This window comes from Ixodes scapularis, unplaced genomic scaffold (genome assembly GCF_016920785.2).
Source record: "Ixodes scapularis isolate PalLabHiFi unplaced genomic scaffold, ASM1692078v2 PGA_scaffold2__306_contigs__length_199485367, whole genome shotgun sequence".
In the NCBI taxonomy this organism is placed as follows: Eukaryota; Metazoa; Arthropoda; class Arachnida; order Ixodida; family Ixodidae; genus Ixodes; species Ixodes scapularis.
Genome location: NW_024609857.1, coordinates 11,440,413 through 11,501,360, shown reverse-complemented (window position 1 = coordinate 11,501,360; position 60,948 = coordinate 11,440,413). Strand labels below are relative to the sequence as shown.

At 46.7% G+C, this 60,948-nt stretch overlaps 4 protein-coding genes across 4 annotated transcripts; 2 read left to right on the top strand and 2 right to left on the bottom strand.

Moving 5' to 3' along the window:
* Nucleotides 1–23,063: 23,063 nt before the first annotated feature.
* On the top strand, nucleotides 23,064–40,816 carry LOC8043718 (EF-hand domain-containing protein 1; the record flags this gene model as incomplete). The annotated part of the gene is made up of 9 exons (XM_029995701.4): nucleotides 23,064–23,279; nucleotides 28,163–28,312; nucleotides 29,459–29,593; nucleotides 30,204–30,431; nucleotides 31,312–31,429; nucleotides 32,629–32,840; nucleotides 33,823–33,963; nucleotides 36,435–36,738; nucleotides 40,729–40,816. Coding segments are annotated over 9 exons (1,584 nt in total), but the record flags the coding sequence as incomplete, so codon positions are not given.
* Nucleotides 40,817–40,970: 154 nt separating this feature from the next.
* LOC8032689 lies at nucleotides 40,971–42,296 on the bottom strand. Its single transcript, XM_002399473.5, has one exon. It carries the CDS (start codon nucleotides 42,166–42,168, stop codon nucleotides 41,725–41,727), a length of 444 nt encoding a protein of 147 aa, XP_002399515.4. The 5' UTR covers nucleotides 42,169–42,296; the 3' UTR covers nucleotides 40,971–41,724.
* Nucleotides 42,297–55,724: 13,428 nt separating this feature from the next.
* LOC8032688 lies at nucleotides 55,725–58,715 on the top strand. The gene is made up of 2 exons (XM_029995734.4): nucleotides 55,725–55,961; nucleotides 57,696–58,715. The coding sequence occupies exon 2, from the start codon at nucleotides 57,739–57,741 to the stop codon at nucleotides 58,495–58,497; it is 759 nt and encodes a 252-aa protein (XP_029851594.3). The 5' UTR covers nucleotides 55,725–55,961; nucleotides 57,696–57,738; the 3' UTR covers nucleotides 58,498–58,715.
* LOC8032690 lies at nucleotides 58,666–59,472 on the bottom strand. The gene has a single exon (XM_042291700.1). It carries the CDS (start codon nucleotides 59,470–59,472, stop codon nucleotides 58,849–58,851), a length of 624 nt encoding a protein of 207 aa, XP_042147634.1. The 3' UTR covers nucleotides 58,666–58,848.
* Between the last annotated feature and the right edge of the window lie 1,476 nt (nucleotides 59,473–60,948).

Here is a 60,948-nt window from a genome sequence, read left to right as displayed (position 1 = left end):
AAGAACGAGACGGAACTAGACAAAATCGATCAGGACAGATATAGCGGGGCGGTTGTACGTTCCCGGTCAGAAAAGTTTCTTTTAGAGGAGCAGCATTTATAGAGAGATCTGGCTGACGATATAAGGTATGCTCCGGCCAAAGAAATCTATAAAATAGATTATAAAGGTGCCACAAGTAGCGATAAAAATGCGATTTAAAGTGCCTTTTTCGAATATTATGAGCAGCTTTTCAGGAAAAGGCAATGCTCCATAAAGGTTTCTCCAAACCGAACAACTTTTTGTCAGTAATGCTTCAACTAAATGATGATTGAAAGACGTGGCTCGACAGCGATATAACCGCGGGGGAAGTCGAGCAGGCAATTGACTCTTTAGCAAGGCAGGAAACACCTGGTCCGGATGGCATTTGTGCAAAGTTTACCAAATGTTTAGGAAATATATATATACGTTTTTACTTTCCATTTTCCATGAAGCATATGAAAAAATGAAATACGTTTACAATCCCATGTAACGCCGAATTAGAGTGCAGCTCTTGAGGAGGAGGAGGGGAAGGTACGGAGAGGAGGGTATGCCACTGCTACTCATCCGTACCCTCCCCTCCCATTTAGCGGGTAATTTTAACTAAATATAATGCTAAATTTAGCGGGGAAAATTTAATTTAGCGGGAAAACTTTTCCGCTATATTTAGCGGGAATTTTTTTCCGCCAAATTTAGCGGGGAAAATCTTCCGCAAAACCGTTAGCGGGGAAATTTTTCCGCTAAATTTAACGGAAAAATTTTCCCGCTAAATCAAGCGGGAAAATTGTCCCGCTAAATTTTCCCGCTAATACAAACTAACAACGAAATGACGGATCCAAAAATCTAGCATCCAAAAATTTCACAGTGTGTTTGCTTTTTTCATTTGGAAATCGGAATGGGAAAGATTGAGAGACAACCTTTTCCGACATGTGCAGTTTGGGGGGCTCGGGCTCACGCATCTTTTTGCGAAGCAACTCGTTGCGTGCTTCATGTTTGTACGCGTCAGAAACACCCATTTCTCCGTATCATATATAATATAATATAGACTTGAAGGTAAACGTTCGGCAGCCCTCTGCCTGGTTAGGAGTAGACATGACGCGACAAATAGGGAAATTTTTGGTTATAGTCCCTATTTTTCGCTTCATAATATAATATAATACAAATTTGGGAGCGTGTTGGTTTTTCGACAAATATACGACAGAAGGAATAAAGAGACGACGGACACTTCTTCTTTCAACTATCAACAACACAGATGCAGTGAATCTCCTAGCGTCGCCGTCGGCGTAACCGCGCGTTGCATTATGGGACGTTTCTCATAATAACGTAACACGTGACGTCACGAGGGTCAAGAGTGATGTCATTGGTGACGTCACCGCGCGTTGCATTATGGGTAAATTTAACGGGGAAATTTTTCTGCGGGCGGGAAACACCACACAGATGCAGTGAATCTTCTAGCGGATATCTTTACAGAAAAAAAAAAGCCTCCTTGTAAGATGAAAAATGAAATGCAATTGTGCTAATACCAGAGTACGGAATTCCATTTCAACCTTAGTTAAAATGAAGGAAGGCGCCAATATATTATTATTAACTGACAATTCATGCTGAAGGATTCTATAATTTATCTGCCAAACCTGTTTGCGTGTCCTCCCAAAATCCTCATTTGCTCGAAACTCGGCACACAGCCACTGCACGTGCGAGAGTGTGATGACAGTGGGGTGAAAGGAGCCTGCCGAAGCTTTTGAAACTTCCACGTGGTACTCGCGGAGTCAGTGGTTGATGCACCTACCCGTTTGTCCTATCTGTTGTTTACTACACCCCAAAGGAACAGAATAAACTTTCTGCTCTTCGCATGGAAGGAACTTATTGTCATGCTTGACTGGTCTGTCGATTGCCTGTCGTGCAAGAAACCCGAGACTATAACGCGTATTCACTGGGCGCCATATTTGTGAGTGCTGTCTAGAGCGCATGCTCAGAACGAGCCCACATTGATAGGCTGCTAAGACCTGCAATCTTGAGGGTGCGGAATGCACGTTACAAAAGCACTGTGGAAGCTCGCCATCAGCACGCGCTCAGCAGTCGCGTACACAGCTATGGCCGCCAGTGAATACTTCTTATTGTGCATGTCTTCACTGACTGTTAGAACGCGCTGTTTTTTTTTTTTTGGGAAGCTGTTTATGGTTAAGGTTCCGTGGATTGTTCGTGTGCGTGACCAAAACCTCTATGCTCGCACCGCCGCACGCGCCGTACGCGCACGTCAGCCCTGTATAAAATATTTCAAGTAAATAACCAAAATAAAGCGTTGACGAAACGCGCGTGCAAGGTGCCATTTGTTTTAGACTTTTGCTTTGGAACAGTTACTGCTGTAGAGGCCAGCACGTGCGGCGCATGGAACACCATTCCCTGCATTCTCCTTGATGCTTGAGTAATTTAGCAATAGGTGTATTTTACTTCTCTTCTCGTCGTAATGGGGAGGCCGCGTACAATTCGGACTCCCGAAGAGCAACGCGCCTACGAAGAGCAACAGCGGGAACGGCAACGATAATGTCAGTGACGACGGCGGGCGGCAAACACTACCGATGAAGATGATGCACAAATGCCAAGCGCATGCGGCAAACCAGACGACGAACCTCGCGGGGCGGAGAACGCATCAAAAAGACGCAGGTACCATGCTGCTAATTTGGACAACTTTAAAGGAGCATACGCTAAATTCTCTGTCACGTCTGTGTCTCGTGTGCTGAACAGCTTCGCTAGTCATCCACCTTCCCAAAGTGGAATGGCTCGTGATTTTTTCTTATGTTCTCCAAAGGACATTGAAAAAAAAAAATCTATGTAGAAAGAGGGGCACTATTCGGTTTCTTCCAGTCAATACGCCCCAAAGTGTACCTTATGATATTTTCATGGTGCTCGGTCCACTTAGCATCTGAAAAACCCGCATGAAGGTTTGGCGCATACGGACCCACGTATCAAACCTGGCATTTTATCGATGTCACCCAGGTACAGTCTGTGTGCTGTCGGATAGCAGATGCTACACCCAAATGGGCATATTAGTTTGATGCAATAAAAAAATGGAAAAGAAATTTAGTGAACCGACGAGTGCCTGGGCGGTATGTGTTTATTTTCAAATAGCATTCTATGCTCCCACTTTCGTCCAATAAAAAAAAAAGAAAGCGTGCCTTGCTTGACATAGTTAGTAGCGTGTCCGACTCGCAACCGAAGGGTCGTGGGTTCGAATTCCGCCTAAAGTTCTTCAAATTTGTCTTTAAGGCAAATGAATTACCTTATAGAGTGAAATCATTTGAGACATGCGGCAACCCTTCCATTCGCATTACATGTCATGTTTTCTAATCAGTTTAATTCCACGTGTGACGTCACGCTTCACGTGAGAGTTGTGGGTTGTTTGAAATTCCCACGCGGAGGTCATGTGGCTGCGACGTCATGACTCTTTCGACCAATCAGGATTTTTGCGGCACGCCGCCAACGCCGGCTTTTCTGCCACGCCACCGATTTTCTGCGACACCAGCTCCTTAACGCTATCGTGTTAAAATTCTGAATAACCTCATCAGAATCAGAAATTCCCGATTTCTCGCATCAAGCTTCACCGCATCTCTCCCGCCCCCATCCGACAGGCTACAGCGCGCGCGCGCCAAGCTTCACTGCTTTGCACCGGCGTGCCAGGAGAAGCAGCTGACGCGGAGGATTATCTGAGTTGTTTGGGTGGGCTCGGATGTTTGGCCCAGTACTGTAGGTCAACCTTGTTTGGTTAGGATTATAGGTCAGCTTGTAACATAAGGAGAATTCGTAATGCACGAACAGTTGGCTCAAGCCAAGACGAGCACAGTTATAAAATGGCGGCTCCCAGGCGATGGCCGTCGTGAGCGCGACGTCGGGGCGGTCTTCTAGCTACTGGAATTTGCAATACATTGCACTCCTGTAGGAGGTGCACGCCACACAGGTTTCGGGAGATCTAACACGGTCGGCAGCGATCGCCAGCAACTTGCAGCTTGCGACGCGAAAATGTTTCTCGACGAAGTTCAGTGTACGAGGGCACTCTCGCCAAGGCCACGCGAGCGGACACGACCGGTTGACCGCTCGCGTCATATGTTCATATTTAAACACGTTTAAAATGTTACCCTGGACAAAGCACTTTTTTTCCTTTCAAGTTACAGCATTTCGTGTATGCAATAAAAATTGCTACTGTATCTCGGTGTGGCGTATCAAGCGCGAGAAGCCTGGGTTTTGCGTCACGGTCTAGAAGGAGTTTTAGTAGATCGTGTTTTCAGACCACGCTAATCGTAGCGGGAGCTCGCGCTGCCACTTCGATGCATGCTCTGAAGCACGCGCTCGTAGCGGTAGCGGGCCTTTGGAAACGATCTACTAAAATTCTTTCTAAAACTCTATTGCGTAACGTGTCTAACGCAAGCGCTACATTAGCGCTAACGTGCGCTGAAATTGCCTACGTTATCCTAAAATTTCATATCAGAAGACGCGCTGACGCACACGTCCTTCGCTGGAGTCTGATAGCTGACACAAAAAATCCAGTTAGGGCCCCATGATCTTTTGGTGACGAGATGTTTTGATTCCTATCTGTGACGTCACAACCGTAATTATCGACTGTCAGTGACAGTTTGGATAGCGCGTACGCGATGATGTATGCGCAACACGGTGGAAGCTTGTAATCATTGTGTCCTTAAACCAACACGATCGAAGTTGCCTATTCGACATACCTCTTATCGCCGTTTATAAAAGTATAATTAATTATATTTAAAGACGTCATAGCGATCGTTTGGCCAATATTAGAAGGTCGTCCACAACAAAGCTTTTGGTCGCAGACGTTGCTAATATGATTAGGAGGTGGTGACAGAAGCCGTTTTTGACACCATCCTTCAAACCCATAAAAAAATAAATCGTAACCTCGACAAAAAACAAAAAAAGGGTATAGAGCTTGCTGAAAGAATGAACTTTCACTGCTCTTTCCACCACCTAAACCTCGTAGTGAATAAGATCAACCTGGTGCTGAGGTGAGGAGAGCAGCGGCCTCAGTCAATGCGGCAAGCAAAATCTTCCCTGAGAGTCCGGTTGCAAGAAAAATCTGCCAGCGACCTCTATCTCCAAAGTACTTTAACGCCCGAAATTGGGAACGTTAAGTTTTTTAGACGTCATTAGAGAGTCGTTCCGGGGAATGAAATCATTTTCACGCCACATCTAGCAGGAAAGTTGATGCAACTTCTGGTATTATATGTGACGTCTGAAATCACGTGATACCACGACTTGGCACCGTGACGACAGGTGACGCAACACCTCCTGAATAAGAAAACCGAAGTGCAGAGTTTTCCTGCGTCACTAAAGAATGTCACCAAAGGGCAGAGATTGGACACGACTACGGCGTCAGTGTTCGGCCAGGAGCCATGTCCAATCAATGAGAACACGACTCTTAGCCGAACGCTGACGCCGTAGTCGTGCCCAATCTCTGTCCTTCGGTGGCCTTCTTTATTGACGCAAAAAAATTCTGCACTTAGGCTTTCTTATCTTGGTGTGCTACGTCACGCCAATTCCTCCTCTAAATTCCTGATCTATGGTGGCGCGTGACGTCAGTTTCCCCGCTAAATGTAGCGGGGAAATGGACGGATGGACAAATTTCGTCTATTTACCTTAAGGACCCGTTACCGGGTATTACACAAAGGGAGGGTAAGAAGACACTGTTTAAAAACAAAAAAGAAAAACACAAAAAACAAGACGAAAAAGCATGGTACAAATTTAAAATGGCGATAACAACAAGTTAACGAATCACTATACAATTTTATAACTCGATTGTTTGATCCAAGAAAACACTAATAACTTCACAAAACTTAGAGGTGTTAATTTCTATTACAATGCCGTTGGGTAATGTATTCCAGTCGTCAAAAGCAAGAGGTAGCATGGAATTAAAAAAAAAAAAAAAAGACAGGGATGAAGTGTGATGAAAATAATCCCTGGAGAAGGAGAACAAAGGGGACAAAGGACAAACACAAATCTCAAAACACATTGTTAACCCCAGCGGAAACTCGACCTGGGGCACTGAGAAGGACATTTTCATCTGCGGATTGTGATATTGTATTTTATGGAGGAGTGCAAGTCACAGAGCATTCGACGAAAACAAAGTGTTGAGGCCAGCCCGAATATGAAGTGAAGCGATACTGGTGTAGGAAGAGCAGTCGGAGTAAATGTACCTTAGTGCTCTCTTTTTTTTTTAGTTCGTTAGAGAGATAATTTTTAAATGGTGACCACATCGATTATGCGTATTGTAGTTGAGACCGACCCGGAGTTATGGAAGCTAGTCTTTTTATTTCTAGTGAACAGAGTCTGAATTCAGTTACGTTTTAAGTATCCCAGTGTGCGGTTAGCTTTAGAACAACTTCGTTAACGAGGTTCTTCCATGTGAGATCGCTGGTGAGATGAAGTCCTGGGTATTTACATGATGTGCAGTGACCAATTTTATTGAAACCTAGTTGATAAGAAATGTTATACGAGGTGGTACGATGAGTGAATATTACTAACTTGCGCTTTTCCATGTTTTGACTCATCTGCAAATTATTACACCACTCTTCAAATATATTGAGGTTATTTTGAAGTGTTCTAAGGTCACCTGGTGTTCTGATGGCTCTGTAAATGACGCAGTCGTCTGCGAAGACACGCACGGGGGATGATAGAAGCTTTCTTAAGTCATTGATGTATGCTAAGATTAATAATGGGCCTAGTAAGGTTCCCTGTGGGACGCCTGAGGTGGCAGAGGACCTCCACGACATTTTGTTATTCATGACTACATAATGTCTGCGATTTGTGAGGAACTCTCTTATTCAGTCTTTGGACGAAGTTTAAAAGAAGATACCTTTGTAATGAGGCGTTGATGAGGCACCCTATCAATTGCCTTTGAAAAATCAATGGATGTTGCGTCAGTTTGGAGTTTGTTATCAAGGTTAACAGGTGGGTTTCACAGAAGAACGTTTTCCGGAATCCATGCTGGTTCGAACATAGCAAGTGATTGTCTGTAATGGCGGGCCTTTTAAGAGGCTTTAAGTCAAACAGTCTGCAAACAAATTCGAACGCAAGTCACTACGAGATCCGGGCTTCGAATGCCGCATGACAGTGAGTTCAAGGGGAAACGTGGTACGCGGCATTCGAACCACGAGTATTGCGGTGACTTGTGTATGCAGACAATCTTTTGTATGATGTATGAGCAGTTGGACCCCGGCTTTAGGGTTAACTATCTGCTTTCTGAGACTCGATTAAGCTCATAGTAAAAGTGTGTGCAGTATCGACTATTTCTCCGGAAATTTCTCCGGAACTGCTGCCCTCCAAGAATAACCAAACGTGAGAAACAGCGTACACCATGTTCTTTTGCAGTTTCTGCTCTGCGTCGATTTTTTTTTACTTCGCGATTATTGTAGGACAACTATATGTATGTTTTTTAATCGTCTTTTTTTTTTTTCTCTCTCTCTCTCTCTCATGCGATTTAACTCAGAGGCGTGGACCTATCCCTGGTCGGCCCTCTTTTCAATATATAAATTTTGCTCTGCTCAGGACAAAACGACAACGAGCGCCACCACCATCGTTGGTGCTCGTTCCTTGAATCGTGTATACTTCGTCTCACCTTAGCATGGACTAACTGCGAAGGCTGCGCAAGCGCGAGTGGCTAGCCTTGACTGCCTTGACTATAGAGCAGCAGCCACCGAGGCTTCATCCAAAGCAACTAGCCCGCGCTTTTAGCATGCGCGGCTAACAACAGCCCATGCTAAGGTGAGATGAGTACAGACGGTACTCACTGGGACATCGTGCTTGAGGGTGATGTGTAGAGCGCAAGCTCAGAACGAGCTAACATTAATAAGCTGCTAAGACCGGCACTCCTGATGGTGCGGAGCACGCTGCAAACGAACTGTGGAAGCCCGCTATCAGCAGCTGGGGAAACGGAATGGGAAAGGCATATCATTCCATTCTCATTCCATTCCCCTCAGCGCTGCCGCCGTTCCATTTTTCATTCCATTCCGGGCTCGCGAAAGTGCCGAATGATTCCGGAACCATTCCAACTCCGGAGTGGCAACTCCGCAGCACTGGTTTGAATAGGCGACTAAAAAACCAAACAAACAAACAAGATATAAATAAACATAAGGGACCAGCAGAAGATGTTTGAACCAGGGCCCACGATTAAGACCCGAGATGGTCCATTCAATCACCCGCAGGTGGGCCTCATTATAGGAGCCCCACGGGCGCACATATTTTGACGGCGTAAAAAGGCGCCGGTAGCAACGCCCTTCATTGCCATGTGTGTCTCGTCCACACGCGTGGAGAGAAAGCAATTCTCGCGAAAAACGAAGGGAAAAAAAAAATCAAACTGGAAATAAACATTCGGGGTATGAAGTTCCAAATGGATAACTGCGTAAATTACTCCGTGGGGTGTTTTCGTTGGCTATGGGGTACAATACGCCAAATTATTCCTTGATTCCTTCAGGTTCCGACGGACGTTGGTGTGAAATATCCGCAGATTTTCATCCTCGTAATATTTTTGCTCCTGCGACGTGTGCAACTGATGTTCTAGAAGGGCTCATAAAACACTTACGAGAAAAAAAAATGAAAAAAAAAACACGAAACGTATATAAGACAAATTATGTCGATAATGTTCATTTAATCATATAGGCTGCTGCTATAGTAATCGAATGAATGTTCATTTTATGCATACTTTGATATTTGCGAATAATTACATAATTATTGTAGCGTGTAAGTAACCCTGCTGAAAAGTTTGCATTAGAAATTGGGAAAACTTCCAGCTTTATGGCTTCTATAAACTTGGTTGTCGGTTAGAACTAGAAAAGAAAAAAAAAAGTATACAGAAGTTGCCGGCAAATGAGGGCGCGTTCTATAGCAAGTGTGTTAACACGCTTGCGATGACATGAAATTAAGTGGGTGGAACTTTGTAAATTAACCAGCAGTCCAAAGGGCTGCTCGTTAAGCTTCTCATGTCTCCGAATTGAAACTTGAATCTTGATTTAATGTTCACCATGCTCACTGGCCCAACTGGACGCAGACTTTTTTTATGATCATTATTGATTAATAATAGGCTGCTCGCATTGACCGTCGAAAATGTCTCTTGCTCGGATCTAAATGGGTCGAGAAGTTGAACGACTAACGGCCGACGACATCAAGAAGAGCGATATCGTCCCGGGGCACCAACGACGTCCCTCGTTGGCGTGCCGAACGACAGTTCGCGCGCGCGAAGTTTCAGGCGCCCGTAATAGAGAATCGCCGAAAAACCGCTCAGATTAGTCCCTCGCAGCGACCAACTTTTTGTTCCTCCGAAACTTTTAACGTCGATCAGAACCGGGCATGACGTGTGACCCGCACTCTGTCACGCAGGTGTCTGTCCTGCAACCCTTGCACGTTTCTGCGAAGACGGTCTCCTTTAAACGTCGCGTCTATCGCCACAGTTGGTACATACAAAAAGGGACCCGACAAAACAAAAAACAAACAAAAAAATGGAGATCGAGCATCGAAAGAGGGGGTGATGTAACCATGGGAACAAGCCCGGTTCCTAAAACAGACGTGCCCAGCCCAGCGCCCCCTGCTGCCACGTGGTTCTTCGACGTGGGGTATTGTGGGGTGTCCGACGAAAAGAAGGAAAAAAGGACGGACGGTGCACTTTCAACGCGGCGAGCAGGCGAGCACCGAGCGCTGTCGTCTGCTACACGGGAGGCGTTGTTTGGGACGCGGCGGCGGAGTTTTGGATCTTGTTCATGGTTGCCCGATCGTCGCCCCCAGACCGCGCGAACGAATAGAAGATGGAGGCGCGCCTTTCGGACAGACTTCCGATGCTTCCCGGTTATTCACTGCCCGAAGTGGTGAGTTTGTGAGATGCGTTTTGTTGTTATCAGGGAGTTTTAATAGATCGTTCCCGTAACTCCGATAACGATAGCCGATATTCCTCGGCGCTCCTTGAGCGTGCGTAATACCGCCGTCGGGTATTGTTATCGGAGTTATCAGAACGATCTACTGATGCTTCCTAACCGGGAGTTTCAGTAGATTGTAAGGAGTTTTAGGGAAGCGTTTTGGCATATCCAATACTGTAGGATGGTCCCTCCGGTGCAAGCTGAGCACGTGCGAGTCTCCTGTGGTAGCAGTTTGAACCTAAGGGCCCATTGTACCCTATCGGATGTGAAAAAAAGGGTTCCCTAAAACTCTCTAGTTCCTACATCTACCATAGCGATTCCTGATGCTCCGCCGGCGCCTTTGCGTGTACATCGTTTCGGTGTCGGGCATACCGGTGTTAATGAAGCGATCTGCTCAAAATCCCTAATGTAGTAAATATCTCCGTATCGCGCCGTAGTTTCCGCATTGGTTTATTAGTAACTGAGTTGCCCCGTATAATAGGTTCGACTATTGCATCGTTAATTAACGATTGATGAATGGTTTACATGAAATTGGGCCACGATACCCATGGTACGCTTTGGTCATTCCTTCCGTGTATTGTATTATTGGTGTATATTTTTTCCTTTCCTTCTCTCGTTTCGAGTTACAGATGTCAACTTGATGTTTAGTAATACACAGAAGCTCGTATTTTTTTTTGTTGTTGCAATGTTTATTAATTTTATAATACACGAATGGGCACGGCTAATCCACCTGGGAGCGATTCGTTGAACTTCGGCGTAGGCAACTGTCTGCACAAATGTTCGAAGCAAGACGCTCGGAATCTGACACGCCTGGCGTGTCTTACTTAATCTTTCCTCGATAAGCGTCATTCGCGACGGAATAAAAGGAAGTGAAAAGGCAGCGAAGCTCGGCATATCTTTTACCCGCGATATTATCCTGCTAGAAGTTTAAAAAAAAAATATATATATATAGATTGACATTTTGAATTTATAAATAGCGGCTTTGTAGATGCTAGTGTCCCTAAGCACAATGTTTTTATTTGTGTTTTTTTTTTTTATTTCGCGCGCTTTTTAAAATTTGAAAATTTAGATTTGCATGGCTACCTTGATTGAAACAATACGATGACCTTTACTCAACACTATCTATAACTTTTGTATTGGAAGGTTTCGCGCACATGATTAATTGCGTATATATAAAAGTTCGCTCTATTTAGTTTGCGTTTATTACCCAAATTGACGCATCTAAATTTTTTTTTTATTTGCACTCTAGAACTGTGAAGGGCACTGCCAACACCGAAAAGCATGGTTCGTTTTTTACTGTTGGTTCGACACGCGCAGCGTGAATCAGCTCGTTTTCTTATTTTCTTAAGCCTTGGTACAAGTTAGCTGAAACAACCTGTATCTAGGCGGGCTTAAAATATCAACCCATATACGTACGAACCGCAACCTTTAGGATCCGCTAAAGAGAACATTGCCGCCACGCCCCTAATTGCCTTCTTTTGCCACTGTCAGTTATGGCGTGGATGCAAGCACGAAACAATCGCTATAGAGCCCATGGGAAACCACAGCTGTACGAAAGCTGGCGTGTACACAGTGTTGGCTGTGACTGCATTATGCTGATTCACATAGCCCCGTTTTCTTACCTTACGGTATGGTACGAAGACTAATTAACACATTTGCGACGGCTGCGTTCACAAAAACCGCAAAAGTCAGAAGCGACCAAAACACCGGAACAGCCGTGAAGCGCGAAACACATGTACGACGAAACCTTCCGATCCGACGTGCGGACTGCCGGAATGACCTTGGGAGGAGAGGGTCTTTGTAGCATCGGAGAGCGTTGAAAACCCTCGCCTCCGACCATCGTATGGCGCGGTCGGACGTCGGATTGGACGGTTTCGTCGTACATGTGTTTCGCGCTTGACTCATGGATTGCCTCGCGAAGCTACCCCTTGCATCGTTTGCCACGCTGTGTACGGCGAACACTTGTCCCTGTTACCAGCGGCGTACCAACCTGTTTTTGAATGGGAGGGGGGGGGGGCGGTGCAAACCAGCACCCCCCCCCCCCCCTACCCCTTAGTGCCGGGGGGCGGTGCCCTTGGTTATCCCTTGGGCGCCGTCGGCCAGTGTTTGCCCTGCCCAGTGGCGGCTGTTTCAGGGAGGGGGGGGGGGGGGCAGAACACACGCCTTGCCCCCCCCTCCCCCCCTCTGAAAACTAGGGGGGCAAGCGCCCCCCCCCCCCGGTTCTTTACACGAGCTTACTGGCACTATCGGGACTCAAGGATACTCGCACGCAACGTCACTGGCCAAGAACTCCTTTGTTGTTGCCTAATTTTAACGACAAAAGCGATAACTTTCATTCAATGTCTCCTTTGCAAAATTTGGTGACATAACGTGGGGATCGCAGTACACCCTAAAGACGATATTTGAATGCGGTTCATAGATTGGACCCAAGCGTTGCGTGAGCACTCGATTTGAGCTCGTGATAATTACTAGCTCGAGAAGCATTCGGGTAGTGGCCCGTGTCCGATCGCCGAAACGTCTGGAACTCAGCGCGTGTCCTGTGCTTTGCCAACCCCAGCGCGTGGCTATGATCAACATTGGCGGCATACAATCGGCTCCAGGTCACGTGGCCGCTTGTTCTGGCTACGAGTTGCGGTGAACGCTGCTTGTTTCTCTTTAGTTTTTTTTTCTTCTGGGACTTCTATTGCACGGGGTGAAAAACGAACGCGTGTTTCATAGGTTATTAACGTCAGGGATCCGTTCTAAGCGGTATTTGCGACAAGTACAAAAATTGTTGCATCACCCCTTTAAAGGTGGCTATCAGTTCGAGGAAATGGCCTGGCACGCGACATTCGAGACACGAATGTTTTCGTGACTTATACGGAACGTAAGAAAAGGCGTGCTGTGTGAACCAGCCTTTAGAGGTTAATTAGTAGCAAACTTCGCTGGCGGTTCAATGCCCGGCAATACAAGTGGTCTGAAAAAAAAAAAAAAGCATGCTTGGTTTGCGTGCACAAACACCCTTAGAAACACCTTCGATTATTTTGTTGTCTGTTCGTACCGATTACGCACGCGAAGGAACAAAACACACTCTATCATAATCGTGGCTCACAATAAGCGACGTCCGATAAAATATGTTTGCCTACTCGGTCATTATTGCGCACGCCATGTCTTGCCTCGTTGCTCGATGAAAACGTCCGGTTCGTCTCCGTTTCTTTCAATGCGATTCGCGAAAGCTTTCTTCTTCGATTCTTTCTTTGGTCAATAAGACTGATATATATATATATACATCTAAAAGGCATTACCGGTTATTTGTTCTGGTTTGTGTAGCTGGCAATAACTGTAGGGGTAAAAAGTGTATATATACCAAAAGTCCCCGCATTATATGCTTGGGCGACGGTAATGTTTTCGTGTTTGTTTTCTGCATTGCGGCTTTCACTCTTGTCAAAACAGCTTTATCGTGACGTAACAAGCAGTTGGACCTGTTGTTGTTTTTTTCATTTTTTTTTTCCACATATATACTGTATGTAGAACGCGCATGCAGATTAGACGTTCGACATATGGTAAAGAAAATTGGACACAACTTAGTTCCCGACCTGGAAGTGAACTTATATACACCGTCACAACGCGACTCGGTTCTTTTGATTTTGCAAATTAGTACGTAACGTAGCTGGAAATAAAACTTTAACTTCTATTGCTGAAACATGCTTATGTGATCGATTTCGAATCGTTGAATTTTTGATCGAATCGAACCGGCAATGGGCCTATCTCGACTTTCCTGTTTTCAGATCTCGACATTGGACACACCCGTAGACACGGGATCGTCAATTAAAACTTTTATAAACATCTGCAAGCCAAAGGGAGCTGCCTTCGATCGTTCTCTGCAATGCTCTTAATTCGCGCGTCCTTGTTCACATTAAATATCATTTTTCTGGACGACACGAAACGACACAAACTTTCTCTGCATCTAAAACCACAAAACGATTTGAAGGGAAACGCATTCGCTATCACCTGGTACAACATTTTCAGTTCTCACCTGCCGATTTCTATTGGTGGCGAGTTCAATGCCGCTGTTCTTGGCAGGGCCGCACTCGCAGATGTTACAATGCGGGCAAGAAACGGTCACAATGAATTAAAAAACGCCAACCGCGGTACACAAGGACACAAGACGCGCCCAAAGTTGGACAGCCAGCACTAAAGATCACCCAACCAGCATACCGAAAGCAAGAGCGGCGCCCCAAAGAGCACTTTCGCCAACGTTTCTAGCCATGCATTCAGCATGGCCGCGGAACCTGGCGCTCGCTAGATGGCGCTACAGTATTCAAAATGGCGCAACCCACGATAAAACGCAACGGGCGCGATAAACTATGATAAACCTCCTTCCCTCACGATAGGGCATCACGTGACATAGTTGACGTCATCACCCACAGCGTGAGACACATTTCGCATCTAGCGAACCGCCGTGCGAACTGACGGCTCCGCCCATATAAGGCCATTGAGCGCACGCCCTCGTATCAGACGCAGCCGTAAATTTGGTCGGTTGCCACAAGGGGCGCCTCGCAATCTAAGAGCACCGAGAGCTCAAGTCGGTACATGCGCCCCTCCGACGAGGCAGAACCTTCGCGCACTTCTAATTAAAGCATTCTCCTGACATACCCATCCCCTGAATAAATTTATAGATCTTTCGATCACTCCGATAGACCCCGGGAGCGCACGGATATGTCGTTCGTGCAACGGACCCAAAACAACCAAAAGCTCCCAGTTACCGACTAAACAAATTATGAATAATGCACACATAATGCATGCGGGGCACATTCTGCGATACGCGCGGTTTTGCCAGGATGATCAAGGCAAGCTTAAACTTTTTGAGGTTGCATATTTTATACGCTTTCACAAATCGTTACATAATTAGCTAATTAAGGGCACGAAAATAACTTGTAATGGCCTGAGATGTGAGATGTATGAACAAACAAACAAACTGGTCATAGGCTAAGATAAAAGATGTATGAAAAAAAAAACAAAAAAAAACGTTCCATTCCATAAAATTGTGTTTCACATCAAAGAATATTTCGTGCTCGCCATCACTGGCCGTAGAGGGAACTCGAAAAATGTCCGAGATCTGGATAGCCCAAGTGGTTTATCAAAGTGGTTTATTATGACTTGATAGAGGGAATTTTTTGAGGTCAGGAAGGAAAATCGTACAAGCAAGCATCCTCTCTCCTCATACTACTACACCACAAATGTCTGGCAGAATTCTATTCGATGGCGATTTATTCCCGATGCACTGGACGTACTTCAACATTACTTAGCAAATTCTTATTTCAGTCGTGCTAGTTTAATTTGCGTTAACTTGTAAACAATCGGCTATCGCACCATTAGTGGGACCTACATAGGCCGTGACTGCACTGAGAAACCCATCAGTTCTACTATACCACGAACTACAACTATGCGGACGTTGCCGAGCAAAGGTCAGTTGTGTTACCTAGCATCGTAACCTGTAGTGCACACAGGAATGTTTTTACGTGAACGTTAACTATGAAACGGGCAATAACTGTACGTAAGCGGTGTCCTGCCATAACGAGAGCAACGACCTATACGGGCAAGGAAAAGGAAAATGAAAGAAGATTGAGAAAGAAAGATTTGATTATGATTATAATGCAATTAAATGCAAAGGTGCAAGCGAGCTGGACAGTAATGATGAAAATAATCCCTGGAGAAGGGGAACAAGAGGGACAAAGGAGATTGGAGATTTGTGTTTGTCCTTTGTCCCTCTTGTTCCCCTTCTCCAGGGATTATTTTCATCAAAGATTTGATTGTTGCTGCAAATGATTGTAAGTAGTTCGATAGTTTTGTTTTAACGTGTCCACGTCCGTTAGACCGTTACCGTAGCTGTGGCCTTGTGAAACGATGAAACGGATCGCGTACATCTTCAGATGATACTCCAACATGACTCTCGCGTGCAGGGAGGCTGATGGTGAATTCCGATGACGTCACGATGGTGAATTCTGATGAATTCGTGGTGATGGGGGGGGGGGGGGTGAATTCTGATGAATTCGTGGTGATGGTGAATGACTTCGTGAATTGGTGATGTGATGGTGACTGACCCCGTGAATTCGGAGGCGGCAGTGATGTGATGGGGATGAATTCTTGGCGCGGTTGAACGCCGTGATGCGAAGGGGATGAATTCTCAGCGGAGTTTGAAAGCCGTGATGTGAAGGGGTGGAGTCTTGGCGCGGTTGAACGCCGGGGTGTGAAGGGCCGTGACTTTGGGAGGTCGGAGTACCTTGTGACGTGAATGCGAATGAAGTTGGAGACGTGATTTTGTTCGTAATGTGATGGTGAATGAACAGGCTCTAAAATGCCGACCTATGGCGGGAGCCCGCGCGGTTTGGGGGGGGGGGGGGGGGGGGGGGGTTCGATTACTCCAAACCCGCCCTCTGCCTACGCCACTTCTTCCCATGCAAGAGCCTGTGCGACTCTGCATGAAATCGAACACGGGAGGATGGAATGGTTGCGTTATAGCGTGATTAAGCAAATGGCGGGCGTTCATTTAAGCACCCGGGTCTGGTTCAAACGGTAAATACACACAAGCCCGTGCATTTTAGTGGCAAAGCGCACGCCTACAATGGACCTTTTTTTCAAGTAACGAGCGCCATCTGGGGGGCTATCTGTTAACTACAAATTGAGGGCAGCCCGACCTTCCCCCGCCCGTTAGAACACATTGCCGGTTTTTATTGCTTTTTATTCCCCATGCTAGCTATGCTCAGAAAAGAATAGTGAAGAAGAACGAAATACGCACAGAGATAGGTGCTGACAATGATGGGAACGGTGTCCCCAAAGAATGATGACAGCGGGAAGCAAGGAAGAGGTTGTACGCACGCGCTGAGGCTTACTGGACTATACTCTGTTTCACCTTGTGTCGTACCGCGGGAAAGGCTACAAGCGCGAGCTCCTTCCTCTAGGGCCAACTAGGGCACACCTCGGCGGCACAAGCTCTCCTGCACCAAGGGCAGCTGCCAACGCTATGAGCTCGCGCTTCTATCCTTCGCTGCGGTACAACCAGGACCAACTAACATAAGGTGAAACGGAGTGTAGTCCATTCCTCTTGCGCCTAAGTTGTAGTTATAGACCTATCAAAAAAAGCCATTTCTAGAAAAATATAATAATAAAAAGACGAAAGGGCGCATAAACGAGAAGCAGCGTTTCCTTCGGATTCATCCTGACGTCCAGAAAGGCAAGGCAAGAGCCGCGATTGTGCAGTCCACTGTGAATCGATGCCGACCCATTTAGCCACGCCGACAAATCCGCCCACCGCTCTCTTGTAGGGGACTTATCTCGCAGCGGGGGACGTGTCACGGCGCCACTGTCATACAGAGGCCTCGAGGTCTATTTCCACGGCCCGAATGCAGGGGCGTGCGCCCAGGCCGCGGTCTTCGATCCCGCCGACCCGCTTGTCTGCTGGGTCGGAGCAGCAGCCGACTGCGGGGGCAGCCGTCGTGCATTCGGGTCGCTCTTTCGGTAACAGGTGCACGCACTCGTCGAGTTCGGACAGCGCCGGAGACCGCTGTTCGCCACTTGAACGTGCGAGTCCGTAGCCTATGTGAAGATCTGTGAACGCGTGTCGTGGTCGCGATGAGAATCGAAGCACGTGTCATACAATTATAGATTGATCGAATGCTCACATTCGGTTGTTGTGGCAGACGGTGGTCTCGGCCTGACAGAAGTCAGCGCTGTTGCCGTTGAGGATCTGTGCGCGTAACTTACATGTAGTCGAAAGTCATCGCTTCTTCGTAATACAGTCATGTTTCATGAATAAGGACCCTGCTCATATATGGATACCCCGCTATATAGACGCCATTTTCGGGGACAAACCAGACAAACTGCGAAAATACATGCATTTTTGTCTCGGTAATATAAAAGGAACTCAGATTATGGACAATTTTTTTTAGAGGGGGGGGGGGGGGGCGGAAGTGTTTATATTAGCGAGGCATCACGGTATATATAAATGGATCTCTTGCGTGGACACAACATATAAATATACTAGAAAAAAGAGTGAGCATAATTATTAATGCGTTCTTTGTTAATTGAGTAGCACGTATACCGCCTGAAGATTAGATTTACCCCGGTAGTAAAGTGGCTTCAAACAGGTAAAGCCATTTCAGTATTTGCTCACACGAATTCAAGATACGTCTTGGTACTCCTCGCCCTAGCTGCGGGATCCCACTAACAGTGTTTAATTTTAGTCATTCGTTTATTTCCCCTCAAAATCAGAGGCGTGGCAGAGCAAAAGTTGTACCCTATAAAAATACGAAGCAATATATTATTTTAGACCACATGACTATAGACACGCGAAACGGTTGTTACTGGACATGTAAGAAAACCCGAGACGGAGACAAAGAAAAAGGGGGCAAACGCTATGTCTCAAAATACAGAGAAAATAGAGACGCAGAAACGTAGCTGATATATCACAATAATAAGGGCATGCACTGCAGCTCTAAAACTGTTACCATATACTAACTTCATACATAAAAGTGAGTATAGAATTAAAAAAATTGCTTGGTAATAAGAGAATTAAAAAAAAAAGTATTTTAGTCACCGACAGAGCGAGAAGGGCAAGGAGGAGCTTCAGTTGTCCCGCCTCCATCACGAGCTTTCTACATTCGGCAACGAAGAGTTTACAAATGTATAGCAACCGAAACAAAAGCAACGACAAAGTCACCAGGGAAACCGTGATTTCTACACCGCTTGCCATCCATCAGCTCAAAAAGCAGATCGGTCAGTCAGTCACGTCGCTCACGATGAGCCAATCACAGACAAAAGGCAAAAAATATGAAAGCGGATGTTTTTTTCTTTTTTACTCGTGATTGATTCGCGCTGTTACAATTTGTATCGGATGTCACGTGGTTCGTTGTCGCAGTGATTCTGTCGTCGCTGCCGTTTCAGTCGCAGTCGACATAATAGATGCAAACGTGTGGACCTGGCTGAAAAGATAGGGAGTTTTAGGCAGGACCAACTTAAATTGGCCCTGGTTGTAGTAGACCGTTTCCGCAGCCCGTTAAGCACCCGCATAGCGCTCCGTAATCCGCCACAAGACCTTGAACCATGGAGACAAGGCGCGCATGCGCCGCCAGCCTTGTCTGATGTACGCCGACGGCCGATCTACAGGGTGAAGCAAGGAGACGCCAGGCTCTTTAAATCGATCGGAAAATTTGGTTTCTTAACCTATCGCGCTAAGACTTTGTGCAGCGTTGCCCACAGATCGTGCTTTTTTTTTTTTTTTGTAAAATTTGCGAAGAGCGAACTTACCTGAGGAAGAAGTAAAGAAAGAAAAAGGCTTAGCTCCTATGGAAACGCAGCGACGCCACCGGTCTGCAAACAATACGGCGCCGTTTCGCACAGGAGACAAGAGATGGCGCAACAAACGCCGCCAACGAACGAGCATACGGCGCCGAGAGCAGGCCCTTTTAGCAGACGACCTTTTCGACTCAAAAGCGGCGCGCGTTCCGCAGGCGGCGACAGTCGCAGAAACAAAAAAGACAGGCGCGGTAACGGTAAGGAACTGCAGTTCCTTGTCTGCAAAAGGGCCGGCTCTCGGCGTCGTCTGCTTGTTCGTTGGCGGCAGTTGGCGTCGCGACCGCTTGCGCCATCTCTTGTCTCCCGTGCGAAACGGCGCCGTGTTGTTCGCAGACCGGTGGCGTCGCTGCGTTTCCATAGGAGCCAAGCCTTTTTCTTTCTTTACTTTTTCCTCAGGTAAATTCGCTCTTTGCAAATTTTACAAAAAAAAAAGAAAAGCACCATCTGTGGGCAACGCTGCACAAAGTCGTAGCGCGATAGGTTAAGAAACCGAATTTTCCGGTCGATTTAAAGAGCCTGGCGTCTCCTTGTTTCACCCTGTATGGCGTATCGCATTATGCCCAAAAGAAAAGGACGGAGACTTGACCCCATGTGATCGACAAAACGAAATACTTTGTTGTAATTTGGCTTTTTCTATTTCTTTTTCTTTTTTTTTTTTTTAGTGAAGAGACCAAAACTGTTCTCGACAATGTGCTCTTGCGGCTGCCTCCTCTATTTTCCTCTTCCGATTTGTTCAAGCTTGTTAGACGAGAAAGGAACAAAAAGGATTATTTCGAAGACTGGAAGTTGGCTCAAAATGAGTAAAAAGCTGGAACAGCGACACGGGATCTGTCGTTTAGTACTTGTCCGATCTGCAAAACAACACGTCACGCCAACGAATAAAAGGCACGCCGTTCTTCCAGAGGATAACTTCAAAATGCGTCCATCAGTGTTGGCGATTGGGATAGTTGGTTATTTTTTAGAGCGCAGCTCTTATGCGCCCGCTTCCGGGTTGAGCGGCGTCGGCGTAACCGCGCTAAGTTTAGCGGAAAAATTGACGTCACGTGACCTCAACAGCAGTTCAATTCCTCGCTAAATTTAGCGAGGAAAATGACGTCACATGACTTGGTGTCACGTCACCTATGAACAAATTCAGCCTCTCCGCTAGACTTAGCGGGCAAATTAACGTCACGTGACCTCAACAGCAATTCTATTCCCTACTAAATTTAGCGGGAAAATTGGCGTCACGTTAGCTCAACACCAATTCAGTTTCCCCGCTAAATTTAGCGGGGAAAATGACGTCACGATTTCGTGTCACGTCATTCATGAACAAATTAAGCGGCAGGAGGAGAGGAGGAGGAAAGGAGGTGGACGGAAGAAGGAAGCGGAGGGAAGAGGATAAGAGGGAAGAGGAGAGGAGGAGGCTAGGAGAAGAAGGAGGGGATGGTGCGGGAAGGAGGAGGGGTATACCCTCCCCTTCGCACCCTTCCCTCCTCCTCCTCTAAAGCTGCGCTGAATTTTCGCATTACAGAGATCTGTAAACGTCTTTCATTTTTTTCATGCTTTAAGTTCGCTACGAAAGATTACCAAGAAATGATACTGGGGCAGTTATTAGTTGCGCTTACTGTGTCCTCTTCCTCCCAGTGTCATTATTGGTAACCACGTTCGCAGCGCAGTTCTATAAAAGCTTTACAATATAAATCGACAAAAAATTTGGCATGAAAAAAAAAAAAACGTATTGAATGTTTGTGGTTAGCCAGCGTGAGGCCGATCTATCCTTGATGTATTGCAACGCAAATAAACAAAGTTTCACAGGCGCGCGCCCGCCTTTTTATCTTTGGCCTTTTTCTCTTCCCCTTCTCACCTCCTCGCTTCTTTTTATTTTGTGACGAAATCGAATATGAAATTTTAGAAGCATTGTAGGCAACATTTCTATAATATTTAATAACGGCTTTCGTAAGACGTGCTTTTTAATAAAATTGCGCACGCACTACGGCCATTTTCTTTTTGAAATACCGAAAATCAGAGTCCGGAGTGATGCTGCCTCATAGCGGCGCTGCGGCGCTCGGCACATGTAGCACTGAAGATGATCGGTTAGTCGGGGAGTCGGACGAATTATCCATTTTAGGTAACCGACAAACACTCAGACTTCGAAAAGCAAATCGTCAAACGGTCAAAACAACTGGGTTTGGTGTCTGTGTACAGCAGCTTTGGTTGTGTACGCAGTCGGGGCAGCCTTTCAGGCAGAACCGGCGCGACGTGGCTCCTCACGTCGCTAACGAAAGTCCACTGCGCATCCTCTTCGACCTCACACCGTTTCAAAGATTTTGATATCGCTGAAAGGGCCCTAAAACATCTTCAAACACGAAAGTGAAGCGTCGCCTGCTAAAAGCGATAGGCGGCACGCCACGCGTGGAGCGGTTGATCGCCGGGCCGCGGCCGAACACCACACTTCGGGTCGAGGAGGTTCGGAGGCGTGAGAAAAACTCGAGTTGCAGGACGACTCAATGTTCGACGTCATTGCGCGGGTGCGGATCGCGCGGAAACTTCAAATTTGGCTTTTGGGTTTTTTTTTTTTTTTTTTACTTGACAAATACTGAGTTTCCAAGTTTAGAATTTTGTCCAGGCATTGTTTTAAATCGTTTCGAATAATTAAAAAAATAAATATGATTTTGACCTGTCAGTGCCCTTTAACGTGCGTCGCGCAGTAGCGATATTCGCGACAGCGCCCGCCGGTATACGATGCTCATTTAGATCAAAACGATTAGACGATTAGGGATTAGGGGGATTGGACGTGGAAAGCAATCTTAGATGTGTGTTCGTTCACCTACACGATAAAAGAAACAACAAAATAAAATGAGTCTTTTGAAAGCCGCGAGCGCACATGGTATGGCGCTACACCAACACCAAAACCAAACTAATCACTGGATGGATGGATGGATTATTCGGCTGAGCCCTTTGGATCGGGCGGTAGCTTACGCCACCTAGCCATTTTGTTTTACCATTTAAGCTTAGAATATTTAAATCTGAAAACTTTATTCACTCCGCACTGCAAAGAAAGTGAGGCTATAAAACCCCCTTGCCATCAGTTAATAAGAAAATACCTAGTTTTCTCCCGCTTTCTGCCACCATTCACTTAATCTTTGCTTGGTAATCTCTACTGTCTTGAAATCCACTTTTCCTTCGCTGTCTCTAAAACCCAATGCCTTTATTAAATCTATGTTGTCTTCGGTAGGCATAGGGTGAAGCCCTTAACAGCAGAGTATCAGGTGCTCAGCCGTCTCGTCCTCCTCTCCACAAGCAGTGCACACTGTATCCATTTCCTGGTACTTCGCTCTGTATGTTCTGGTTCGCAGAACACCCGTCCTCGCCTCAAACAACAATGAGCTTCCTCTAGAATTGTCATAAATGCTTTCTTTGGCAATAACTGCTTTGTTTAATCTATAGCTTTCCAGAGCCGTCTTTGTCTGCATTCCCTCTAGGCGCTGCGAGGGCCCACTCGTGGATACTCGCAGCGCATCCTATTGGTTGCGATCTTCGCAAGTGCGTCTTACAGCGTGTCACAATGAGTGCGACGCTAACATGCGGCGACACCAAGGTGGATGCGTCCGCCGACTTTTGACGCCTCTCGTCAGAGCTTCGGCGTGTTTTCCGCTTAAGGCAGGTCGGGTATCCACTAAAGATGGCGTCATGTGAAGGCTTTCGTCTTCTAGGCGCTACTGGCTCGACTCGTGGGTAAACGTTGATGTGTCCGATGTGAAACATGTACGGTCCCTCCTCCCGACGTGACGATGCTTGAACTGCATGGTCACTTGAACGTGATGGGGCTTCCAGAAGAGCCGCTACCCGCTGCGACACACGTTCGACTTCCGGAGCGGCATGGCCGTGGCCCGGTCCCTGCCGGGCTCGGTGGCCCTCCAGGGGGACCGGAGGCAGCACGGTGCCAGGGACGAGGTGGCCGACGAGCACGTGCACCGGAGGAGGAGGCCCGTCAGCAAGCTCACCTTCCTGCCAAACTTCGCCGTCAACGACAAAAAGGTACTTCCCGCCTTGGTCCTCGCTGTTTTCGTCGCTTGAAGCCGCATGCCGCGCTGCTCCTATACATCTCACAAAATGCACGATGTTCGCAGCAGGCATGATGACATAATTATCTACGTATGCACGCCTCGAGCATGTTCGAAGCATGTGTTTGCCTCATACATGTGCTTAAAAACATGTCTGCAGGCAGTTTTTTTTTTTTGCATGATTAATATGTGACAACATCTTTATACAAGGAATGCCTCACACTGTTTACAGACTGTCTTTTTTCTTGATGCATTCGCAGTGTGCTCGCGACATGATTCTTTTGAAACCATGAGTAGAGCAACACGCGTCTCTGGAGTGACCCCGCTACGGTGGCGCTGTCGTCGGCGCGGCACGTGCGCAGACGCTTCAGATCACGCAACTTTGTTTGTTTGTTTGTCTATTCCTCTTGCGTAGTGCCCACACCCGGTGTGAGCAAACGCGGGACAACACTTCAAATATCAAATGCAGGTCACCGGAAGCTCAGACTTCGCCCTCATGCAGGGAGTGCACCCGGTTAAAATAATTCGGCAATACTTTTGTTTATTTCTATTATTTTTCAGCTCAAAATTAAAAAAAAAAAAAAAATCATTTGTTTTAACGAAGTAGAAAGATCGGCTAGTTGGTGTAAGTTTAACATGGCATATAGGTGTAACAACGCGCAACAACGAAGACTTAAGAGAAGGAACACACAACACAGGACGAGTATAGTTACCACCACGGGACAGATCGGATTAGATATCAAGATGCCAAATGGAAACCGAGGTGGAGAATGGAGAGATTAGACTGGGGAATTCTGAACTATATTAAATTTCATTACCTATTTGCGAATGAACTAATTATCGCATATGGTGCACATGAATGCTTGCATCGACGAGTTTCCACCGCCGGGTTTGAATTACGTATTTTGTGTCATTACTGAAATGACCTATAACACAAACCGCTACACGTAAAAGGTGAAGTCGGTTAGTTGCCTTCCCAAAAGTGATTTCCCGTTTCACGCGGAGAAAACCTGAGCTGGCGTCGGACGAAGTGGACGTATCGCCCAGCACTCCGTTGCCATCTTTATCTTCTTGACATTTATACAGCGAGATAATGGTGTTTGTCCCTGCAAAGAAAGCCCCTACCCAGTGCGGTCGAATGCTTCAGGGCTGGCGCAGCGCCATTAGCTCTGTTAACTTTTAACTTTATTTAAAGCTTCCCAAACTGTCCGATTTTTCTATTTTTCTTTAATGGCAATAGCTTTACTTTTTTATTGAGCGAAAAAGCGTCGAAAAAGCCGATAAAAATACGATTGAGCGGCACGCGCCGCTCAATGGGCGACCCTACTTGTCCCATTACCTTGGCGTCATCCTTGCGGTCGTCCTAGAAGTCCCCCTAGACCTCTAGGACGACCCCACGTGTCACATTACGTGAAAAACAAGCGTTGTCGTTGTGCCCGAAAGATGGACATAAAAATACGTCATCAAGCGTCATCAGCGTGATGTCACCGCCTGAGCGCCGTGTGCAAAAGGTGCGCTTCGGGCTTCACTTGTGCTCGTTGTGTGCTTCGTGCGATGGACTGTGAGGCGACCGCGTCTACATCTGTGGCCTCGACATCGGCAGCAGCGTCGAACGGCGGCTTCCGCAGGCAAACGGGGTCGCTCATGCAAATACGCCGCAGCCTCGTTAGGGGTCCTCCTTAGGCGTCGTTCTCGATGTCGTCCTAGACGTCGTCCTTGAAGTCGTTCTTGATGTCGCCCTAGAGGTCGTCCGAGAGTTTGTCGTCGGCGTCGTCCTCGACGTCGTCGTAGACGCCGTATACTTGGCGTCTAGTTCTAGGACGTCGTCCTCGACGTCGCCCTAAACTTTAATAATGGTGGAAACGTCACCCATTATTGGTAGAAACTATAATGCTTTCGCCTTCCTACACCGTAATCAGTCTTAAGTGTAGTCCTGTAATTTTAATTAAAACGCAACCAAACGAGACTTTAAAAATTTAGCAAAGGCAATTCAATTATTTTTTTTTCCAGTTGGGAAGTATAAAAACAATTATGGGGACAAAACAACATCTTATGTCATGTTTGGCGAAACAACAAGACCTTTGGTGAAATTATACTGCATCAAAGGCCAATGCGCTGTATAAAATCAAGCCCTCGTTTGTGCACAGACTGCGCGTGCGTATAGAAAGGAAATTCGCGTGAAGTGAAGCGTCTGCGGCCTGCAGACAGCAGCGCCACCTCAGCGACGTGACGCCAGAGCCTCATGTTGAATTCTAGGAACTTATTTGCGTCAGCATTGGCACGACCAGTCAACCGTCGGTCTTTCGGTTTGACACCGCTTGATGACGTCTTCAGCGCCCGGTTCACGTGCCCTTCGAGCAGGGGGTGGCTCAGGCGTTAACAGGCAGGCGATTGATTAGACTGGCGAGCCCATATCAATTCCCTGTCAGCTTAGAGCGATGAAAAAGATATATATGGCTCTAAGCCGAGTCTCTGAACACGCCATGGTCGGTTCTAGGATGCACTTAGTCATACCGCCCCAATGTTTCCGGCACACACAAACCGAGAGGTTCTAACGATCCTTTGCTTCGCGGAACCCGTGATCGTGCCCTTACACGATGTGTGTCTCGCATGTAGAGGCATGTGCGGCGACACCCGATTGCTCATGCGTCCGGCGGAATGCCCCCGTCAGCGGCGGTCAAGTTCCTCAGGGCCGTGAGCAGCGGAGGGAACAGCCCCGGGCGAGACGGTCCGTCGCGGGGCACCGGGCTTCGGCGATCAGTCGACCGCGTGTGCTGGAGCACTAACCGACGAAATCGATTCGTGTCACGCGTGGCCGAGCGAAGCCGCGCTCGCTTCTCTCCCGTATGACGTTCACGGAAGCGTGAGATGCCGCGCGTGCACACACGCCCCCTCCCCCCCCCCCCCCCCCTTCCCCCCTCCCCTTTTTTATCCGCCATAGTAGAAAGAACAGGAGAGGGAAGAGAGAAAGGGCGCCATATACCTATATTATTTAAATCAAACCGCCTGTCGGGTGAACTACTGCAGGAATGAGCGAGTTGTTTTGGTTTCTGCCCCTTTTTTGTTTTACCGTTTTTTTTTCTGCTTTCTGTCGCAGTCATCAAAGAGCGAAACGATGGCGTTCGAGGAGGATTTCCCAGGCGTTCGTGCGTTTCGAGTTAATTGGTAGTGGTAGTGCGTATACTCGGGTAAATTACTTTTGTTCGACGAAACTCGAGTTCGCTTTTAACCACGCGCCTGGGCCCAGGGATCGCTTCGTTCGGGATAAACGTAATAGTATAAAGGGGACAGTTGTCTGTATGAGTGTGGTCAAATCTCAGAACCGCCAGTGATTCCTTTCGACTAAAGATAGCGATAAACAGATTCTCGGATTTGCTGAAACAAACAAAGATGAAAGTTAAATAGCTCCTGCTGATAATTTCAGTCTTGAACCGTCAGATACGTCGCGACTTCCACCGTGCTTTTTTTTTCGCCACTCCGGAGATGTTTTAAACACAAAATCGAAAGTAAAATCGCACCATGCGAACCAGAGGCATTAATGTATATAGGGCAGTTTCGCCTGTGCGGGGTGACTGCTAAATTTAAGCCGGGTTCCCCCCCACACTGCTCATTCATTATACAAAAGACAGTCTGCAAACACAAGTCGCCGCAATATGCGTGATTCGATTGCCGTGTGCCAAGTTTTGTTCTTGAACACGCGTTGCCATACGGCATTCGAAGCACGGATCTCGCGGCGTCTCGCGTTCGAATCTGTATGCAGACTGTTTTTTTTTTTTTTTTTTTTTTTGCATGATGTATGGCCAGTGTGACTCTGGCTTTAGAGCTGTAATATATGTCAGGCAGGTATTACTACACGCATGTGCGCTGGTAAAACTAAGTGTAGATATCGGAACTCATCAGCCAATAACACTACGGCCACCTTGATGCCTGCTGCGCTTTTTTAAACATAAATATAACTGGCGTAAAAAAAAATTCCAATTTCGACTTTTTATAGTGCTTATTGCATTTTTACAAACAAACACGACCCACGGTAGTAATATAGTACTAGAGTAAGAAAACAATCGTCACTGACATCAACGTGAACTGTCTATTAAAATACAGGCATATGTTTTTACCATTTAAACATAAAAAATGCTGTTCCAACAGAAATGCGGAACAGCACTTCAGCATTTCTACTGACTACTGTTTAACAACAGGGATCAAACGGACTTCCAAATAACCGACGTTGCGAGATCGAAGTGCGCTCCGAAAAGGTGAGAGAGATGAGGAGACGCGAGCACGCAGGGACGTCAGAGCGCCGAGCTTTGATTGGCTCCGATTAAAAGGATAGTGGGTAGACCACGAGGCAGCTAGCATCGAGGTCTACCCACTATTCTTTCAATCCTAGCCAATCAGACCTCGGCGTCTTTCTGACGTCACCGCAATTCTTGCAAAAGAAGCAGACGAACTTGCGCTTCGCATATATCTCAAGCTGAGTAGAAGCACCACCTTCAGAGCGAGCTTTCTGTCCTCGCTAACACAAGTGTGAACGCGCAGGCACCCGCAACCAAAGCACTGAGGAAGCTAGCGGCGAGCTCGTACTGAAGGCGGAGCTTCTACTTAAGGATAAGGTCAATTTTTTTTTTTCGCGTGATTTTTGACATTTTATTAGCCTCCATGAGCCGAGTAGCGTGGCTCTCGGGTGTTAACGGGCTACTAAATAAATAATTACGCTTTGTCCTTCTTGTCGCCTGTCCAAAGATACACCCGAAGATGTTCTCTAAATACATTGCAGATTTCTGTAGATTTAGACGCGCTTTTTCGTAAGCTCGAAGGGACAGCCGAACGCGGTACACCGACGATCCATGGGTGGTGCAGGTGCTGCACTTCCAGGGTTTCTTCACCGAAGAGATCGAATACTCCCCGCTGGAAGAGTACCGCGTCCGCCCCGTGGACATCTTCTACTTCCTCGAAGACGACAGCCTCTGCGTCCGGGAACCCAAGCAGGAGAACAGCGGACTCAACCAGGCATGTGTGGGAACGACGCACGACCTGTCTCCCTTATGTACGAGGTCGTATCCTGAGGCTTATTAAAGACAGTATTCACGAATCAAATACATTGTTCTCAAAAGAAAAAGTTACAGGCGCGCATACTGTAAGGCCGGGGTAGACTCGGGACGGTGGGATATATCTCGCTTTGTCCACATTCTTTTTTTTTCTCACCAATTCCGCTTACGCTATAAAATTAGTGCGGCGAAATTTGCTTTCCATAGCTGCAAACATAATATTGTAGACCTAAAATAAAGCATTCTGTTAACGTTGCACTGGACGGTGTGTGGGCATAGTTATCATTCGGTTTACTTTTGTATGAGAGCTATATTACCGAGAATTTTGGGATATATCCCATCCGATATTATGATACAGACTAGGTATTGTTCTGGCGTCATATAATTATACTTTAATACTTATGAAAACAATAATATACATTGCCTCAAAAAATTATGTTTCCCTGATGTGCCTACTGGTGCCTACAAATTGTCTTGACTCGAGACACGGTTTAAAGACATTATATAAGCGAAAAGTTGACATTGAAAAACCGGAAGGTAACTGCCTTCCTCGCGATATTACGCCCTTTAGACGTTCTGGTGATGTGTTCCACAAATGCAATATTGATTTTTTTTTTTGTCTCTGGGCAAAATTATAAAGCGCAATAAAGTACCTGTATATTATATCTTGAAGATCTCATATGGGCTACTGCGATTCACAAACTAATGTTGAACCCTTTTCTTTTACTTTGGTGGAATAATTAATTTTGGCAATTAATTGGAGTCATACATTTGGTATATTTGTCCGAGTAAAGCCCCAGTTTCCGAAGATATATTCAGGTGTTCTCGTATGTTTTGTACCTGTAACTTCCATCTAGTGCAATTAAAAAGGCAAACTAAATCAATGCTAAATCGAAATATTGATAAATTCTCAAATAAGTAACTTGCTAAAGTGTCACGTACCTTCATAAAAAATGAAGTTTTAAGTGTACAAAGGACGCTCAGTATTCATTTTTTAATATATCGATAATCTTGCCATACTTTATTATAACAATCTGGATATTTTGCAATGTAAGTTCGTTAGACGTATGTCGTGCTGTAACCTCAGCGTTCCTCTTCATTGATTCAGGGTTGCATAGTGCGAAGACACAAAATCCGCAAGCCAGACGGGAAACACTTCCACTGGAGCGACCTCAACATTGGCGAAAGGATTTCTATCTATGGCATCACGTACAAGATCGTCAACTGCGACAAGTTTACAAGGGTACGTATGCGCTGCAACTTCTGCAATTCATGCGCGCGAAATTATTGAAAAATGCATTTTAGGAAGTGTTAAAATGCAAAAACAAACCTTGAAGAAAAAAAATATTGTACAGGGGAAACTTGCACCCAGAGTAATCCTCATTATATATATATATATATATATATATATATATATATATATATATATATATATATATATATATATATTGTGCACCGAGAACGTACTGCTATTGAACGGCGTCTACAAACAAGAGAAATAGACTGTATCGCATAATGCCATGCTAAGAGGCTGAACACAGGAGCATTAATATCAATAGGAACTTTTAGAAAGTTACCGGTTTTCTAAAGCTTAAAAGCATCATTCAAAGGTTCAGGTAGTGCTTTACGCGGAACATAACGGTTTGCTAAAAGTCCCTAATAAAGAGTTGGCTCGGAATACCGATGACGTATAGGAGGCAGAAATATATGTTTATATGCGGATTATTTTTCTCCTATGCAAGGGCAAGATTCACATAGAAAAAGAGGACGGAACACAAGGATTTTACGCAAATAATTTGGCCGCAATTGCGAGGACCATTGATGAGCCGTGGGTCGCTCATGCACCTTGGCAGGACTACCTTCGAGACCAGGGCATTGCGGTGGGGTCCCCCGAGCCTCTGCCCCAGGATCCGTACACGGCGGGCCGCGGCACGTACCAGCAGCGCAAGCTGCACACGACCAAGACAAATAGGGACAAGCTGTGGAAGTTCCTCAAGTACGACCGCCAGGTCCTCCGCTTCTTCTGCGTCGAAGACGGTCTTCTAGTCAGTCCTCACTCTCGGAAGAAGCTCGTGCTCCAGGTGGGTACGCACCCAACTCTGCCTCGGATGATAGACCCAAGAGTCAGTGAACCAGAGAAAAGGTCTGTACAGAAACACGCTACTGTTTTCTGTTGAGTGTTGCTGCGATGTAAAGGGGGACGACATCGTCAGGCACACTGTATCTGTCTTTTGCCAGTTTTCCCACGTGGAGCGAAAGCTCGCGCTGCAAAATCCAGGGACACTGGGATCCTGTCCGTCCTCTCTGTCTAACTCTTTCGTATTTTTTTAATCAATCCCCTCCCCTTCCCGTTCCGATCTGGAGAAGCATCGGACCAGCGTGCGGTCGTGTATCACTACTGCGTGGCGCACGTTAAAGACCCCAAGCTAGCGGTTGTACCGCACTGGCTAAATTGCTCATCTACAGCTCAGAGACAAGTCGCCCGTTGAGGCAGAGTAAGTTCAGGCTGTATAAACACGCACACACCAATTTGCCCGTTCTCCCGAGTCCTTGTGCCCAAACCAACAAACACGATGTACTCAAGGCCCGTTCCCACGCTCATTCCCAACTCTGGTGATTATAGAATGAATGTTGTGGTAACAGAATTACCCTATCTAAGTTACTATACATACAGCCCCCTAGACCGCATAGTTGAGCTACAGTCTATCACAGTAAATGTGGAAATGTAAAGCATTCCTGCAGTGCGGTATTAAGGTAGAAATAGTACTTGCTCCGGCTTGGTGTCCCGAAACAAAACAAAATATTTTAAGGTTGGGTAACCAAAACATGGATACGGGAGTGGCAGGTTATGCAAGTACAATGTACTAGGAGTGCTCCCCAACACTGCGATAATGTTTCTTGACTTTGCACACAGCAACGCTCAGAATAGTGTTACTGTTTTTTTACTCTCGATCGGCGCAGTACTTCTTGGTGGACGACACTCTGGACCTGAGGGAGATGCACCGACCCATGGAAACCAGAGACTTGGCGCCAATCCTGCTGGGACGGCAGAGGGTGCCGCGTGTGCAGGAACACAAAGGTGGGATTGAAACGCCCTTTGCAGGGACGAGCCTGATGACGGAATACCCCCCTCCCCTTTCCATACGTCATCACTAGTGGAATCACGCAGCGTCGCCTGGCTTGCGTCAGCATCGCTGCTGCAGCGCGTCTCGCATCGTCTCACAACGCGTCTGCCGCTTGCCGGCGTCTCTCATAGAGCTCCAGCGTGTTTGCCTCTTAGGGTGGGTAGGGGATTGACTAACGATGACGTCACGCGTAGGCCTTATCTTCTAGGTGGTATAGGATGACGTCCGTGAGGTGATTTTATAAGACAATGCTAAGCGTTGTGGATGTTATCGTGAGACCATCTGCTACATAAAACAGTTAAAAGTGACCATCAACGAATGATCAGGCCATTTTATAGTTTATGTTTTCTGGCTCTAGGGGAAAACTTGAAAGGATATCAACCGGAAATGGACAAGAGAGCCGAATACAATCAAGGGGGCCAAAGCGTGCGATGACTTTTTGACGGCATCATATGATACGCGGGAAGGAAAGAGACGGTCCTGATCTGATCGTCGAATTAATACCTCACAAATTATTTTACACTTCAATGCTGACCTATACATTATGACCTATAATATATGTGCGATCGATTCCACCGTTCATCGCGAGCCAAAAGTTGCTAAGCGCTGGTCTCTCACAAAAGCACTACCCCCGCGCAAGTATATGTATAAATATATATAACTACATTTCTAAAAAAAAAAATGTTACGCAGATGTTTTCTACTTAATCCAAATTCCGTAAAGAAAATTTCTCGTCGATGAGCCACCTATTTTTGGCCATCCTAAACTAGCTGAGGCCCTCTTGACTGCGTCGCATCACAGTACGGACAATAGAGAGCTTCCGGCACTTTCTGCGTAAAACGCAACTCCTGCTTTTGGAGGTGCTTCGCTCCTGTATAGGTTCCTCAGTATTCTACACTGCTAATCCACCACAATAAAAACAGCCTGGACTCCGCAGACACTGTCCGCAGAGGCATGTCTCTTCCTTGTATGAAGGTCACATTGGGCATACGAAGACTATCTGTAGTCATGCTTGTAGCATGAACATACTTTGAACATCCGTGAGGCGTGCCCGCAGTTACCTTCCTCATCATGTCTGCAGTGAATACCGTGTCTTTTGTATGATGTATAAGCGTTGCGGTTTTAAGCCTTCGAGGACGTATACTACATGCAGGCCTGTTCTACCAGTACGAACACGAAAGGAACCAGGACGACTACATCGGTCCCGAAGACCTGGAGCCAGGAAAGCGACTGGACATCTACGGCCGCAGCTTCCTCATCTACGACTGCGACGACTTCACCAAGAACTTTTACCGCGAGACGCTCGGCGTGACGCACTTCAACGTCGTTGACGTCGACGTTAGAGAAGAAGAAAGGCCCAAGCAGGTTTGCCTTGACTTGTTTTTAGGTCTATCAGTATGACGTGGGTATACGGCAAGTCCGTACGGTGTTGGCAAAGATTTTTCGGGCGGCCAATAAGCTGCCCCTAGTTATTCAGTATATACTGGCCGGTCGTTCGATACAGCAGTATAAAATTAGGCAATGGGTCGCGACATCGCTTGCTGGAATTCGCAAAAATGTGCAGCATATCACGCCACAGTTTACGACTCAGCGTTTTTGGAACTGCAATGGAATCTGTGCTTCAAAAGACACTGCGGAGTTCACAATAAATCATTTTCCCTTAGCTGTCCGTATGGGACACACATGTGTCAGGGAGTAAGGTTTCTCCCGGGGGATCGGTGGCCGAGTGGGCTAGCGCACACCAGCTCGGAGCACGTTCAGCGAAAGCTCGCGCTGCAGAACCCAGGATCCTGGGTTCAATCCCCACCCCTGCCCGTTTCGATCTGGATGAGCATCGTACCGGCGTGCGGTCGTGTATCACTACTGCGTGGTGCACGTTAAAGACCCCAGGCTAGCGGTTGTACTGCACTGGCTAAATGGCTCATCTACAGCTGGGAGACAAGTCGCCCCTGTGAGGCAGACCAAGTTCTAGGCTGTATAAACATACACACAACCCAATTTTTTAAGGTTTCTCCCGACAAGGCAATTTTTATCGCAGTATGTTCGTTAATTGCGAGACACAGTTTGAGTTTGGATCGATTCTGAAATACACGGTTCTATTTTAAGATGTCCACCCAGAAATAGACGCATGTTTCGGAACAGCTCATAACTCAAAATAAGTCTCGCAACGTAATTTTTTTTATTATTATTTAGACACTTAAAAACAAATTTAGAGGAAACAAAAAAAGGGTGTGTGTGTGTGGGGGGGGGGGGGGGGGGGGGGGGGGGGGGGGGTAGTCAGTGTCCTTGTAACACGCGGGTGTTTTATTTCTCCAACGTTGTGTCAGACTCCGCGTGGCATTTGCAGCGCATTCCCCCGTACAACGGCTTCGGTTCTCCGGAAGACACGCTCCAGTCGGTGCTGAGGATCACCCCCCGGAGGATGCGCAAGGACAGCCGGCAGAGTCTGGAGAACGAGGGCATCGTGCTCCGCTTCCAAGCAGCCCTGGTGAGGGGCCCCACCTGACGCTCGCACGGGCCGAAGCGTCTGTCTCTGATTACTTTGCTGGTTGATTACCTTCACGACTGCGGACCATAATAGTGATTTTCGTCGCGTGTTTTTGAACGTACTTTCACAGGATTGTCTTTGGACCGCAGTGAATATATCTGATTCGCTCGAGAAGGCTGAAGGCTCCTGCACTACACTTAGCTTTATGTTCTACCTCGGGGTGCCGTCGATTTCGCAGAAGCCTCCAAAAGACGTCACTCCCAGTGATCTTCTACAATCTTCTATTTTTGTCGACTGCGCCGGCCGTGGAACGCGCGCATGCGCAGTAGCTTTCTTGATATCAGGCGCCACGCATGCGTGCACAACCCAGTGACTCGGCACTTTCCGCTCGGGTGATAAGCGCTGGAATTGTATATATGCAGCCGATAGTTAGACGCTCGGTCTTGGAGGCCTAACATATAAGTAAATTCGGTTAAAAAACAGCGCTCGGAAATGAAAGTGTGACGTCAACATTAATTTTGTTTTAAATTATAAGCAGTTGAATTTTTAATGCACTGACACGCTTGGAATGAGCCAAGTGATTAGATTGAGTTTTAGCACGTATTGCGTATGCGAGCGTACGTGAGCATTGTTGCGTTTTCCACACTGCACGTGCGCGTAGCCCAGACTGCGGTCTTGGATTGGCGCATGGCGACGACGCGCATGCGCAGAGTGGGGCACGCAACGGTAACGCACAGCACTTGCTCCTATACGCGACACTAAAACTCTACTGTTGGTAAACGAGGTTAAGTGCGCCGAGGAAGAAACTTGTTACGGATATCGGGCTCGACGGACGATCCTCGAATATGTTCTTGTTGGTACCGTTTTCAGTTCGTCAATGTACACAGTCAGGCTTCCCGAATAGGATTGTGGCCGCTCCTAAACTAAACGCTCTAAAGCATAAAGGCTGAACCGCGTCTAAGGTATTTAGCGAGCGACGAGACGAACGACAGCGACGAAATACACTGACGACAATTGGAATTTCTCCCTGTCGCTCGCCGCGTCGCTCGGTTTTTGGATTTCTAGAAAACGTCGCTCATCGCCTTGGTCGCTTGCTCGCGTCGCTTTCATGCTGTTTGCCTCGTCGCGTGAGTGACCGAGCGATAGCGAAGCGGGTCGCCGTCGCTTGTCTCGTCGCTCGCCAGATCGATTACATGTGGTTTATACTTATATGGCACAGCGGTTTAAATTTGTTCAACCGCCTCATTCAGAATTACTCCCGGCTTTACGGACAAAAATGAAGGCAATAATCGCTTGCCCTATATTTCTTGTTAAAAAGCATACACAAAAACTTCGCAACATTAAAGGAAAAAAAAAAAAAAGTGAAAGCCGTTTACAAATCCCTGTAACGCCGAATTGGAGCGCAGCTCTTGAGGAGGAGGAGTGAAGGGTACTGAGGGGAGGGTAGACCCCTCCTCCTCCCCTCATTCTTTAATATGCTCCGGGGGGGGCGGTCACGTGACCTTGGGGGGGGGGGTTGTCACGTGACTTCGGGGAGGGGGGTCACGTGACCTCGGGGGGTCACGTGACCTCAGAGGGGTCACGTGACCTCAGAGGGGTCACGTGACCTGGGGGTCACGTGGGGGTCACCTTGGGGTCACGTGACCTTGAGATGACCTTGGGAGGGGTCACGTGACCTTGGGGAGGAGACCACGTGACCTCGGGGGTCACGTGACCTCAGAGGGGTCACGTGACGGGGGTCACGTGACCTTCAAAGGGTCACGTGGGGTCTTGGGGTCACGTGACCTTGAGATGACCTTGGGAGGGGTCACGTGACCTCGAGGGGTCACGTGACCTTGGGAGTCACGTGGGGTCACGTGACCTGGAGGGGTCACGTGACCTTGGGGGTCACGTGACCTTGGGATGACCTTGGTTACGGCGACGGCGACGCCGCTCAAGCCGGGAACGGGCCCCTAAGAGCTGCGCTCTAAAAGGCCGGATTACCGAATCAGCAGATTCGATGCCGAATTTCAAAAACGGCAAAAGTTGGGCCCATCCTCAATAGCCATCCCGTTTCGCTCAACCACCTATCCGGGTTGTCACACCGACTCGAGTGGCTTACTTACACATCATAGGGCGCATATTAATTCACGGCATGTCCCCCACAGCTATGAATAACGAACATTACAGATCCGAACACACTGGCTCAAATGTCAAAGGTAGGAGGAACAGCTCTAAGCATATGCCTCGATCATATCTGATAAACCCACAGAATGTGCCGCGAATGAGCTGGACACATGCCCTGTGCGTGACGCCACGTGACATCGCAGTGCCACGTGGTATTGTGACATGACATGACAGCGTCAAGTGACATGACATGACACCCTAACTTGAAGTCGGGTCACATGACGTCATGACGCCACGCGAGTTGTGCGTGGGTCAAGACTCAAGCGTGACCTGTCGCACGCTCCAACGCGGATTCTTCCGTGCAGGACTCGGACCTTGCTCTGGACAAGGAACGCAGTTTCATCGTCTGCTTCTACCCGTCCGACGACACGATCGGCATTCAGGAGAAGCCGCTTCCCAACTCGGGCGTTCCCGGCGGCAAGTTCCTGCGCAGAATGCGGCTACAGAAACCAGCCGCGCCACTCCTCGGCGGCGGCGATCCGCAGTACTACGGGCTTGAGGACCTCGGTCTCGGAAGCATCGTGCAAGCAGCAGGGCGACGCTTCCGCATCGTCAAGGCTGATCAGTTCACGATCAACTATCTGAAGCGACACCCGGACAAGCTCGCTGGTGAATTCCTGATCTTATTTCACGCTTCAAGCGAGGTTGTTTTAGCAGGGGTTTTAGAGTAGAGAACCTTGACGCTTTGGGTCCCCTAAACAACTTGGGGCGTCGCACAACGCTAAAACCCTAGCTGCGTTGGGGCCCCCCTATTCTGGAACTCCCTATTATTGCGAGCAATGAACAAGGGTCTTGCTTTAGGAGCCATGGATCATCAATCCATGCTGCTTTCCTGTTGGCCTCTATAAATTTATCTGCCACCTTAAAAAAAAAAGTCTAATGATTTATTTAGGTTACATGATAACTAGCATCTGTCGCTCCAGAGTAAGCATTCATCATTACTTAATCGAGAGTAAAAATGCAATAGAACCAAATTGTGAGCGAATGCGAGCTGGAGTCTGAGTTCAGTTAGGCGGTTGTTCTCTAACACGGTTTGTTTGCTCAAGCTGAACTTTCAATTTATTAATATTCGTCCTCATTTTTAATTTTTGTTTTAATGCGGCCGTCATTATTGTGAATAGGGGAACTTCCAGCGTGGGCAAAAACATATGTTTGCTCTCTCCACGTCATTGGAATGTGTTCGGGGTGTAAACGTAAATGTCACCAGTTCTTGTATTGAGTTTTAGAAATAACATATTGAAACATCTAGGCGAGATCTTCAACTACCATCGGCATTTCTAGACGAACCTGGTGATAGTTAGGGGGTAGAAAATTGGCTTAGAAGGGCGCGAGGAATCAAATGTTTGTCTTTCTTAGACTTAGGCTAGGTGGCGCAAGCTACCGCCCGCTACAAAAGGTAGCCAGTAACATCCATCCATCCATGGCGTCGGCGAGTGGTGCTTCCCGTTATGAGTTCAAGTAAAGGCTGAATTTTAACTGTCAGGTTAATCCACAGTTGGCATCGATAGACATGCAATAGACCCTTTCCGCAATTCAGTGCCATCTGGTGACTCAAATGGCAGTTTGACTTTTACCGTACTAATGGCGGCGATTAACCTGTGGTCTGCAGTACTGCATGGGGCACCGTCACTTTCGCAAGTCAACGGTGAATGAGAATGCGCGCGTCACTGACCAGTTCTTTTTAAATCTCTTTCAGTGTCGATGGCGAAAAAGATCCAACCAGTCAGAACGAACCGTCAGCCCACATAGACGCCTTGATAAGATTCTATACATCAAGGGGCTTTGAAGCCGAGTGTGTGCTACTAACAGATTGACTGGGCCCGAGTTAGAAATGAACGCTTACACAGCTCTTGCATCCGATTCCTGTTTCACGTCGCGCTAATGTGTAGAATGTATAAACCTTTGCAGCGCTTATCCCCTGAAGAAAAATGCTGAGTCATTGAGCTGTAAACGCATGCGCAGCGTTCGATATACCGCAAAACAGATCAACAGCGCATGCTCAGAAGGCGTTCCACAGGCCAGCAGACCAAGATGGCGGCGCGCAGAAGTCGATTTTTGCAAAGGTCTATAGGCATCAAATCATCTGCTTAGGAGCATCTTCAACTTCTTCTTTGATCACTAAACAGATGGCCGCCATTAGTATAGCAGATATGCTATTTTTCAGATGATGATAGTGATCAAAGTTGCCAGTCTGAATTCCGGAAAGCGTCTATTGCCATAATATGTTGTATTTTGGTCAGTTATGTTCCACGCCTGTTACGCTAAATTCTTTTTTCAGGATATGAATTTGGAAGTCATAATCGTGAGATGTTAGGCCAACTCCGTCCTCCAAACTCCCAACCTTCTTGACGTGAAGTATGAAGGATTGAGATAGATTCATTCCCCTTCCGCATCTGGTGATAAATAAAACATAACATTCAATATCACACAAAAAAAAAAGTAACGTTTAGGAATAAAAATGAAAAACAATCAAAATTACAAAGGCACTCAAGTGGATTCTGAGATCGTCTATCTTAGTTCAATCTACAGACTCTCATCATCATAAAAAAAAAAAAAAAAATTTTTGGCGGTAGATTTTTTAAATTAAAAACCTAATCAAAGCTCGCGAAACGCCCCTCTTTCTGCTCCTTGGATCGCAGACAGCAATAAGCGCCGTTTTCCATATAAAAAAAAAAAAAAAAAAAAAAATATTGCATTACGTTCCTTACACTCAAATATTTGACTTTTTTGTCCAAATATAATGCACAACGCGCATACAAAGAGCGAAGTAGCTTTCAGAATCTCCATGCCATCAACTATTTTCATCGGTCAAATTTTATGAAGGTGGTGGAAACCCGAAGACTATTCCATCCCCCCCCCCCCCCCCCCCCAAAAAAAAATAGTGCTTGCGAGTATATTTATTAGTAAAACATATAAAATAGCGCAACAGAAACAAGGACAAGAAGTAAACAGGACAGGCGCTAACTAACAATACTTCGGAACGGAAAACCCTCCTTATGTGTCTTCACATTAAAAAAAGCCTTTAAAGTAACTATTTTATATGTTTTACTAAGATGAACCAACTAGCCCAACAACGTGCCTTACTAAACTATATCTATTTTATATGTTTTACTAAGATGAACCAACTAGCCCAACAACGTGCCTTACTAAACTATATCTATTTTATATGTTTTACTAAGATGAACCAACTAGCCCAACAACGTGCCTTACTAAAGTATATTTATTGCCGAGTTTACTAGAACGTCTTGCCATCTAGAACTGGTCATTTTTATTGGCTAAAAGCCCAACAAACAATATGCCATCAGAAGCAAGCTTCTACAAAAGCACTTGAGTGTTTTTTTTTGTATTTTTTTAATATTTCGCCTTCACTCATAAGTACACTAACTGAGCTCTTACGGCGTTCTTCGTGGATGTAACCGGCAAAAGGCATATACAGTTTTTGAAGTAGTTGTTGCTGTGACCTGCATAACTCGAAAGGAGCACCAAGGCGCAACGAACAAGTACAAGAAGAAAGGAACAGAGCGTGGTCTGTTTGTTCCTTCTACCTGTCTGCTGTGTTTTGGCGCTACTAAAGTGCCGCACAGCCAAAAGGAGATGACCTATGGCGTCTGTCTTGGCAGGTGCCGCGGGCAAGCTACACTCGATTCCGTTTTAGCATAGCCTGGCAAGCACCAGAAGCTACGGGACTCAGTGAATCGAGGCACATGACAACAATGGTACCACAGGAGAAAACTCCGCTGGGGAACTGTCCCCTGTCTCGATTCGATGCCCTCATTGATACATATGGGGCCGCACTTCAAAGCTTTACGTGTTTGCAGAGGTAATGGCGGGCGCCGTATGCACCATGAGCTCGCTGCTAGCTCGGCTTCTGTCAAAGGGTCGGAGCAATGCATGTCGATTTCGACGACTTCAAGGCCTTGAGTGACAAGCAATTCAAATTACAACCTCACACATGACTTCACGTCGTGTGAGGTTGCCTGCAGAATCATTTTGGAGGTGAGGAACGTTATCGGCACGTTGTTGCATGTGCTGGCTGAATACTAAAACGGAAGTTCTGCTTTGTCGATGACTGCTCAGTGGTTTGTCATGGTGCGTGATATATTTTATGCGACAAAATGTTCGAGACAAATAATACTCCGTTCACCCCTAAGCTGACAGTTCAGTAGAAACTACGTGCTCGGTGGACGAGTCATACGCCTTCCTGGATGGATGAATCCGGCTGAGCCCTTTGGATCGGGCGGTAGCTCACGCCGCCTAGCCATTTTGCTTTACCATTTAAGCTTAGAATATTTAAATGTAAAAACTCTATTCACTCCGCACTGCAAAGAAGGTGAGGTTATAAAAAAACCCTGCCATCAGTTAACAAGAAAATACCTAGTTTTCTCTCGCTTTCTGCCACCATTCACTTAATCTTTGCTTGGTAATCTCTACTTTCTTGAAATCCACCTTTCGCCAAGCGTTCACGCTAGGTCAGGTGGAGGGGAGGCTGTTGATTATTCAAGCAAGTGCGTAGCTCCCACCCCACTGTCAGCTTAAGGTGTCGCTGGAATTTGAAGACAACATAACATATTAAGACGTTCCTGTACTATGTTTATTCAGGAGGAGGACCTGCTGCTCCAATCAGCAACGGAAACCTCAGCGCAAGCGGGGGTTCCTCCGCCGGATCAACGGGGCCCTGAGGTGAACTTCGAGCGTGTGAGCAACACAAAGAGACATCCTCACAGTGCTCAGAAGCGACCGCAGAATCCTGGTCGCTGCGGCAAGGCAGCCCGGTTTTTCGAACGTGACACTTCGTTAAACTTGTAGATCCGGGACCTTCCCAAGTTGGCGGCGCGTGATGATGGTGTTTAATAAACACAAGACGCAATAAATATGACTGGATCAATGTTTGACTAACGACAACTCGGACAATGAAAGGCAACGTCGTTGGATATGTAATAAGAATCAGTAACGAGGATATATGGATCTAGATCGGCTTGTGCCTACCATTGTATGCTGATAACGTTGGATGAATGGCACACCCACTTACTCACTACAACGAAGGACACAAACAATAGGTACTAAGAAATAAGAAAGCGCCAGAACGTCACGAAGAAAACACTACACGAACTTGATGCGTGCGGAGGAATAAAAACAATCTTACATGGCATACAATCTTCTGTACAATAAAAAAAATATGTATACACAAAATGGAAGGAATTCAGACATGCACTTATATACACGCTACACAAGTCAAGTTAGGGAAATACCTATTTTATCAAGCCCAAATTATAGTCGGTGACAGGGCAAGCTTCTTTCTACTTTAACAGAGTGAACACAGGAGTGGAGGCATATCTGTCTTCACCTTCTGTTCAGCTTTCGCTCCACTAAAGCGGAAAAAGTGGACAGTCTTGTGCGAAGAGCTTGCCCTGCGCTCCTAACTTGTCACCGACCATAAAGACTAATTTCCGAACTGTGCTCAATGATACTGTAAGTTAATACCACAAGACGTCTACAGGTTCGCGGATGTTGACCACGCTGCCGCTTGCAGAAAACTAAACATCGAGCAGTCAGGGAAACAGAAACGTCGGAGTCACCAGTGGCAGCTGCCAGTTGTCACTCGTCAGGTCCGTTCCCGGCAGGCAAAGGGATCTCATGAATCGGCACGTGTTCTACCTGACGTGGACGACCCTCGGTGACCTTGGGCGAAGCGACGCCGATCCCTCCGTTCTGCGACGAAGACGGGTCGGCGGCGTTCAGGTTGGCGGCGGCGGACGATGACGTGGGCTTGTGGACGTCGATGAAGGCCACGGTGCCGCCGTTGTAAGAGTTGCCCGAGATAAACCAGGGTATGTGGGACTCGCAGCTATGTTGAGACGCCTTACGGTAGCGTGTCCTGAAGTACGAGCGCAGGTCTTGAGCCACGTCCGTCAGCCAGTAGAACTCGGTCCTCTGGTACCAGATGACACCGAGGAGGAACAGCGAGAAGCCGAAGATGGGGATCAGGCTGTACCAGGGCAGCGGCGTGTGGACCGAGTCGACGATGAAGAAACCAGGCATGGCGTCGAACCGGGATCGCTGTCTGGGTCCAGTTGCGCGGGAAGCGACGATTCGTTGTCGGGGTTGACAGACCGGAGCGCTCAGTCGGCGGACCGTTTATGAAACGAGGTTGCTCCTGCGTGAAAAAAGGAAATGGTTGTAGTCTGTCGTGCTAATGCGGGATATTGTTGTTCCTCGCTACACTACATGACAGAACTAACGGTTTATACGTATGTTGTTCCGGATTAGTCATATTTCACTCCAGAACCGTAGCAAAGGAGTCGGGTTCCTCGTGGAGCATCACTAAACTCCCCTTTTATGTACAGAATTAATACCGTATTTTCCGGGCTATAGTCCGCGGACTATACATGTTTAAAAGTTGAAATTTCTGGCTGTGCGGACTATAAAGGAATTATGTTTTTCAAGATCGTTTATTATGACGAGACGTGACGAATTTTGTGCACGAAAGTGTATGTTAATGATGATATATGCACATTATAGGCTTTATTGTGAGCTAAAAAGCAGACATTTGTAAACGTGTGCCGCCTATGAGAAGACTTTCGTGTCGACTAAGCACCGGGTGCGGGCTATCTAAGCAAAATCTTATTTTTGACCCCAAATTTCCCCCTGCGGACTATAGTCCGGAAAATATGGTATATATGAAAGTGCATTTTAAACTTTTTTTCTTCTTTACGTCTAGTTCACAGGTGCTAGTGAATCACGCCTTTAGTAAAGAAAAGAAATATTGTATTAAAATGGATTGTCAAAACGAACCGCCAAAGCTGTGGCAACGCGTTGGCTTGACACGCACCGGACCTATGGTCGAATCTGGAAGGCGGCGAGTGTATGCTGAACATTTTAAAGCAAAATTAAGGAAATACAGAAGTTCACACCACAAACTAAAAAAAAAGTACGTTTTTTGTTGTTTTTTTTTTGTATTAACGAAAAAGCGCTTTTTGCGCCGTGCACGAGATTAGATATGTTATCTTATCAAGACTGCTCATATTGAGCATCTTTTCAAGGTGCATGCGTTGGTGACCGTGACTATCTATTATGAATTTGTCTCGTAATTATCGACTAGCAATTATCTTTGTGTGCGTGCTTTGGTGCCTGTAATTATGGATTGCGGATTTCAGTTTTGGAGAATCACTTTGAGGTCATTCTTTTCTATCTTTTTTTTGTAATGGTAAATTTTTCATAATTATTCAAACGGTTCTTACGATGTCCCCTTCTATGCAATACCACACCGCGGACTTTAGAAATACTTAAGTAAATAAGAATAAAAAAATACGTTCACGTTTTAAACGCCAAAAGCGTCGCTTCTTCCTTTGACATCCGAAATTTATAGAAACCACTTCGCGCCCGACCGCACTCCGCCCGTTATAAAAATGTACTTTTTGTTGACAAACCCTAGGCAAGGTCTGGAAAGAAAGACGCAAAACAGAAAGTGACAACACCAATTTGTTTCTTCCTCGAAATGTAGGCGGGTCCGGCACGGCGCAGCAGACATTACTTTTAACCGCGACACAAGTTTGAAAGACAAAAGATTGCTAAAAAGAAAATTAAGTAAAAAAAAAAAAAAAAACCTTCACAAAAGATTTTTTTTTTAAAAAAGGTCAGAACCATGTGTGCAGCTAGCAACTGAGCTAAAACAAAGATAGCCCTCAGGCACACGATTTGCATTTCTACGCATCATCTCTTCAGAGTCTCCAGACTAACCGCCTCCGTCGGCGCGTGTTTTCTCAGCGTGAATTTTACTGACACTGCAAGTCTCGCCGGAAATAACAGACGTTTTCTATGTTTCAGCATACATATCCATTCAGCTGATCGTTTGACTAATTTGTTTGGTTAATGAACGCAATCACGTCCATGAAAGTCCTAGCAGTTGGCCGGATCTATATTTGTCAATGAATTCGTTCATTCCACAATGATCGACTGACGTCAAATTCGTCATTTTTAGCGCTTTGTCAGTACTAGGCTTATCGAAATCAGCGTACATAGAGAAACTTGAACACTGACAAAATAACAGTAAGCGTGCAAGCGAGCTGTTGATAATTAATCGTAGCGTAACACCAGAGAGTGTGGTGCGAAAAAATTAAACTTTTAGGTCGAAGAAGAAAAAAACAGTAGGAGAGTCTTAGTCCTGTCTTTTTCTTTGATTTTCATGAAGATAATACAATTAATGCAAAAGTGCGTGCGAGCTGGACAAGAATGACGATAATAATTAACCTAGCTCTGTTTTGGAGATTGGTATTTATTTCCCCTTTGTTCCCTTTCTCCAGGAATTATCGCTAATTTACGTTGACGTTATAACTAAACACGAGTCTGCCCGTGTTGCAAGTTTCCTGGGCATGTGCCGCAAAATTGAAACGAGGTCGTTGAGGCTAGAAATGCAAAATCAGTCGGAATCAAAAACTATTTTTTTCCGAATATGAAAAAAAAGAAGAAAAAAAATTGATGGGAAGGCGATAGTTTGCACATTGTGCCGACACATACATGTGATGCTAACCGCCGACAAAGGATCCCTGATATCCGCCCCCGTAAACAGTGTTCTCGGAAAAAAAAAATAACGCTTATCAACATAACATTTCCAAACTACCACCAGTTCACCCTTTGGAAAGCAAAGAGAAGCACGAAACACCGGGTAGTTCGATGCAACCAAAAAACATGCGACCGGTACCTACCGCGGAACAGGGGGAAATCCAACTTGTCCGTCCAGTCGAAGAAGATTGAAATGAAACGCGTCGTCCAGAACCGCAGACGCCGCAGCTGCGAGAGCGCACAAGATGACAATCTCTTCCCCAAACTGCGGAAGGATGAGTCAGCTCACATACCACGCTGGCCACTCTCTCTCTCTCTCTCTCTTGCCGGGTCGGACAACAGCCTTGTCTGCGAACCCGGTGTCCTTGAACACAAAGGCGCAAATGACCGGGCAAGGTCGTACCCGAAAAGCCTTCCCTCTTCACATCTACCACCCTTTGCTTCAGGAAGGGGTCAATGCGATCACCCTGAAGCGGAACAGACAACCAGTTTGCTTCCTTGTTGTTTGTTTATTTTTTTATTTTTTTCGTTGACAGAGACGAACATGGACAGGAATATGCATAGAAGTACTCGAAAAAAAAAAAAAAAAAAAAAATAAAAAAACGAGATAGGGAACTTTTTATCTCCTTTTTCCACGAAACTTTTACCAAAATCTCGGGTAATTTTCAACATGACCAACATTCACCAGCTCGCCTGCACACGCACTGTATACTCGTAAGAGTATTGAGTCAGAATTAGCCTGCGTAAGCAAGTTCGGCCAATTCTGAGATCACGAAACGCTTTCCGGATTGGACACAGACCGAAGTGCTTTGTAAACAAACAGGTCCGTTCCAAAGGGTGCTAAATGAGGGGATACGGCCCATTCGTCACATGTCGATTCGTCATAGGGCAACTGGTAACAGGCCCGTTCGTCACAGCGGAACATTGGTCATAGGGTGATTCGTCACGCTGGCAGTTCGTCACACAATGACTTCAAGATTGTTAAACGTTTTTTTTTTCTATCTTGTTTTCTTAGGAAAGTTACGAAAGGGGACCACTTAATTAAATCCGTACAAGGCCAGTGAGGTTGACTGCGGGAAACAAAGGATGTCCCAATGACCCCAAGTTAAGGCAGCATGCAGCCTTTAGCCTGCATGTTGTCTTATCGGGGTCACCCCCTTTACAAAAGAACTTCGAGAACATAAAGTTCACAATAAAAAAAAGCCCACCGAACGCGATTCTTTTTTTTTTTTTTTTTTTTTGTGCCCCGTTTCAGGGCTTATTATGCCGGTTGCTCTCCGATTATAAAAAATATCACTCTCGATTTCTAAATGGAGGTAGTTACTACTAAGAAAGGTGGCGATATGCTTCTTCACGAAGGACATTTCTACACTTGCATTAAGTTTTACGAAACTGCGTTGTATTGGGCCTGCCGGCGAAGAGGAGTTTGTAAAACTAAAATAGTCACCGATCACGCCAAGACTCGTGTAATCTCTTATTCAGGAGACCATACGCATGCATTTGACAACACCAAGATAAACGTGCTTGGGTTCGTCATCAGATGAAGGAAAAAGCTGGTATGTACCAAAATCTGTTCCTGCTCTTATATTCCCAAAACAAGATCACTAATGTCCTTTATTCCAGTGGAAGGCCGTCTAGCACCACACCAAATACTTCTAGCTGCGGTTGCCTGTGTCAGTGACGACACTGCTTTGCAGATTCCCGCACCGCCAACACTTCGGCGCGTCATCCGCAAGGAAAGGCAACAGGCGAATTTCGAGTACAGCGTATCATCTTGCAGAGCCGACATACGATCGAATGCCCACAGAGTTCAAAGTAAAGTGTATTGTAGCGCAAAATCACAGTGCGCGACGTATTATGATAATAATGACTGTTTTACCTGCATGCAGACCACAGCCAAAGGAGACTCCTTTCTCCTCCCCGATAGCGGAGAGGGCGACGGCGAAAGAATCCTGATCTTTGCTACCGAGCGCAACTTGAGCTGTCTGGCTCAGGCGACTACGTGGTTCACGGACGGTATCTTTAAAGTGACGCCGGCACAGTTCTACTAACTGTACACGGAGCATGTCAGAGTCAACGGCGTGGTAAAGCCAATGGTTTACGGCTTGCTGCCCAACAAATCTGAAGCTACCTACAAAAGGTGAGCATTCAAGAGCTCTGATGAACGAGTAAAACGAAACGCTCGGTGGTCCTATTATTGGATATATGTTCAAACACTTCAAAATATGCTCGCTCGTTTTAAGGTTTTTCGACGTCGTTCTGAGTCACATGGGGGGCCAACTGCCTTGAGGTGGCTTACACGGACTTCAAGATAGCGGCCATCAACGATACAGGGATGCTTTTTTCACTTATCCCAGTCGGTGTATAGGAAGGTGTGCTCCAGTGGTCACCAGAGTCGCTACAATTCAGACGACGAGTTTGCTGTTCTGGTATGGGGCATCCTATTTATATGTCTTATTGTTGTCTTCAGGTAAGCCAATTCGTTACTTTATTTCTTGTTGATTTTCAAATGGAATGCATCCAGCATTGGCCTTCTTGCCAATCGCCGACATTCCCGAAGCCTTCAAGGAACTTCTCGAGGTTTTCCCTACCGATGCCTCACTCGTGGCGGACTACTTCGAGGACGTGTATATCGGGAGACCCCGTCGAAACGGCTTGTCGTCGGCCACCTCCCCTCCTCTGGTTTGGTCAGTCAGAGAATCAACACTAGCAGAAAGGCCAACAAGGACGAACAACAGCATCGAAGCGTGGCTCCGGGGACTGCACGTAAGCACTGACCTAATCCTCTGAGAACTCGGGTGTTTTCTGTAGTACATTTTTGCATTTGTGGCTCAAAATTTCAGTACGGTGCCCACTCAAAAAGCTTTCTCCATGAGTGTGTGTTCTTTTTTCTTTAGCTGGCTCAAGCCGAGGGCGGCACAACATCTTCGAGGGTGTCCGAGAAGCACGACGACAGCAACCGGCGTCTTCAAATCATTGCGAGCCGCTACAATGGTCGCAATCGTCTAGAAACCCCGAGGGAATATCGTTTTTTTTTTTTTTTTTATTTCGTTCAATAAATTTGTTGTTTTCTAAGCACAACGATGACTTGTTTAGATGTTCCCTCGCTTTAGTAAACTTAAATATACCATACTAATCTGTATTGCATGCACAGCCAGGTGAATATATGTTGGGCAAATTCAAATATCCGGTTCGCACAGTGACAAACGTTCCTAGGGACAAATTCCCCCATGACGAATGTTCCGCTGTGACGAACGGGCCTACTACCAGTTGGCCTATGACGAATGCGCACATGACAAACGGGCCTACACCCCTAAATGAGATAATACGCGTAACAAATGCTGGTAATTGGATCCAGACATATCCGACGCTACGAGCTAATAAGACCAATCAAACAGTATTTAATTGGTCCCATTAGCAAGTACTATTGCGCAAGTCAATAGTACACCCGCCGGTAATATGAAGGTGAATACCTTACCTGGTTTCTTGCCTGCTTTACGGCTCCCTAAAGCTATATTAACTCTCAAGTGGTTCTAGCCTTCTTCTGGAACAGAGCTTGTTCCAAAACTTGCAGCACCGTCAAAAACAAGAAGACGGCTGTTCACCTTCATATCACTCACGGGTGTACATGATTGATCTAATGATGATAGAACACTTACATAAAAATGGCGAACAACATAATGGAGCCCTTATGATGCTGTCTGATTGGTTCCATCAGCTCGTATGTGTTGAACGCTGAAACGCGCGTTCTCTCTTATCTGTCTAGTCTTCCAAGGTCATCGGGTTCGATTGCTAAAGCGGAGAGGGGTGGGGTGTTTCTGCTTTTGGTTCGATAAATAAAATTTAAAAAAAAATTGCAGTCTGTTTTGAGCTGGTTAGAAAACATTATAATTAAAATTTTGTGTTTTAGGAGTTTTTTATTATTATTTTTGGGGGTATTTTGTGTTGTTGCAGATTTCAGTTCGTTTTGTGTGAAGTTATTATAACACCGAATCTGCTAAAAAAATACCCCCCCCCCCCCCCAAAAAAAAAAAAAAGGCTCAAAAAAAGTTGAAAACACGGTAGTCCAATTATAATCTAAACCCCGAGACGCGAAGAAATAAAATCTGTGTCCCCTAGTCTCCAGGGATTAGAGGAAAAAGTTCATTTTTTTCTATTTCTTGATTTTTCACTTTTGTTGCTTTGGTTGTATCAGTAGCAGCATACGCAGAGTTGCCGTGAATGGGCCCGCGTGAAATATAATGTACAGTCGGGAGCAAAAGTTTGCGGGGCACGGGAGCGCGTGCCGAAATGCATCGCCGCGCCGTCCGACGGCGCGCCGCCGCATTAAAGAGACGCGCTTTGCGCGTGCGCGCCTTTCATGTTCGCATTCATGTCTCTTTCGCTCGTTTCTTTCCGACAAACTCCTGATAACAGGAGTCGGCGCCAGGGGCGCGAGTTAGCGCTTCGCTGGCTGTCATGCTGCGCGTCTGCTTCAGCCGCCGCGCTTTGTCATGGAGCTCGCGTAGGGAAGGGGAGGGGGTTAACCAGGCGCTCCGTCACCCAGCGCGGCTGCAGTGGCGGCTGAAGAGGACGCCAGGCATGACAGCCAGCGAAACGGCAACTTGCGCCCCTGGCGCCGACTCCGCTTATCGGGAGTGAATCGGACAGAAGCGAGCGAAAGAGACATGACTGCCAGCACGAAGGGCGCGCATGCGCAAAGCGCGGCTTTTTAATGCGGCGGCGCGCCGTTGCATGGCGCGGCGATGCATTTCGGCACGCGCTCCGGTGCCCCGCAAACTTTTGCTCCCGACTGTACGTGTCCGAAATAACCAGGCTTGACCTAAAATGTGCCGTGAAAATCGGCTTCTGCACGTAGCAATTAATCTTTCCGTCAAAGCTGTATTTCGCAGGTCGGTTTTATCTTGTAAAATTACAAAGCGTAGCTCCCTTTATGAAAAAAATAGGGCCGAATAACTTGCCAGACTCAAAGGCAGACGACAACGAAGACGAACGAGTCGAGTGGCGGCGTGCGTTTGGCGCATGTATTGATAGATGGCGTCGGGACCAGCGTCGGAAAGCATAGCCGACCGACAAAAGAAAGCAGACGACACGCAGACGAAATCCGTCGGCAGCAAGAGCACTGTCGTTATGGAACCGTCTTTTTTACAGCGGAGCTGTTAAGGGCTAGTTTCCCCAGGATCGCGCCTACCAGCAAACAAATGATGACACAAAACTCTGGACAGCCGCCGCCATCTATGAGCGACGGCGGCAACCTGTCCAGCCTTTCCACTCTGGATTGCCGACTTGCGGCCGGCCATTACTTTCTTCGTCCTCGTCTGTTTTTCGCGTCATTTCCTACGTCATCAGTTGCCGTTTGGACTCACGATGGGTCGGCCGCGAGCCCTTTCTTCGGAGGAAGAAGAGCGAGAGCGGAAGGAGCGGCGATGCGCGCAGCAGCGCGAATGGTTCCGCAACTGCCGCGAAGCCGCTATCGCCTCAAGTTCCACTGCGTCGAGCGCTTCGGATTCCCTTTCGAAAGAAGAGCATACCGCTCGCCTGGAATGCCACCGCCGAGAACGGAAGCTACAGCTCCGCTGCTCTTCCTTTTTCACCAGAGTGGAAAGGCTGAAAGTTTCTTGGAGCGCAGCTCTTAGGCACTCGTTTCCGCGTATAGCGGCGCCGCCGTCGCGGTCGGTGTTACCGCGCGCGTTGCATTATGGGACGTCACAGACCTATACACCAATTCGATTCCCCGCTAAATTTAGCAAAAAAACTAAATTGGTGTGTAGGTCCGTGATGTCCCATAACGCAAAACTGCGCATTCAAACTGACGCCACATGACCTTAACACCAATTGAGTTTCCTCGCTAAATTTAGCGGGGAAACTGAATTGGTGTTGAGGTCATGTGGCGTCAGTTTTCCCCAGGGTGTAAGATAGACAGGTGGGCAAACGGCCCATAGAAGTCTGCCGCAGCGCCGTGACCGGATTGTGTACTCGTTTGCTTGCGGGTACCCCCGATTTGCGATAGATGGCGCTGCGGCGAGAGGAAAAAAATCGGAATCGGATTTGCATGGAACTTTATGGGAGAGTGCGCAAAATAAACCGAGAGCACGACAGTCCTCCATTGAAAATCCACGAGAAACCATCTCCGTCAGTTTAGCCGGTCGCCACCGGTCGTCCACCTAGAGTGAGAGTTCGCGGTGCTCCACATAGATGGCGCTACAGAAAAAGAGAAACCCGAGGGGGACACAATCCGGTCGCTCATTTGGCTCTCGTTTCCCCACCCTGGTTTTCCCGCTGAATTTGGCGGAGAAACCGACTTTGTGTAAAAGTCACGTGACATGAAGTCATGTGGCATTATTTTCCCCGCTAAATTTAGCGGAGAGGCTGAATTGGTGTTGAGGTCACGTGGCGTCAATTTTCCAGCTAAATTTAGCGGGGAAACTGTAACGTCACAGGGAACAGCTTCACGAGATGCGGCTTTACAAAATCCGGAGCAACTAGCCCAAAACGTTTCACGTTGAAACAAACACCGCACGCGTTGCATTATGGGTCTCCCACAGTACCCTTCTCGTCCTCCCTGGTGTACCCCCTAAAATTCTCTACCACTGCATTAGCCCGTTCACACTCTTGCGACCGAGTAAGACCGAGAGAGACCAGACCGGTTTTTAAGCCTCTTGCGATCTCTTAGGACCAGCTCCGCTGCAGCGCATCCGGTCCTAAGAAGTCGCAAAGCAACCGCACTGGTCTCTCTCGGTCTTACTTGGTCGCAACAGTGTTGAACGGGCCTTATATCACAAAATCAACATACCTCAAGAGCTGCGGTCTAATTTCGCATTAAGCGTAACCGTTTGTAATTATTCTATTTATTTTTTACTTTGAGTTTTGCTTTTACTTTCCGCATTTATTTTTAAACCAAAGGTACATTACAAAAATATTATGTTCATTTTAATAGACCACGGTCGTCGCGAGCAGTCTCGATAAAGAGGTATACCGCCATGTATCAATACGTGCACCAAACCCGTCCCGACACTTGACTCCGTCGTCTGCGTCGCCGTCAGCCGTTGACCCTGGCAAGTTTTTTGGCCTTACTTTTTTTTTTACAGAAAGGGAGCTACGCTTTGTAATCGTACGGTTCCACGAGGCCAGTGACAGATATTGGGATACGGTTCCACGAGGCACGTTGCGCCAACGTTTAGAGGGGTACTCCAGCCGTTTTTTGAGCTACCTTAACAAATTGTATTTTCTGACTACCCGGACTTCAGTCGTCATGGTAGGCTATTTATTTTCTCGAAATTCAAAATAGCAATTGAGAAAACCGTAAATGAAGATGATGCCGAAACCAGCTTGTAATCAGTTGGGAACATGGCTTACTGCCCACTTTGTACCATTTCTGTCGTCACACTTCAATGTTGCCAGTAGGGGCTCCCGGTTTGAGAAACACGATGAAAACGAGATTCGAAAATTCAATAACTTCGCGAATATATTTTTTTTTTTCACAAAATACTTGAAGACCTCGTAGAGCCACGTCTATCGGTGTGTTCAGCCAATTTTGAGGCAAATCAACGATTATGAAAAAAATCGCCGGCGTACCCCTATAAAGGGATGCTGAACCGAAATCTGGATTCCCCGAAACACGCGGCAAAAGCGTGAAACGGGATGCTACAAACACCAAAACATCACTCATACAGCGATATCTCGAACGGATGACCGTATTATTCAAAAAAAGAGGCGCATTTGGCAGGAATGTTGACGTCATGTTTCTCCGAGAAGGAGAGGGAACGGCCTCGCGTCTTCTTCTCCTCGCGGCCTTGAGGGAGCGAAGCGAAAAGAGGAGGAAACTAGGTATCTTGACGGGGTCACGCACCTCGTCGGCCTGGTTCAATCTCTACTTCGTTTTCCAAAAATACGGTCATCCATTTGAGATATCGCCTCACTAGTAGTGTTGTAGGGATTCTATACTCCGTTTCACCTTCAGTCCGAGCGCAGCGGACGCTAGGAGCCATCCCAGCCAATCCAGCGCGGAGAGAGTGTCACGTGACCTTGAGCTCCCTGCGTCGCTCTGCCCAACCGGCAGGTCACGCGACTTTCTCCCGGCGCTGCATCGGCTGGGATAGCTCGTGGCATCCACTGCGCTCGGACTGAAGGTGGAACGGAGTATAGCGTCCCGCCTACATCTCCAGCATAGTTTTTTTGAAATCCAAATTTCGGTTCAGTTTTTTTTTGTTTTTTTACAGAAAGGGAGCTACGCTTTGTAATTTTATAAGATAAAACCGACCTGTGAAATACACCCTTGACGAAAAGTTTAGATGGCTACGTGCAGGTGCCAATTTTCACGGCCCATTTTAAATCAAGCCTGGTTATTTCGGACACCCTATATATAACGGAACTCGGGTGCAGGGTTTGGGAAGATGGCTCCGTAATATAATGTTTAGCTAAAGGTAAATACTTAATATATTCGCTTTAATTGAAATACGCCAATGGTCGTTAAATATAGCTTCACAGCAAAACAATGTAAAGCGGCGCAATGTAACAAAATATTAACTTTGCTTTGCTTTGCACTTGAGACCATTTTGTTCTGAGCCATCTTGTACCACACAGGCGCAGCTATGCAATGATGCAAACGTGCTTATCTCACTTGAATGATCTGGAACGAAGGCCAGTGACAGGTATTGGGATACGGTTCCACGAGGCACGTTGCATCAACGTTTAAAGGAAATCTTCCTGTACTGTATATGGTGCCTGGGGCACGTCTCCGACTGACCTGTTTACTGCGACATCGATTTCCGCCTGCTGATATCATAAAAGTGTTACGCTATTGCTACAGCAGCGGTGGCGGCAGGCGTCTGTTCTGCTGCAGCCTGCAGGTCGCTCTGCAGCCAGACAGACGACGGAAACCAAAACAGACGCAAGTTGGGACCCCGCGACGTCAGCGACCCTTGCGTCCGCTCGCCGTTTTCACCAGCGTTTCTACGCCCAACCACCAGGATCGCGGCCTCCGACAGCATGACACACCGGCTCCTGTGACGCAGTTTGTTGCCCCTTCGGAATAGGACGGTAAACACATCAGAGGAGGGGGGATCGATGGAGGCGTGTTAGATGTTGAGGATGTTTTTTTCTTGCAGCCCCATTCCGAACTTCAGTTTAAGAATTGCCACAATTAAGGACATCGAGTTTCATTTTTTTTTTCTTAATTCAGTTTTTGTTTAAGAAGCTTGAGACAATACGCGCTCGGCATCCGCATTCGATATGGGAGTGGTAAGATCTTCAGAGCACCTTCTGCGAGGTGAGGAAAAGGGCATACGCCAGAAAGGCTCTTGTAAGCGGCCGCTCAGCGCCAAAAGTTTAGGCAGGTTGTATGGTCCAAGGTGCTTCAAACAGACTTGCAGGTGCCGTATTTCTGATTCGAGCTCATGAGAATGACATCCAAAAAAAGTGAGGTGGAAGTCTCAATATGTCTGCGCGGCTCTTGGCTCTCTCTCTCTCTCTCTATGGTTTCTGGACTTATGGCATTGAACTTCGAAGTGCGGACGAAGCATTTGGTAGCCGTAGTTGCAACTAAACTGCAATTTGTTTCAAAAAATGAAAACAACGTTCTCGGACATTTTTTTTTTTTTTTTTAATCTATGCCGGGGGGACGCCGAAGGCGTCCCCCAGGTTGGATGTTTCTAGACTCAGGAAGAGGGATCTCATGTTGACAAGGTCTAGGGATAGCAAACTTGCTGACGTTGCGTCGTAGCACTGACAGATTCAAACTTCTCTTCAGGATTTCAAGATACAGGTTTTCAAGCTCCTGGAAGAGTCCAAAGGGTTCTGCAACATTGCGCATTGAAACAACTTATTGACGCGCTTTTGTTCATCTTAGATTTATGATTGGCCAATCGTTCAGTATTGTGATGATCAGAGAGCGTTAGATCTTGCTAAGTATTCTTTCAAAGCCCGTCGTAGTGTCAGAAGCGATGTGTTATCTTTCTGCCTGTTTGTAAACGAACATTCGTTTGGCTACAAATTCACTAGAGTTTAAGTTAAACAGTAGCCAGGGAGGCAAGGGAGCTAAAATCATTTTCTTTTGTCGCCAGACAGACTTGAAAGTGGCCAGTTTGGCGCAAAGTAGCGACCAACGTCGACACTGATTGTCAAGGATCCCGATCGACGCAGCGAGGCCAACTTTTTTCTATCCTTGCGGCGGAAGTGTATATGACATACCAGAGCCCAAACCATATCTGGGTCACCATTCCGTTCCGCTATCTGCTGTTTGCAGAACGGTTGGATATCTTGTTCCCCTGAATGCTGTAATCTGTTGGGCATTTACAGCCGTGCATTTTAAATTGGTAGCTTTATGGGTAAGTACAAAATGTGGAGGTCGGTCAGTCCGTAACCGCTAAGCAATCCAAAAAAAGAAAAACGGCAACAGGTGTCAGCGTTTAAACCCCGGTGACCGGGGTGCAAGCGGAGTGCACTGGTGACTGAGCTACGGGTCCAGCCTGCAGGAACGGGGGGAGCAGAAGCAGGTGGTGTGAGAAAGCGCGCGAAGCGGGGAGGGGTGGAAGGGGCAAGAAAGAAAGGAGCAGAAACATGTGAGAGTGCTCGGAAAAGGAGGGCTGGGCAGGGAAATTCAGCGCAAATGTTTTGTGTACGGGTGGTGGGAAGCGCGCGCAGCGTCACAAAGAGACAGTGGTGTGACGTAATGTTGCCATGCAAAACCCTGCCCTAGGCACCATCCTAACTAAGAGCACCACCTACCCTATAAACCTACCAAATTTAAACACGTTTGGCAGAATGACCAAACTTGCGGCCAATTATTACATTACAAGTGCAGCGGATGATTAAACTGGCGGGATTATTTTTCATGCCAAGTCATATAGAACATGTCTGACTTCAGACCAAACGCACAACCTGCTAACGCTTTACGGAAGAAATAATATTTCGATTGACCCTCCAAAGAAAAACCGTCGCAAAGGCCACACTCGATCGGCCCCAGGCAGCGTGCTCTTCTAAGTTCTGTCCCTCTTCTTATCACCGAGTTAGCTGAATGCTTTCTCCCTTCCTACTTCATTCTCCCACCTTTTACGACGCCGCGATATCGGCCATCCCGATAATGCTCTATATACGTGGGCAAGACGTCAGGAGAGGTTTCTTATATACGGCTGTACCACGTGTTTCGACTTTCGTGTCATTTTTTTTGTTCTTCTTATGGGCAACGGTCTCCATGTATCGATGAAGCTGGTGGAGTTGACAACGTTTGGACAACAGCTTTGACTGGCGAGAGGACTGGACTCTTGAGTTATCAGGTGGGTTAATTGCTCGGAGATGCGGATTTCTCGTTAGTGAACGAAGTTAGAGACTTACAATTGTGCGTACGGAGGCACGCCAAAGGGAGATATATACGATCAACTGGCGCAGAGCCATAGCATATGTATCTGTGTATGCAAGGTTTAGGACTAGCCGAGCAGCTTGTTCTTCAGTTTTCACTGAGCAACGAAGGTATCCCTATCAGTTGGGCGTTTTTCTCCCAGCTTCCAACTTTCCAGAAACTTTGAATGTTAGCAATACTCTTTCGAGTTTTGTTCATTTGAACAAGTATGCTATATTTCCCTGGGAGAATGCTTTCGTAATTTTCGGGCCTTACTTTTTTTTTCACTAAATATATGGGCTTAAAAATAAAAGAACAAAAAAAAATAGAAATAGAGTTAGTTTGTCTGAGAAATTTTAAATCACAATTTGTCCATGGATATCATGCATGCTCACACTGAACGTTGCGTCCAGAACTTATGCAATGCCGGAGAAACTTGAGACTGAAAACATTCAAAACTTTTCGTCTTAACTCGCTGTGTGACCTCCTCAAGAAAGGGCTTCACACCACCGCTTCTTTCGACGCGTTTGGGGCCTGCAGAGTTTGGCAGGCACGGCAAAAAATACAACTTGCTTTGTCGGTCGTATTTGGGTGTGCCTCCGGCCTAAGCGAACCTTGAGGGCTTGTACAACCAAAGCAACGGTTGAATATTTGTAAGCGTCACTAGGGAATGTGTCTTTCCCAGGGATGCTTACGGAACATACCGCCAAATTAGCCCAACTTTTTCATTTTTAGGTATAGTTAGTAACAAATATAGAAATGCGCGCTGCTTTCAAATGATGCACTGCAAAGAGCTGTAAAATTTGCAGAAGTAAACGTTATCGTATTAAAAAGTTATAGGTGATTTTCTGAAACTTTCAGTGGGAAAATGGGGTCTGTTCTTAGTAACTAGCGCCTCAGCTCCTTGTATTCCAACACCCCGTCAACGAAGAATTAAAAAATAAAAAAAAAAGCTTAAAACGTTTTAATAAGATTGCGGTTAGTTCTGAAACTCTGGCGTCTGGATAGGACCGCTATCGCTTCATTTGCGCAGAAAATTAACGTTTGGCAACGCGTAATATAATTTTGCACACGAAAAAAAAAAAAAAAAAACTGAGGGAGTTTTTGGCGACGGGAACGTCAGGCTCTTGACGCAAGAATTCAGTCGGTGTCCCTCCGCGAACTAGGGCTCCAGTTTTGTGGATGGACGGATGAATGGGGCTGAACCCCTTCAATCGGCGCCCGGCGGTTCGGGCTACCCGCGGCCAGAGCTTTTATTTCAACTATTAACTAATATTCGATTAAAGACAAAAATTAAAATGGTAAAGTTAAGTTTTCTAAAAGTATACTTTTAAATTTTGCCTTAATGAAACATAATAAAGAATCCCATATCGCTACCAAGCACGAGCAGTCATGTGTTTGACGAATCTAGCGTCCCTAGTGGCAATAAAAAAAAAAAAAAAACACTTCCGAGTAATTTTCACCACCGCGTAATTTTTTTTTTTTTTGCTGCCGCCAAGTGGTGGCTAATATGAGCAACATCGGTTAATGTATTTCTTTTACCCGTGAATTTACTCTATTAATGTATTTCTTTTACTCGCGAATTTACTGTATTAATTTTACCCGTAAATCTACTCCAGCTTGCCTGGTTCCTTACCAGTTAATGCCTTTTCTGTCGGTATTTCGCTTTCAGATTGAGGACTGACGTCATCACGGGAGAGATGTGAAGGCTGAACATGCTGCCTCCTGTGGCGCTCGGCTTCGCTGTCCTGATAGTCTTGCTGTCGGTTGGAACCATCATATGGCTCTACGTTCGCCACTTTTGGACGACGGCTGCCGAAGGTCACAGAGGCTCCTACAGCCCATCCTTCGTCCAGGAGAAAGTATTGGGGAAGACTAAAGAGCCAAGGAAAGATACTTGCGCAGTCTTTAAGGAGTTTTCAGTTTTGCCCGTTCACGCTGACGAAGCGGACAGCGGTGTTCAGTTGCTGACGTCGACACCACTCAAGGACGAACTACTGCCGCTTGAGCCACCGGTACAAAGCAAGTTAGATTCGTCTTGCCCATCGGACATAAAGTTGACTATAGGGCTATCACCCGAAACCGAAACGTGCGACTTAGACGACTGTTCTGTTTCTCAACATGCCTCGATAAGCGCATCCGACAGCGAGGACCAGAGCGATTCTTCGGACTCGTCAGCCGAGTACATCTTGGAAGATGAAACTCCGCGCACCGCATCGACACGGGGACTGGTGAATTCGATTACTGCATCTCAGTGTAATTCCGTGGCGATGAGCTGCGACTTGATTAAGGAAAATGAAATGTCCGAAGAAGAAATGCCAGGTGAAAAACACATTACCGGCACATTTCGTCGAAATTCCCACAACGAAACGTACAGGCAGTACATGGAAAGCGTTCTCTTGAAGAAAAGAGCCGAGATGTTTTTCGGAACTTCAGGGGCCAAATTTCGAAAGAGTTGTTTTGAAACTACGTAATACCATCGATGTAGGCGAAAGGTTGACCCTTTGTTTTAAACAATGCGCCATTAATAAGTTGATCGTCGTTCACTTGCGAGGCAGTAAAACTTAGAACAGCAATCGTGCAAAGCTCAGCCATCTCAGTATTTTTTTTTTTCACTTCAGTCTTACACATTATTAGACAATTGTAACCGATGAAAAGTTTTGTACTTCAGTAAAATATATTTCACAACCTACTTTGTTCGTGTTGCTCTGGAAACGATAACGGTAACATCAACAGTTCAGAGTATCCGTGGAAACTCCACACACCGTACACAAAGGCATGATATGTGGCTCCATCATCTGTGCCAGCGGCGAAAAAAAAAAAGTCTACCCCAACGGGAAGCGATCGGAGAAATCACAATCTCCTATCGGATGACCCGACCTGATTTCGGAGCGCAACGGGCTCGGGTCCCTCCCCACACATGGTTCTACATGACAACACTGTTCGCAACGGTTCATCTTGTCCTTGAGCACAGTTAGCACCGGGGTACCGTTGCAGGGAGACGACCCCGGAACAGCCAGAACACAAGGACAGGACGTCGACAGGGCACTCGAAGCACGCCGGGAAGAATAGTCTAGCTTCTCGAGGGTCACGTCACCGTGCACCATGTCACCCTCCAGGACCTCCCCGACGCACAACCGTCGCCCCTTGGGTTCCCGACCCGCGAAGGCCGGGGCGAAACGACACGACGGTTCTGTGATCTGAAAGGTGCTGTCGTACAGTTCGATGGTGCTCGAGTAAGAACACTCAGCTGGGCTCGTGAGTTCTGTGGTCGTAGGGGTTTTGCCATCCGCGTAACCGTTGTAGAGCCCAGCCACGCTGTGCGCTGTGCTCAGTCGCAGAGCGGTTGGACACGTCAGGCTGGACTCGTGGCTGTAGCAGAAGCAGACGAGGACACCCACGGCGATCAGCACGAGCACAACGAGCGCCAGAATGACCAGGGGGTGCATGACCCGGGCATTCCGCTTCGACCTTTTTTTACGTCCGATACACGTCCCGCAGATGTCTTCGGAGTCTTGGACGTGATGCTTCCCCTGTGCCAGCTGCGGAGTTCCTCGCCGCTTTTTCGCTCGTCGTCCAGGCGGAACTTTGGCTTTTACCGAGCGCAATTGCGACTCGGGTTTACCTTCTAAGACGCGTTAACTTCAGATGCGGGTCGTGCGCTACGAGCAGCAGGTGTTGAGCGTTTGAGGGCTATAAAAAGAAGCAGAAAGGTCAGTCTCGAAACTGCAATACCGCAGAACAGCGCTAATGTACATCTTTAGCTCGACGAAAACGCGGAAAAGCTTTATATTTAAGAAAATTATTAATGAGTTTTGTTAGGCGAAAATAAAGCATCTTAATAGATCGTTCGATGACAATATGATGCGTGCGCAAAGGCGTCGGCAGAGTATTGGGTATATTTTTTAGAGTCATCGGAACGGTCTACTAAAACTTCATGCTAAAAATGCTAAAATAAAGTTGCGGGACGAGGTAAAACCGAGTCAAAGACAAAATCTGAAACAATAAACAACAAGCGTATATAGCCACAGAAAAGACACTATTTCTGTTTATGCTTCGAGACACTTTGCTCCGAGGGAAGTGCCCCGTTTTAACTCTAATACACGAGAGGTACACGTGACATGACCCATGAATGCAAAGAGGGAGACAGGAAAGAGTCTGTGGCCATCCAACTTTCTGGGACATTCCGTGTAATAAAAGGTTTTCAAGGAAATATCAAAATTCTAACTGATTTGCGTTTTATGATACCCTGGCAATTACAGTCCTCGGGACTATACGCGTTCAATGGGTAAATTATTTCTTATTGATATTTTATGACTGTCATCAAGAATATTCTGGGGGAACATTGCGATGTTTCTCTTTTTCACTTGGTGAACATCCGTAAGACGTTGATGTCTAAAAAAGTTGAGTACGTAGCGTATTCATCTTATATCCAAAATAAACAGACGAAAATGCAGGCGTTTACCCAGTTCGTTTCCAAGGAGCTTCATAGTCCGGACTAGAATCGTGAGGGCGGATTGGTCCTGGAAAATTTTGTCTATGAAGCGCGGTGTTCATATATTAACGAGGCATGACTGTACTCGCATATCTCTGCCACAACGCGCTCATGGCGCCCAATGCCCGTCGAGTAACTTCCTTTGTCCTTGTTGTTTGCGACGTTTTCCGTTTATGAGATCGATAGTCTGACTTGAGCACACACGCAGCTGGACAGTTAGATACGATATACACACCGGACGTTCGCGATGAAAGTTAGCAACCCAAGACAGCTCCATATCTATACAAGGTAGATACTGTTTTCGGACCTCACTATCAACTCCAAGAGAAACCTCGCGCGCTCCTGTCTAGAAGGAAGATACAAAATAGTCCGCGCACGTGGACAAAACAACTGAACTGATGAAATCTGGTTACCTTATCAAAAAAAAAAA

Coding starts and splice junctions, on each gene's coding strand:
- LOC8032689 (XM_002399473.5), bottom strand. CDS start 42,168: ATGCCTGGTTTCTTCATCGTCGACTCGGTCCACACGCCGCTGCCCTGG.
- LOC8032690 (XM_042291700.1), bottom strand. CDS start 59,472: ATGCACCCCCTGGTCATTCTGGCGCTCGTTGTGCTCGTGCTGATCGCC.
- LOC8032688 (XM_029995734.4), top strand. CDS start 57,739: ATGCTGCCTCCTGTGGCGCTCGGCTTCGCTGTCCTGATAGTCTTGCTG.